Raw genomic sequence first — 55,985 nt, forward strand, 5'->3', positions numbered from 1 at the left:
TATGGAATACTAGTAAGAAGAAACCCAAAGTCAATTAGTCAAGGGTCTTAAAATCATATCTGAGATCCATAAGGAGGCATGAGAAGTATGAAAGTTTGAATTAATGGTATTTTGCCAATCTACCATAAAAGGTCCACCAAAGTCATATTGGGCCCTAAATCCTTTCATTCAGAGCTCCCTAATTCACTGGTTAATCAAAGCCAATTGAGTAAAATTTGAATTAAGCTCGTGATGCTGATCATATTGTAGTTAAAGCCTATGGTAATAAAATATCTTATGCTTTATTAGACCTATAGACAGGTTAATCAGGCAGCCATGATTTTACCCTATGTACTTGTAATTGTGAATTGCGAATTGCGCCTTGCTACTATTCAGATGGGAAATAGTTTTTAAAACAAATTCAGGGTTGTAAATTGCATTGGCAGGCCTCCAGTCCTTCACTGATTCGGTTTTTGTGGATGTTTATACTACCAACTAGCAATGAGGAAACAGCCTTCTGGAGGAGACTGCTTGTGAGTCATTGCATGTCAAGATCTTTGTGCACCATAAGTAGTTCTGGTTTGTGTAATATAAATAATGAAACCCTCACCATCTTAAAGAACTGTTACTTTGCAATCAGTAGACACATTGATGTAAAATAAATTTTATATACTCCAATGAGTATGGAAATATAATGTTTGAATCATCAGAGTTCATACTACTTCTATATCATTGACTTTGGGTTCATATGAACATAAATATATAATGGGGAAAAAAATTTAGTGCAGAACATCTGTAGGGTTAGGAATTTAGGATCTTCCATTGACCAAATGATTGGTTCTACCTCCTATCTAGCAAAGCAATGGGGGTAAGAGAAGCTTAAATATAATTAGCCTTTCAATGAATACTTCTTCCCCATAAATGCTTGAAACTTTGGCTCTTCTTCCTTCTGAGGTGGATCTTGACTGCTGTTTTTTGGGGCAACCTAACATTACAAAAGCCAATATGCAAGAGATCAGTTTTAGCACCAACTGCACAATAAGTAGGCCAATAGATGTATAAGAAAAATTGAGGGCAGCTTATATCACAAGAAAGCAAGACATACCTTTGATTTTTCATTTTCGGGTTGATTTATATTTGAACCAAACACGAGCTTTCCAGAAGGTTGACGTGAAGCAGGATTTGATGACTTGGAATCCTTGGTTCCATTCTGAGCTTCTGATTGGTGCTGCTTAAGAATAGGAGAAGAATCTGGCACAACTGATTCTGTTGAGGGTCTTCCGTCCAAACGTCTCCCAAAACCAGTGAATGGGCTAAACTTGGCTATCTTTTTGGCTGGCTCATCTTCAGCTGGAATGCCAAAATAAATTCAGAATAAGAGGTTAATTATTAAACCTTGTGAACAAGTGTCAAAATGAGGGGGAGACAAATGACGTAACAAACCTTCTGATTGTTTCCTGTTCAACAGTGCTGATTTTGCTGGTTTTTCAGGTTCTTTATAATCAAGAGGAGGGGCGAAGTCAACCTCACAGTCCGTTTCAATGATACTGACTGCAGAGGAGGGTTTTGTTTCAACTATATTAATGTAATACTTCTTATTGTTATAAGCAACCATGATAGTATCACCAGTTGTTAAACAAGAGTAGCTCCTTAATGAAGTTTCCAAGCTGCAAATGAATATATGGAAAAGATAAATAAAGAGCATAATTATATGTACAAAAAGATCAAGGCTGATTTAAGGCAAATATGTAAATGGCAAAGTCATTGACTAACATAGCTTTGGGGTTGGAGACATCTAAGAAATCCTTGGTGTGTGGCTGCAGCTTAACATATGTTCCCTTTGCTAGGCTGGCATTCTTCAGTTGCACTACGTCTCCCTCTTGTAGGAGCATGTTTTCCATCATCTAACAATATAAAAAAAAACACTAAATATGTAGAAAAACTTCTGAAGAACCACAGAAGATTCAAAAGATAAAACAGACAAAAAGCATACCCAGTATGGTAAATATATTAGTCCCTCATCAGCTATGAATTCTAGGACTCCACAATGAGTAACCCGTCCAGCAGCAGGATTGTTAAGTTCAAATAGCATAGGGTATTCTATTTGTAAATATGCTGGAGTGCCAAAAAAAATGCCCACGTCATAGTTGGTGTTTTCATAAATAAAAGGAGATTTGCTTAAAAGCAAACCTACTTGCATCAGCATAAGGGAACAGAATGAAGGAGGTGTTAAATTGTTGACTTACCAAGGCGATCAAGAGCTGAGGGAGGCATAATAACTGGAAGCGAAAAGAAAACTCATAAGTAATTTTTAAGCCTCAAGAACTATCGAGAATTAAGAGAAATAAGTATAGAGATTAAGGATAGTATCGCAGAATTAGTCAAGCAGTAAACGTACTTTTATCACCCTTTTCCAGATGTGGCTGCAAAGATTCAGAGAAATAATTAATTTGGAATCCGAAACCAAGAAAAAATCAAGAGCCTAACCAATGAGTAGGTACAAGGCCAAATAATGTCCATAATATGAAACAATTTCATAAATTATAGACATTGACAAGGTCAATTATGCAATTTGGTAAGCTTACAAATCAAATAACCCATTTAAAGAGACTCTTCTCATCACAATTAGTAGAGTGCGACAGAACTGATTCCACCAATTTCATTTAAAAATGGAATTTCTTATAATAAAGCAAATTAAATTCAGCAGAGGTAATTCTCAAACCTTATCAATGAAAGAGACAGGGTAACAACGATAACTGTGCTCAAAGGTTGAAAAACGGCGGTTTTCGTAAGCCTTCAACAATCAAAACAAACAATAAGATCTCTGATCAAAACCGTATCAAGAAGCAACAGATAAATTTGAAAACTAAAAACATATAAGCTCAACAAATAAGACCAAATGTTGCTGTCACAGAAATAAAGCATCCCAAAGCTGAAATCTTACTTGTTCCACAAGACATGCAAACCAAGTTCAAAATCAATAAAGTACAAACCACCTTCCTAATCCAATATGGTTCCCACTTTTTTTTTTTTTTTTCCTTCTTTTTTTAGGATAACAATTTAGCAAACACAAACCACAAAGAATACAAAGTTAGTAACATACCATGATCAGTGGTCTGAGAGGTTCTCACGCCACTATAAGATTGCTTATAGTCTGTCAAAAATCCAAACAAACAAATAAGCAAACAATTGTCAAACACAAAACCAATTCACAACAATGGTCAATCTAAACAAAAACTAATCATAAGGCATAAAAAGTTGAGTTCATGATGAAGATCCCATCAAACATATAGCATTCCATTACCAACCCAATACTCAAAAAACATAAAAGAAGCATAATTTATTTGAATACCCCCAAAAAACATTGAAAATAAAGGTAAAAGAAAAGAAAAAACCCAGATAAGTGATTAATGTAAAAGAAGAAGTAGAGCTGTAGAGGCTTATAGATCAGAATTTAAAAAAATAAAAAATAAATTGGAACCTTGGTATTAGAAGGTTGCAGAATTGTAAACGTAGAAGAAGGGCAGTGAAGTGAAAAGTTTTTGATAGTGATGATTACCGTGGCTTTTTATAGGTTAAGAGAGAGTGTCAACATGTATGTATACAGTACACCTCGGTAAAGTCGGTAGTAGATACCTCTCAACAATAGTATACAAGGCACTCGTGGAAAGCCCACAGTGGTTTCATTGTTTTCAAAACATTAACTAAGGTTGGACCTAAGAGGTGTTTTGACTTTTGGGGTGGGCTTGAGCCTGTTGCTTTGTTTGGGACTTTTTTTTTTTATTTTTTTATTTATTTACAATTTTTTATTTTAGATTTAAACTTTTTTTAGGTACGAATAATATATAATATCTATAAATAGATTTTGATTATTTTTTTGATTTCTTTTAATAATTTTTTTTTTGGTATCTATCAATATTTTTTGCTTATATTTAGCAATTAGATTTAAATTCTATATATAAAATCCTCTATATTTACACTTTTTTTTTTTTCAACCAATATAATATTCTATTAGAATTTTACTATATCATATTTTTTAAAATTGCCAAAATAGATAATTTCATTATAAACACAATCTTAATACATACTTATTAATAACTATTATAATTATAAAATTTGATATTTAATAAAAAGAGAATATTATATATATATATATATATAAATATATATATATATATATTTTTTTTTGATGAATAGAGAATATTATATTTTGTAGTACTTTCGTACTTACTAGTAATTGGGTTCTTTTGGAGCATATCCACATAGAATTCCATACCAACGAAAACAACTACCTAACATAGAACTTAACTTTTTTCATGTGACATTTGAGTTTATATATATTTTATATTAGATTGTTTACTTTTATTGGTGTGGAGAGTGCCTGAAGATTTCCCTTTAGGAATAATTGTACTTTTAAACCCAATAATAAACCAATAAAGCCAAACTCTCCTGACAAGCACGGCTGGAAATTATTTTTTACTTTACGATTGATTAACTAGTTAAAAAAATAAAAAATAAAATTCCCATAAATGTTTTATCTTTATAAATATTAAATAGTAACTTGAACCTTGGTCCACGTGTTTCTAACCTAATGGCATCTCATCTTTCGGGTGTGTTTGAATATCGCTTATTTTGTTAAAAACTGAAAATATTATAGTAAAATAATTTTTGAATGTGTGAATAGTGCCGTGAGACTCATTTTTAATAAAATTTTTGGTGAAAAAAATATTTGTGGGTCCCGTATACAGTGCATGGGACCCACTGGAAAAGCACCACAGTCACAAAACATACTTAAAAAGAAAAATGCAAACGCAGACGCGTGATAATCGGTATCCAAACGGATACCCAATCTTCAATGTCGTGGGTTCTCGACTCCCACTCTCCTCCCAAATACAATTTTGAACCTTGAACCTCACCTTCATATATAAGATTAAAAAAAAAAAATTTATTTATGAGAAACAAACACACAAGGGAGAGAGAAATGAATTCTAATACAAAAACACACCATAAACTAGACTCCCACTCTCCTCCCAAATTCAATTTTGAACCTTGAAACTCACCTTCATATAATAATATATATATATATATATATATATATTTAGAAGCAAACACACACAAGGGAGAGAAAGGAATTCCAACACAAAAGCACACTACAAACTCCACTCAAAAGTCATGAAAAACCTTTTGAGTTTGGAGCTTGCTTTGAAAGTGTTTGTGTATGTATATGTATCATATAATTCTAAAATATATTTTTAGGCTAACTTGCAAATTACACCCTTAAAGTTTGGCGTGTTTAGATTTTACACTTTTAAGTTTTAGAATTTGGATTTTGCTCCCTAAAATGCTAGTTTGCTTACATTAGTAGCCCATCCATCCATATTTTCTATTAAGTGTCATATAAACTTGTCACACATGTTTAGTTCATCTAAAATTGATGTCATGTCATTTTTATTATGTCGTATACTTTTTAATTATTTTATGTGACACTTTACAGAAAATATGGATGGGGGGGTTGCTGATGTAAACATAATAGAATTTCAGGGAATAAAATCTAAATTCTGAAATTTTAAGGTGTAAAATCCAAATACTTCCAAACTTTAGGAGTGTAGTTTGTAATTTAGTTATATTTTTATAGACTTTAAATTGTATCATCTAAATTTGGAAATAAATTCATAATATTTTTAAATATTATTTAAACTTTTTTTTTGAAGGGTTATTTAAACTTTATTGATAATCAAATAATAATAATAATATGTTTCAATTATTTTAATCAGACAAATAGTATGTTTCATGGTAAAAACAATAATACAATTTCTAATAATATAAGGTTGGTAATCCAATTTCTAAATGTTCATAAATAAAAATCAATATATCTAACTCAGTTAATGAGAATAAGTTAAGTTAGATATATTGATTTTTATTTATGAACATTTAGAAATTAGATAAAAATCAATATATCTAACTTGTGAAAATAAATCCTAGATATATAATTTAATTTAGTAATAAATTCAAATATAGACTTATGTTCAAAATAAAATTAACCTAAAATCAGTGTCACTATTTGAACTAATTGCTCTTTATAATGAAGCCAAGATATTAATTGCTTTTCGGTGTAAGCGTGATTTGAATTTTGAATCCCTTTATTTAATAACAAAAAAATTTATTTTATTTTATTTTATTTAGAGAGTTTCAACATATGGTGTTCGTTTTTTATAATAGTTGATAGTTTTTTATCATTAGACCAAGATACCAATTGATTTTTGATGTAGGCGAGGATTGAACCTTAAATTTTTTATTTAACTATTAGAGACTTTACCAATTGAACTAACTGAAATTGAAACATGCAATTTTAACTTTATATGGGTGCCTTCAATATAAGGTCGGTTGGAGTGGACCAACCTAAACCCAAGTTGGCCTAGGATTCTAGTGCTATGTATTATTAGGCGCTGAAATTAGTAGTATAGGCTGAAGTCAACGTTGGTGTTTGATTTTGGGGTTGAGCCAGGTTTGGTTTAGCTTGGGCCCATACGTGATCAACAAGACAACAATCAAGAAATTCAGAGTTTATTTTTTTAAAAAGGAGTTAGGTTTAATAGTGGCCAATGCTAGGCCCATATAAGCCCAATACTAAACCTACTGTAACACTGTAACAACAGCAATAAAATCATTGTTGTTGTCCCTATTGCAAAGCAAGGGAGCAGAAACCTTGTCTCTTCCACGGAGAGGAGAGAATTTCAGAGAGACAGAGAGAGTTAAAGTTGAGCTCTTCTGGTGACATCCAAGGAGCTAAAAAATGGCCAAGCGTGAGATTTCCAGCACTCTGAGGAACTTGAAGGTAAAACAAAAAGTTACAAACTTTGCTCTTATTTCCTGAAGAGACATTCCATACTAGCTTCTATATGCAAAATTTAGATAAGCTCACTTGAGATTTGAACTGGGTTTTACTTAAATTTATCTGGGCATTCTCTAATTTTTTTTTTTTGGTTATAAATTTCAAGCCTTGTAAACATAGGATCTTATATTGGGGGTGTTCTTTTCTTTATTTCGATAGTTCATGCAAAGGGCAGCTCAGAGAGAAGAAAATACCAAGAAAGAAGAAGAGGTCAAACTTGTTGGGAATTTCAGTTCCCCTAGTATCGTGAATAGAAAGTGGTATTCTTCTTTCTTTTTTGTTCTTTGCTATAATTTATAAAGAACTCTCTATTGTTTTGTGCTTCTTGATTTTTCTCTTCTTCTTTTTTTGGTGTGATGTGTATATGTGGATATATTCCAGTTCGTATGTGCGTAAAACTTTGCTTGCTTTAACATTAAAGTACAAATTGTATTTTTCCTTTCTGAAATCTTGAATCATTATAGGATTTTCTGGTTGTGTATTATGAACTGGATCTGGTTGATAATTGCAATTTAGCTGGTTTTTTTGGTTCTCCATCACCCACGTGTAAGCCGTTACTTTGGAGTGGTGTTTTCGCATAATTTGCTATCTTAAGGAGCCTTATGCTTGCTTAAAAACAGATGCTTTTAGCGTGCTTGTATTCGATACTGTAATTGACATTTTTAAGGCCTATAACTAGGGGTCTTTATCTTACCAATAAAGACATTTTATATGGCAAGCTAAGCCCCTTGATGTTGTAGACTAGGGACCCTTATGCCATAAATAGGTTGTAACCAGTGTGCAGAGCTCCTGATTCTACAGGGTTTGGGAGAGGTGATTGGTAGGCAATCTTACCATACATATTGTCAATCATCTGAAATAGCATGATGGGTCATATATCCTTGTTTCATTCTCATTATGATCTATAGGCTGCATAGGTGGTACGAGTTTGCTAGTTGAAAACTGTATCTCACACCATTTTTCTTGAAGGTTGTGTGAGGCATTTAAGTTCGATTATAGTTGGAAAACAAGTTGAAGAAAATGAGATATAAATTATTGGTGCAGACTCTGGAAACTTTCTTTCCTACTTAGGGATTATTTTGTATTTTCCATGTTGGGACACCATTTACTTCAGAGTTTTATTCTTTCAGATATTCTCATTTAGATATCAGTTGACATTTTGAACTTTGAATTTGGATTTTATTATGAGTGAGGATTTTTGGGATGGAATTGTGCCCTCATGTAATCCTTGAAGCCTTTTAAGAGTCTTTAATAATGGTTTGAGACATTACATTTTTAGTGATAATTTTCTGATGAAAAATTCCCTTAGCTTGGTGTCATTCCAAGCCCCCTCAAGCAATGAAGCTTAGGATTTACGTTCTGCGACATCTTTGATACTGCAAGCTGCATTAATGTCACTTCTTCAAGTCTTGTCACCTGCCTAGGATTGAAACATGTCCCCACCCTAGTCCCTATTAGGTGTCATGGGTAGTCACCTCATCCATAGCCATCAAGGAGAGGCCCCATTCAAATTATTCCTTGAAAGGATGAAACATGGTGTGATGTGCTTTGGGACACATCATTCTAAGTAGGCTTTGGCCCTATGACCTAGACATAATAATCAATCGATCAAATTCTTGTTTCTTTTGTGGGTTTTCAGTTAGCTCAATTGGTAAAGTCTTATCTTCAAATAAGAGATTTGGGGTTTGAATCTTGCTTACACCAAAAGCCAATTGGTGTCTTGGCCTGATGATAAGAGCAATCATCATGGAGCAGGTGTCATGGTTTGAAATTCTATTGTATCTATTAAAAACATTTCTTGTTTCTTCACCTTTAAAGGGAAAGGGAATGGCTTACACATCATAAATCCAAAGAAATTTGGGAGATTGGAAAACAGGGAATCTGAAATATTTTCCTTAGTAGCCAAGATTCTTACCCTTCTTCTTGCTTCTTTCCTTTTGTGGTAGACTTGGGTTGGAAGGGGTTAAGTGTAAAGGAGCAAGAATATGATTGACCATAAATTGTGACATCTAGTTTGTAGAGCCAAGATCTGCCTAGAATGATGTGTCCACGTCCATTGGAATGACATCTTACCATAATTCTTCCTTGTAGGACATGAATTTAATGGGGATGAGACACCTCTCTCCTTGATGGCTATGGATGAGATGTCAACCCATGACACCTTGTAAGGACTAGGGTGGGGAACAAGTTTGAATCTTAGGCGGGTGACAAGGCTTGAAGAAATGAAATTAATGCAGCTTCCACTGTCAATAATGATCCCCTCTTGGTGATGAAGCATTGATTTTTCAATTTTCTATTCTGCTTCATATTTCCCCCAATACGTTCTGCATCATTTATAGACCATTTTTACTTCTGAATCAACTTTTGCATTCTTCTTAATCAACTTCTGTATTCAGACTTCAAATCATGTTGGTAGTCTCAATAAGAGATGTTGTATGTTACAAGTGTTTCTGTGGAGCTAGATTATGTGGACATCTGCGTACTAGCATAATTAAATCTTGGCATTGAAAGCTGCTAGCAAAAACTCTCATTGTGTAAGCGATATAGATCATGGGATAGTATTCTTTACCTAGAGGGATCGATGAGAATATTAGTTTTCTGTTAAATATTCTTAGCAGTTCTATCTTATGTCAGGACAGCAGCACCTGCTTTCACCTTTTGTTGTAACATTATGAGCATCCATAATGTTTAAAATTTTAATGAGATGTCACTTCTTTTCTCAACTAGTAAATGAGAAAGTTGATAGATGGGGTTCACTCTTCATGGGTTCTTAATGGGAAAATTCATATAAAAGCATGTTCAGAATTTTCAATTCCCAGTATTAATTGTTAAAAATAAATAAATCTCCACTATTTAGTCGCTGATAAAAAATTATCCGGTATACATCTTTAGACTACTATTTTTTGAGATGCATACACCCCACCATCTGGGGATGGTAACACAAATTTCTTATTAGCATTTGAAACAGTTGTAGCCTTTTGAAGTGCAGTTTCTATATACCATATCGGTGACCCTCTTTGTGGATGGTAGAGTGACCATTAAGAATAAAATTGCTTGATGTTGGGTTAATAAAAGACTTTTGAATGATATAGGTTAAAGTCACTTTGTTAATAATATTCTTGAAGTCAATTTGGACATGTATCACAGCTCTGCAGACTTTGTATGCCCTGTGATATCCAATTTAGCTTTTAATGTTATAAAAAAGGAGCAACTAGATTAATATTTTAGTATTTTTATAAGGATTGGATATACAACTATGAAATCCACTGTAGCACATTGGCAATACCTATCAAAATAAATTTTAAAAAAGGATTGGATATACAACCTGTATATTTCTTAGATTACTCCCTTGTACTTTTGTTCATTCTTTACAAAAAGTCTTTATCACCCATAAAAAAAATTGAAAGAAAAGGAAACAAAAAAGGGCTTGGAAAGTAGTTCCATCGTGTCTAGTGTGGAACATTTGGAAGGAAAGAAGCATAACATTTTAGGGACAAGAGCTTTCTGTTGAGAGAATAAAGTTTGCTTTTGTCAATTTATTTTCTTGGATGTTACTAGAGGAATGTAGACCTTCAAATGTATGTGACCTTTTGGATTCCTTTTTTTCACAGAGTGGTTGAGTATTAAGCTGTATGCTTCAAAGGCTCTCCTTCAGTCATTGTATAGTGATTTTTTTATTAATATAAATGTTCTTATTTATTTCAAAAAAAAAAAAAGGGTTGGCATGCAAGACATTGTACAGTAGACCTTTGTAAAGTAAGAACATCCTGTGTTTAAAGGCTTCATATTCTGCAAACATCAGTTTGATCTCCTCTAATATTCAAAAAGAATTGTAAACTTATATATAAGCAATGGAATGCTAATTTTCTATGAAAAATAAAACAGCTGCAACTACCCACAGGACCTTCTCATTGACTTCTATTTCCCAACATGCTTTGTTTGGATGGTTGTCTGTATACTTGCAGTTTGGTGATAATGGAAGGTGATCCCCATCCTGGAGCAATTAATGGCCGCATGTCATTTCAAAGCTTTAATCCTTCTATTGATGTGAGTATAAAGGTCATGTTACCTGAAATTTCCAATGACTATTCCCCTCCTGTGATTCTATTTTGGCTTCTGTTCTCCTCATGCAAAGCCTTGTCATGATAGAAACTGAATGAAGCAGCATCTAACCCTGTGTCTGCCACTTCTTCTGGAAGTCAAAGTGGAGGAATATCTTTGAGGTGGGTTCACTTCTCAAATTATCTTATGTTTTTGTTATTCCTACAAATATATCGTGAAAAATATATTGCCTTGATGTTGAACAACTCAATGTGAAACTTTGAGATTATTGTCATAAAAAAAATTTAAGTTGCTCTAAACTAAGTTGAGCAAAGTGTTGCAACATTCTGTCAATGCATGCTGCATTTCTGCTACTATTGAGGTTGTCTAACCAATCCAATAATCTGAATATTGCAGTCATTTATTTTTTCTATCCAATAATCTGAATATTGAAATTTTTTATATTATGTTAGGGCTGTAATTAATAGAAACTGTAGAGCCAATAAAAATTGAAAAGAAGAATCCTTATTTGGCATGGAAGGCATAAAGCATTGTTGAGTGAAGTTGGGATTGTTTGGTCATTTCATAAAACATGTGAATAAATCAATGAATCAAAGTACCAACCATCCCTTAGCTCTGAAAATTTTAATTAATATTAATTAACTGTTCTTGTTTGCATTGGAGTTAAAAATTGTGCCAATTACTGTACCCAGTTTGCATAATGAATCAAAGTAGCAAACATCCCTTAATTCTGAAAATTTTAATTAATGTTGAATAATCTTGTTTGCATTGGAGTTGAAATTGTGCTGACTACTGTCCCAGTTTGTGTGATTTTATATACCTTTCTGAATGTATATGATAGTTTCTCCCCTATGTGAAAGGTTGGATAATAATATATTTCAGGAACATATTTAGTCTAAGTACTTTTCCAGTTTTGGTAAGATTGCGTATGTAGTTTTTGGGTCTGAATTTATTTGTGGATATACGTCTCATGTTACCCATTTTAGTTGGTTTACAAAAGGTAGTTTCTTACAAAGATAATAACATTTCTCATTTTGAAGAGGAGAGATGTTGATGTAGGACAAAGAGGAACAAAGCCAAATCAGATCTTGCAGATCTGGACAGTTGAGATTTTTGAATAATTTGGGTTAGGGTTTGGTGGAAAAAGACTGGAAAATAGTAAGGAACTTAGTGTTCCTAATGGCAAAAAAGAATTGTAGGATTTGGGATGAAATAAAGGGGGGAAAATCAAGATTTGGGTTGCCATTTCAAACAGTAATCCATGCAGACAAATAGATAATGAAGGATCTGAAGATAAAATTTATTACTATGTGCTTTGGCTTCCATACATGATACCTAAAGAAAACTGCATTTACAAGTGATTCTCATATGCACTGATGACACTACTGATATTTTTCCTTCTATTTGGATCATACAGAGAAAATGGATCATCAACGGATAGAGCAGGGAGCTCAGACACTGATAAATTAAGTTCCGAGGCCGAGGACCTTAAAAGAAAACAGTCTGAAGTAGTATCTGAAACACAGTACCCAAAAAAAACACCAAAAAATGTTCAAGGTAATGAACAATCATCACCGAGTAGTAGTAGTAAAGGCTCCTTCAAGAAACCAAAGGCAAAGGGTGAAAAGCTGGACTGGAGTGTTCTTAGACCATCAAAGTCTCATAAAAAACGAGGGTGAGCATATTTAACATTCACATTTACAATGGTGTGAACTTCTTTCTGACTTGCTTCGATCTCGCAAAATTTGAATCTATAGTCTCTTCTCTTGTTAATGATATTTTTCCTAGCCAGTCATTAATTTTAGAAAGCTTTTTAGGCTCCTTTCAAGCCTTTTGGAATCTGGTGTGTAATTTTTTAGGGCGTTATAGAATATTTCCACCAATGGCTACTGTCAACTTTTCAAATCTAGATGAACTGTACTATTTTGTTCCATTACATCTCTAGTGCTCAACACCAACGTATTTTTTCACTTGAACAACATATTTGATGGTCAACTTAATCCATCTGGTTTTGCATTATCCATAATTTTATAGTATAGAACTTTGTTTTAGAATGTCTTAATCTTCTGCATAGCTCATTAAGATGGTTTGGAGGCAGTTTTCCTGCTTTGGATTTTGAAACCCAAATGAAGGTAGCTGGATATATATAGCTCCCTGGTATGTTGAGAGACAAGCAAGTAAAAAACTTAAGGTGGTTCTTAAATAGGCTGCTGTTTGGTGGCAATGATTGAGGTCAGTGTAAAGCTTCTACGCCTTTTTTTTTTTTTTTTTTTTTTAATCTAAAATAAACTCTGATGTGTTCAAGGTCTACAGACTTTGCCACTTCCGCCACTTCTCTCCTCATACACCACTGAATGACATCAATGATGTTTTTATTCTAATGGCTACCCTTTGCATTATATATAGCGTTTAGAGCATTTGGCATCAACCTCAGTACCATTTTAGTCAAATTTGGTCTAAAAAAAACTATATTTACTAGCTCATTTGTAGATAGTAGATACTCCTACATCAAATTCAATATTGTATTTTTAAAATTTATTTTATTCATTATTTATTACTATTTTTTCTCTCTCTACTCTGTGATTTTTTTCTTCATCTCTCTTCCTCTCAACCTAGATCAACCCTACCATTGATTTTTCTTCTTCCTCTGTCTCCCTTCCTCAACACAGATCGACTCTACCCACTAACTCTCTCTCTCTCTCTCTCTCTCTCAACCCAAATTAACTCCTTCACAAACAACCAAAATCAACAGCAACCGTTAAAGATGGTGGTTGTAGAGGCCAAATGGCCAAAGGATGACAAATATCTCGCTGATTCAAGGTGGTGGTTGAGGCAGCCAAATGACGAGATTGAGAGGTGGGTTTTGGTTGTCAATGGCAATAAGAGAGAGTGGTGTTGAGAGAGGGGTCAAAGAGAACAAATTAAAAAAAATAAACATTTTATTTTAACATTGGCGATGAACAATGCTCATTGAGGTATTGTTCATTTCTAAAATTTTGTGTTACTTTGTTGAGTCTGATGCGAGGTGTTTTTTGGTGGATTAAGTAAACCTAAGGCTAAATATTGCATTTGACGAGCCAGATGTGAATGCGTAGGTATTTCTATTGCACGTGACATATCTTGCATTGAGAAATAATCTAATGTAAGAAAATGAGATTTACATACCAGTATATTAAATTTAGAGATACAAATTTATTCTATATTGCATAGTCATTGGTTTTAATAAAAGAATGTTAATAATATGAAAGTGATGGTTTTTATTTTTTATTTTTTTATGAAATATATGAAAATGATATTACTCAAATTATAACTTCTCAAGATAATAATTGCAAAAAAGATTATAAAAAATTGTATTCTAAGCTGAAACCTAAGAATGGTTCCTGATGCAATTTCAATGAAGGCATGATTTCGATGAGGGCATGAAGCTTGCTTATCTAATAATTGTCATATTTTGATAGTTATCAGCCAGGGGAAAGAGAAAGACTATCTTTAGAATATAATATATCCCACTCCTGTATGGATACCAAGGTATCAACAAAATGAGAAACGAATATAATATTAATAACTCTTATTAATATGTTGTAACTTTATTATCACGCCCCAAACCCAAGAGCTAGGCACGTGACAACAGCTAATAAAGTTCGCACTCTATAAGTGTGAAAAACCTTCTTAATAACTAAAAATTTATCCTCAAAAGAAAATTTCATCAATAAATCCAAAAATGTCTTCAATAATGCAATTCTCAAAATATCTCCAAAATAATAATCTTCCAACATCACAAAGAAAAATAAACTAAATCTTTTGAGACTATTGTCTTAACAAAAGACAATATTAAACATAAAAGTCCAAATCTTATTTCAATGATTCCTAAACTTCACTCATATGCATCTCTCAGTGGAAGCCCAAACACATGCTACTCTTCCCGATCAAAATTTGAAAGGGGAAAGAGGGAGTGAGTTGACAACTCAATAAGTACCCCAAATCCTAATAAGTTCTACTAAGCAAATAGATCTGTAAAATAATAAGTTGTACATAGATCGAATATTTTAATCTTATAAATATATCATAGGTGGATTAGAAAATAATTAGTTTTCCATATATCAAAACTATAATTTACAATAGGTTCCAAAAACACATAAGCAATTTCAAGGACTTGAATCAGTTCAAATATTCAAACATAATTCATATTCTTAACAATCCTTATGACTATGATCACGCTATATCCCCTAAGCATTAGATTCAAATGAAACTACTTTCATGCTAATGTATATTCCACATTAGCTGAGTCCAGAAATATGATAAGCTTGTGATGCCCCAAATAGAACTAGTTTTAGTACTAATGAATAACCCTCATTAGTTGGGTATTAGAGTAGCAATGAAATACCCCCATTGGTTGGTTATTAGAGTCAAACATAGTCAGATTGTTCAAAATCATATATATCAAATCACAGTTCAAACAATAATATATCTCATTCAAATACATAAATATATATAAAATTATATATTCGGTAATCAAATATATTAGTGATAATTATTTATTCTTTACTTTAAATCAATGTAGCTAAAACAATTAAATAAAATTGTAACAATTATAAAGAAATTTTAGTAGTTAAAATATAATAGTATAAGCAAAATAAAACAAATTAGGATAAAGTTACTTACTTCAGCTAGCTCACCACAAAAGAACTTCTCTCTAACACTTCCTCTAAAATCCTTAAATATCACTTAAATAATTTTCAGGCATCATTTACTCAATAATCAAATAATTAAGAAAAACTTATAATGGTACTTAGTCAAAAGAGAAACTACTAAAAATATCCAATAATATTCCACTAATATCTCATACCCAAAAATTCTCATATTCTTAGTAGTTGTTTGGCATGATTAATTTTGCCAACTTATTTTATTATTCAGTTTATTTTTACTACTATTCATAGATTTCATTACACTTTTTGGTATTATTCCTAAGTCTCACTATATTATTTCAACTAATTTTTAATTTTAGCTAATTTTTACTTTCAAATTTTTTTTTTCAATTTTAACGAAATAAATGAATTCTAAACCAACCTTCAAACCCTTAACGTATCTTCTTTATTTTTCTGCCTCCTTTAATGCCTTAGAGATAAGGCTAAAACTCTTAGGACTATGTGTGTATTTGGTTCCAACGTCTGAGTTTTGCTTTTTTTATTATTTTTTTTTTCTACACGCGTTTCAGGGGACAAGTGCAATAGAGGAGTACTGTTCAGTACTGTTTGGCCGTGTTTTTTTTTGACATTTCTGTCAATCAGTACGTCCGTGCACTGTTTATGGACCCACAAATTTCATTTTTTATCAATTTTTTCATTAAAAATAGGTCCCACAGCACTATTCACACATTTAAAAATTATTTTGTTACAGTATTTTTAGTTTTCAATTTCAACAAAATAAGTTCTATCCAAACACACCCTATATCTTAGCAGGAGAAAAACAAAAACACCTGGACACTATTCCTTTAACACTTTTTTCTTTTTTTAATGTCTGCCACCTGCCACCATTACTTGCCACCATTATACTCCGAGTATAAGTTAAGCACATGGCCTTACGGAAAAGCAACCATTATTATTATTGTGATAGCATGTCAGAACTCAAAGCCTAGGCGCAATAAGCTTTTTGTTTTCATCAAGTCCCATACTTCAGGCACTGTTCCTTAAAGAAAATATGTGCAGAAACCTAAACCCTTAAGAGAAAATTTTGCGGCTTCTATCTACGCTTAACGCACAAAGTATAGAAAAAGATTATTGTCAAAAAAAAAAAAAAATATATATATATATATATATATATAGAAAGATTAAATTATTGAGCATAGAAAAATCTGCACGTACTTTTTTATTTATTTATAAGAGTTGCACGTACTTAACGTTGACTTTTCCGAAAATATAAATCTAATCCTTTCTTTATTTGTATCATTAAAACTATTTGAATATTTAAATAAAAAATACCCACATAAAAAATATTTTAATTCAAAATAAAGTTTAGATTCGACAAGAATAAGATTTTTGATTCTTACCTCAAGTGTGCTGTCAATATTAATTTTTTAGTATTAGATTCAAATTTGAACAAATAACAACTAATCACTTATAATTTATTGTAAAAATATTGAAAAATGTTATATATGTAGTACATTCTAAAAATAATTAATTGTAGCCTTAAAATTGATGTATGTCACGCTTGCTGGAAAGAAATAAATAAAAGTTGTCTTACATACCTTAAATCCAGGAGAAAATCTATGTGATTACTTTTTCACTACAATAAATTTTAATATAATTTTTTTTATAGAAAATATAAAAAATGGTTAAAAAATCAATAATATTTTTCTTTTTCCATAAACAATTGAAAAAAAAAGCTCTGGCACTCTCTAAATGTTGGGGCAATGGCCATTAAACTTCTTGTCGTTAGTAGTCTTAACGCTACAACATCCACCTATGCATCAGTTCTACAGGCTTAGATTTCAGATTTTAAAGCTTACTGGTTTTGGGTGTGAGCTGTGTGAGATTTTATATACAACTTGAAGAATAAAAAAAAAAAAAACATCGATCTGACTGCAATTTGTACATCACCTAAGCTTTGGTTCTTCTTCTATTTTTCCTTTTGCACTCGTTGCATATACAATAATAATACTGTAGGAATTAAAATCCATGTGTGACCATTTTGATTGCCGTGAAATTGTGTCTCAATTGGATAATTTTTAAACTGGAAGGCTTTGGTCTTTGTTATATCTGTTAATTGCTATGGCTTATTAGTTTAGGCATCAAGGTAGTTGTTATTGTTGCAGGGAGCGGTGGCACCACGAACGTCGCTGTTAGTACCATGGACTACAAGATCCATGGCGGTTCCATTGAGGGAGATCCTCTCTCTCTAGAAAAAATTGAAACCCAGTTTCTCTCTCTCAAACTAGTGAAATTGATTTTTGTTTTGTTTGTATGAACGTAACACTCATGTAACAGTACGTATTAATTTGGCAAATGTGTAAAGTTTATGGAGTGAATTGGCTAAAATAAAAGTTTAGGATGTAATAGCCACTATTTTAACGTTCAAAGGGTGTCATGACATATTTCCTTAAAAAGTTTCTAAAAATACTTCTTAAACCGATGTCAACTTTTCTCTAACAATATTTACAGTTTTGATTTATAGAAGAAAAGATTATCGAAAAAAGGAAGAGGAAAGAAAGGAAATATTTATTGCAATGCGATAAACATAGTCGTTACATACGCTGAATGCAAACTAAGCATCAGTAGTTCAGTAATAGTTACAATGCAAAAAGCAAAACACCTTAACCTTGGATGAGCATTACCATTTAGAACTCCTATGCTGGTTTCCAACAAGAAATAGCATAGTTAATACGCCCCTTCCATCCTTGTAACATCCATTGGCCATCCTTGTATATGACAAAATCCTTATGATACTCTGACTTCACTGCCTTCTTCGCTACCAGCACTACTTCTTCATCTATTGGGAGTTGCCTGAACCCAGCCCTCAAAGTTCTAACCTCCCATCTATCAAAAGTCTCTGGTCTTTCAACCCTTTCCAAACCTTCACACGCTATGACGTTCATAGCACCCCTCCCAATTCCCTCTTCCTCAAACTGCAACCTTTGGTGATCTTCGCGAGGCATAGTGGCATCAAACATATCAAACAATGCAGAGTAGTGGAAGAGTGCCTCCCGAAATCGTGTGAGGAAGAAGGGTGCATTATATGCTCCATTAACAACCCCATGCACGAATAAATCTGGATTGATTCTTTTGATAAGGTTTAGGACAATGTCCCTTGGACAGTTTATTGCCACTGTTTCATCAGGAATGTTCTTTAACCGATACATACAGTTAACAACAGTTAGTTCATCCCTGTCAATTTTGAGATCCTCCAATCTAATTGTCTCCCACTTCTGTGCTATGGCATTGTACTCAAATGGGACATTAATTCTCTTGCAGTAATTTTCCAATCGACGCCCTGTCTCCTCAATCCTTTCTGCAGGCCGAAAGCCTGGTTGGGGAAGCTCAATTCCTGTTATACGAAGCTTGAGAGGTCCACCAGGTATTATAGAGAGACGTTGGATGAGGCAGGGCCATTGGAGACCATAGAGAATGCCAAAATCAATAATATGAAGTGTTGTTGCCTTCTGTGCTTCTGCTAGTTTTCTAATTGTTTGATTAGCAAAGAAATTTGACATCCTTTTGAAAGGGCATACTGTTATGCATAGTTGGTAAGCTTTTATGTAATCAGCAACTGATGTCCCATTACTTTCAAGGGCTGTGTAAACTGGGATCCTGGTGCCAGCCAAGCGTGCTTCAAGGGCATTAGCAAAGTAATGGGCTAATCTTTGGTGCCTATCTCCAAGGGGAGAAGAGTGTTGCCTAATCTGATTGAGTAGTTCATTTGCAGTTTTTTGATCACTACTTGCCACAGCCTGTGCACATTGAGTTAGCAGACCCCAAAAATCTACTATCACCCCCTTTTTACCTTCATTCTTGGAAAGCATTGTTTTACCATGAGATCCTTTTGAATGATTGTTGTGTTGCAACTTTTTTCTTCCTCCATTTCCTCCAGATTTATGAAGAGCACTTGATGCAGACTCGCTGTCTCCACCAGGACAACACAATATCTTATCAAACTTCTCTAGCAGCTCAGAATCAACTTCTCCAGCATCAACCAATGAATGTTTGTTGCTCCTCCCTTCTTCAAGGTTGTCAGTATCCTCACGCTGATGATTTTTATTTCCTCTTGATCCACTTGGTGAGGTGTAGCTCTTCTCTTGCTTGCCCACCATACCCTGGGTGTACTTTGGAGGCACTGGTGGGATGCTTTCCAAATCAAAGACTTCATATTTGCCATGTCGAATGGACTTAACTGCTATGCCCATCCCTCCCTTGTCTTGTGCAAATGAATGCATCTCACTAAATGAATTAGGTAGCAAAAGGTTTTCACTTTGAGAGTCAATAAGAGAAGTTTGTATACAAAAGGAATTGGATTCCCCTTGATCATGACTCCAACTAGACTTGATTAAATTGTCAGCAACAGAATAGCTATTACTGATATGAGTTCTGCTGTTCCCAGCAACAAGTGCATCTGGGCACTCGTTGTTTTGATCAGTTAATGGATGATCCTCCTGACCAAGGACTTCATAGAATGATTTTTCAGCAGCCTCGAGGGCTAGACTGTCCTGGAATATGCGGGGCCTAGCCTCCAAGTCTTCTTCCATAAGCATCTCATTTATGTACTTGAGAAGAACACTTGGATCGCTCGTGTATGAGGGCTCTCCCCCCAGGCTTGTGCCCATAGATGGACTTGAATCAATAGGATGCTGTGTATTGTTTGGAAGGAAAGGATCCGGGACAAATTCATGATTATCTTCAGGAAGATTATCCATAAAGAGATCTATAAGTGATAGGAACCAGATCTCACAATATTTGACTTTCAAGAAATCTGTAAGTGAAAATATGTAGTACTGAAACCTGTGGCTATGAAGCTTGTAGGATTACTTGTTTTTGGCTACAAAGATGAAGAAAAGATAGAAGATTTACGTAGCATTTGATAGAAGCAGAAATGCATGACCTATTGAGATGAAATTTTCATGGAGTTTGAAAGATAAGGAAAACAGAAAAGAATATCTTAAAGCTAATGGGAGAAATAAACATATGTATAGAAGAGAGCCTAGGAGACACCAACGTAGCTGAACAGAGAGTATGTGGAAGGCTCATGAGCTCCTATTAAATGAAGTTAAACAGTCATCTTCATGGTACTGATCATTCTGGGAAGTGGGAATACTGGTCCTTTTCATAGCCAAGATTATATGATATATTATTGAACAGTGTCCATCACCGTGATTGGTCGAGTAGATAAAATAAGGGTTGAGCTTGTATCCGGTGGAACTAGCCATTGAATACGTTGAGATGCTGCTAGGTGTTCAGTTTTGATTACATGTTTGTATCTTAGCGAAACTGAACACTAGACACAAACCTCTCCCATAAAATAATGCCTCCTCTATTTGGTGTTGTAAACAATTGATTTCTCTCTCCAATAAAATCTATGTAGATTCTTTGTTTATATATATATTTTCAGGAATTCTTTTTTTATATTATTATACAGTATTGTTTATTTTTTCACATTCTTTTTTATTTAAGTCCATGATTCCGGGAGTGGGACTTAAATATGACTGCATCCGCTTGGCAATCATGTGGGACTTGCTAGTTTTTTATACTTATTCACCTTAAAACATTTTTTTTTTTTTTGAAACATTCACCTTAAAACATTAAACTAATTATAATTATGGATGAAAATCCCTTTATAATATGTATATAAAATTTTTTTAAGGAAAAAAAATCTTAGATAGGATTGCTTTGGTACGATGCATTAGGTCCTCAATTAAATTAAAACATATAGATATTAGCCATACAACCCCAACACTATTAATTTTCCCAAGAAGAAGTATATTCAATCCAGTCATGCGTTTGAATTTAATTAGAGAAATTTTTTTCTTTAGAACCTAACCAATTGTTTATGGTCACTACAAACCCCCCACAATGCCAAACCTAAATTATTTCTACTTATATCCTTTTTATTTTATACATGACCCAAGATCATGTATTTTTAATGGAAAACTGAAAGAGTGAGTTTGGAGGCTAAAGAATGAACCTATTTAGGTTTATTCATGAACCTTAACCGAGGCTTCATAAAGTGAGCTTGGAACAATTGTGGAAGCTAAAGGCTCATGAGTAGAACCATGTACTAGCCACAAACTCAAAAATAAACACTAATTAAAGCTAAAATATTTGCCATAAGCTAAAATAAATAGGCTAGCTGATTCTAAGGCATTCTGACCACATCCCACAAATTCAATAAGGTTCCTAAGGGGTTTTTTCAACCCGGCAAAGCCAAGAACGTGAGATTGATCAAAGATTTTCCCAAAATAATCATTAAAGCAGTTAATCCTATTATCCAATCAAGAACAACACTCAAGGTTGCCATTTTTCCTAAAATCCAACAATCAAAAGCCTTAGTTCTTAGGAAGAGAAGGATAAAAAGAGCTTTCTTAATCCATTATAAATCCCAAAGAATGAAGTAAAAATAAACCAACTTTCAACAACCATTCAACATCCATATTCACTACTCTAACTTCGGTTAAATCCAGCAGTTCAAAGAAATGGTGTTTTGTGTGAGTGGTAGCACAAATAGTTTCATTCCTTTCTCCGTTATCAACTCCCTCAATCTCACCATTTTGTTATGTATAATTGAAGATAATTATTTGTAGGTTAAAATGCAAAACTCATGCACCTTCTATGTTTCACTAGAATTCATTTCAATCGTCTAATTTTGTTTTTATATATTTTCAATTTTTTAAGTTTCAATTTTTTTCAATTAAAGCTTCTTCGTCAACTTCAATTAATTTTTTTTTTAATTATGGAAAATATTTTTCAATCATTAATTTGATTTTTTAATTGAAAAATTTTGAAGAAAAAAAATTAAAATTTTTTTCTTCAAATTTTTTTTTAATTAAAAATTTGATAGAAAAACCTTAATTGAATAAATTTAAAATTTAGAAGACTGAAATGAATTCTGATAAAGCATAGAGCTTAAGTTTTGAATTTCAGCCTTATTTGTATCATTGTTCAATGCTTAATAGAAATTCATTTTGTCTTTGAATTTCAGGCTTATTTGTATCATTGTTCAATACTTAATAGAAATTCATTTTGTCTTTATTGTGAGCTCAAGTCCTTGCATGATCTTTCTTGCTACGCATCACTAGCCTCTATGTGATACTCGAGTAAATAGTGGGCTTAACTTTCTATTATTTTGAACCCAGGTCAATGGGCCTTATTTATTAGCTCACTTCTAAAAAATGACCCAAACACCAACATATAAGTTACATTGATTTTTAGAGCTGTCAAGGATTGGATTGGGCCATTGAGGATTTCTTAAACTGGGTAGGTTATTTGGGTAAAAAAACCCCAAACCTTACCCAACCCCCTCCCCTAATTTTAATGGTAGAGAGTGGTGGTTAAAAGAGCCAAGAATGGCAACCATATATTTTTTCTAATGGTCTAGCTCTTCTACAACGGCTCTCTTATAAACATTCTTTTTTCGCTCATGGCTTCCATTGTACGTGGTCGTGGAACCACATATATATATTTTTTCCATCCCAATTTTCCCTTATTTCTTTCTCTTTGTATGAAGAAGGTTGTTCTATGTTGGATCGCTTTTTTGGTTGGGTCAATCAAATGCTTAGGATAGGTTTATATTCTAAAAATAGTTTTTAAAACACAAAAAAATGTTTTTTTTTTTTTTTTTTTTTTTTTTTTTTTTTTTTTTTTTTTTTTTAAAGAATAAGAATGAAATAAAATCTATTGTTTTAGTCAAAGTCAAGGGTTTTGGGAGGGATGTAAATACTTTTTAGGTTCTACTGTCTTTTAAAATTTTCACTTTTATCGATTATCTTCTTTGGGTCTCACTTATCTCAAATAGTTTTTTAAATGGATAATCTCCTTTTATTTTAATAAGAAATTGAAATGTCTAGTTGAAAAATTACTTGAGGCAAGCTAAATCCATGTTTTTATTTATTTATTATTTATATATATTTAAAAACACAAGTAAAAGGAAATGAGATTCTAACACAAAAGCACACCATAAACTCTATAGTAACTTTTTAAGAAAGGGTGTGACAACTTATACTATACACAATACACTCTTAAATAAGGATAAAGTTTAACTACAAAACTAGTTGTAGTTTTAGGCTACAACTTTACTCAATAAAATAAACATAACTATATATTTTGAAAATCTAACCGTTGAATTGCATGTTTTTTACGCGCTTAATACATATGTTAAATTCTGTGTCAATCAGATATTATTTACTATATGATCTATAAGCTTATATGTATGCATAATTTTAAACTAAAAAACTTGCAATTTAAACAATTTATTGATGACATAACTGTTGATCTTTAATTTTCTAGAAATTTTGCAAGCATGGAAGATATAAGAAGATGATGTAATCCAAGGGTAGATTTTTCAAAATTCACCTCCAATAAAAAAATACTTAGTAAGGTTGTAACTTAGGCTCGATCATATTATCGTCGTCCATTACCACGATAGGATGAGGAATATATCCAGATTCGTCTTGGCAGCAATGGTCGCCGAACAAGGACGAATAAATCCACCTTCACTCATTAATGAACCGTTACAAAGCATTGATCAACTCCCAGACCGTTGGAAAGGCAACCCACCATTAACACCCCGCAGAGGCGTTACCAGGAGAGAATAAAGTCTCCATCAATGCTCCACCAACGGCTAGAAGAAATCACCCGCGTGTGCGTATATATAAATACATAGCAATGAAATCCAAAGGGCGGATACAAAGTACTTTTGAAACTCTAGCATATTATTTTCTTAACTTCTCTTTTGTCAATTTTTCTGACTTTGGCATCGGAGGCTTTTTGGCAGGCATCACACCGGTGATCTACATCTTTTCTTTTCTTCACTCGTTCTTGGAGATCGGGTTGGTTCAGAACGACATCAATCTGGATGATCATCTTTAGCTAACGATCTAGGCATCATCAGTTTGGCGCTGTCTGTGGGGAACGATTGCTACTGAAAACATGATCTGTCCCAGTTAACTCGCAAATCCAGATGAAATCCAGTACTAACCCAGATCCTGCCGCATTGACCTTACAAATTCAGTCGCTCGCAGCCATTGTGGAAGAACTCACCAGGCAAAACCAAGAGATGAGGCAACGGTTGCTACCAGAAGACAACCGTGTAGACATCAACAAGGGTGACGACGAAGACAGTAACAAAAGATGAAACAACACTCCAGAAGAGGCGAGCTCAGATCTCCTAAGAGAGATGAGAAAGGAGATGGACGAATTGAGAAATGCCATCAAAAGAAAGATGGACCAAAGCTTGGAAAGGATAGTCAGGAAGACGGATTCACCTTTTACCATGGTCGTCCAGGTGTGCCCAGTACCCTCCAAGTTCTATCTACCACAGTTGGAGCCCTTCGACTGGCTGAAAGACCCCCTGGATCACCTGAATACCTTCAAGACAACCCTAGGTCTTCAACAGCCCCCCGACGAGATTTTGTGCCGCTCCTTTCCCACTACCCTCAAAGGGGCGGCTAGGGAGTGGTTCAACAAGTTGCTAACATTATCCATTGATAACTTTGAGCAGTTGAGAAATTCCTTTTTCCGTCATTTTGTAGGAGGGCAACGTCCAAAGAGGACTGCCGACCATCTGCTCACCATCAAACAAGGGGAGAAGGAACCATTGAGGTCTTATGTAACGCATTTCACCCGAGGAATGCTGGAAGTAGACGAGGCGGATGACAAGCTACATCTCACGACCTTTAAGGCAGGGTTAAAGTCCAGAGATTTCGTGGCTTCCCTGGCAAAGAATCCGCCCAAGACAATGGCCGAGGCATTGTTGAAAGCACAGAAGTATATGAGTGCTGAAGAAGCTCTGGCAGCCATTGATGGAGCAGAAAAAAGCAAGAAAAAGAAGAAGGAAAAGGAGGACGATCGAAGAGGACAAAAAAGAGATCGGGCTGATCGACGGAATGACGAAGGAAATAGACAGAGGGAGGACAAGAACCCTCGTCCAATGAAATTCACACCGTTGGTGATGCCTGTTGACCAGATTCTAACAGAAATAAGGGATGAACCATCTCTTGAGTGGCCAAGGCCACTTCATTCATCGCCTAGTTTGTGCGACAAGAGGAAATACTGTCGTTTTCACAAAGACCATGGGCATTACACAGAGGATTGTAGGGATCTGAAGGAGCAGATTAAAGAACTTATACGGAATGGAAAACTACAACAATATGTAAAAAGGGGAGATTCTAGCAGGTACAGCCAGAAAGGCTAGCATGGGGGTTCAAGGAAAGATGAAGACCGCCCACCACTTCGTCCACAGAGTGCATTAAGGGAGATAAAGACCATCGCCAGGGGACCAACCATAGGGGGATCATTCAAATCCCTCAGGAAGTCACATCAAAGGCAGGTAAACAGTGTTCACAGTTTACCTCCCCTGAAGCAAAGACGAACCAACCGAGACATGTATTTCTCAGAAGAAGATGCGAGGGGTATAAAACAACCTCGTGATGACCCACTCGTTATCATGATCATGATCGAGGGGTTCAACACGAGGAGAGTTCTGGTTGACAGTGGGAGCTCAACTGACATAATCTATCTTCCCGCCTTCTAGCAACTAAAGCTAGACCCAAAAAGGTTTCGTCCTTTCGAGTCTCCCCTCGTTAGTTTCAATAGAGACAAGGTATACCCTAGGGGAATGGTGACGTTGATAGTGACCGCTGACTCGTACCCCTCCAGGTAACTAACCAACACAACTTCTTGGTAGTGGACTCACCTTTGTCCTACAACGTGATCATAGGACGACCAATGCTCAATCGTTGGAAGGCTGCTACTTCCACGTACTGCTTGAAGGTAAAGTTTCCGACGGAACTGGGGGTCGAAGAGATTAAAGTAGACCAGGTGTTGGCAAGAGAGTGTTACCAGGTCGTCTTGGCGTTAAGAGAGAACCATACATGGACAATCGAGAAAAAAACACCAGAGATCGTTGAGAAGCTAGAAACGATAGAGTTGGTTGAAGGAAGTCCAACAAAGACGACCCAAATAGGGACGAATCTGAGTCCCAAGACGAAGGAAGGGATCGTCAACTTCCTGAAAGATAACCTCGATGTATTTGCTTGGAGCCACGAGGATATGCCAAGAATCCCAGCAAGCCTCATCCAGCATCGCTTAAACGTTGACCCAGAAAAGAAGCCCATCCAGTAGAAAAGAAGAGTCTTTGCCCCCGAACGAAACAAAGCAGTAATGGACAAAGTAAATAAGTTACTCGCAACAAAATTTATTTGGGAAGTCCATTATCCCGAGTGGTTGGCTAACGTGATCATGGTCAAGAAAGCAAACGGGAAGTGGAAAATGTGTGTCGACTTCACAGATCTTAATTAAGCCTGCCTAAAAGACAGTTTTCCATTACCCAAAATTGATCAGCTGGTAGATTCCACTGCAGGACATAAACTCCTCACGTTTATGGATGCATTTTCCGGATATAACCAGATACAAATTGCTGAAGAAGACCAAGAAAAGACTGCCTTTATCACCAGCTAGGGGCTCTACTGTTACCGGATCATGCCTTTTGGACTCAAGAACGCAGGGGCCACCTATCAAAGGTTGGTGAACCAGATGTTCGAGAAACAGATTGGGAGAAATGTGGAGGTATATGTGGACGACATGCTCGTCAAGAGCAAAGAGGAAGAGGATCATTTGGACGAACTCAAGGAGACGTTCAACACACTCAGGCACTACAGCATGAAGCTGAACCCGTCCAAATGTGCTTTCAGGGTTTCCTTAGGGAAATTCCTCGGGTTTATGGTATCGCAGAGAGGGATCGAAGCAAACCCAGAAAAGGTCAAGGCCATCCTCGAAATGTCTTCACCCAAGACGGTTAAAGAAGTGCAATCCCTTACAGGAAGAATAGCAGCCCTCAACAGGTTCGTCTTGAAGGCCACAGACAAATGCCTTCCATTCTTCAAGACTTTGAAGAAAGCGTTTGCCCGGACGGAGGAATGCGAAATAGCGTTCCAAGAGTTGAAGCACTATATGAGCAACCCTCCACTCTTAAGTCCGTTAAAAGAAGGCGAAAACTTATTCTTATACTTAGCTATATTTGTCACGGTCGTCAGCGCAGCATTGATCAGAGAAGAAAATAGGTTGCAACTCCTTGTATACTATGTCAGCCAGGCTTTCCAGGGTGCCGAGGCGCGGTATCCTCGCATAGAGAAGATCACCTTCACCCTGATAGTGGCCTCGAGAAAACTTCGTCCATACTTTCAAGCCAATTCTATCATAGTAATGATGGACAAACCCATTAAAAAGGCAATGAACAAACCCGAAGCAGCAGGACGAATGGTGCAATGGGTTGTCGAGCTCAGCCAGTTTGATATAGAATACCGACCACGAACAGCCATAAAGGCTCAGGCGTTGGCCGATTTCATAGCAGAGTTCACCACCCCCGAGAACACCGGCGACCAAGAAGATCTCTGGACGATAAACACTGACGGGTTGTCCACTTAGAAAGGAGGCGGAGCCACATTGTTATTACTTCCCTTGAAAAAGACGTTCTCAAGTATGGGGTCCAGCTCAAATTCCCTATAACTAATAACAAAGCAGAGTACGAGGCCTTGCTGATAGGACTGCGAATAGCTCGGGCACTTGGAGCTAAAAATATTGTGCTCAAGAGCGACTCGCAGCTCGTCATAGGGCAAGTTAAAGGAGAGTTCGAAGCAAAAGAGACGAGGATGCAGTAGTACCTCAAACTGACGAACCAGCTGGTAAGTACCTTTAATCACGCAAAGTTCGTTCAAATCCCACAAGATCAGAATGCTGAAGCTGACGAGGTAGCACGAAGCGCCTCAACAGAAAATCAGGGGAAAGTGTATGATTGGAGGCTGGAAGAACAAAACGCCCCTAGCATCAAGGAACTTCAAACTCTCTAAGTACACACCAGCCCAGGATGGACGAGCCCAATTCTGTCGTTCCTTCAAGAAGGACGATTACCATCAAATCCTGAAGAAGCCAAGAAGATCTAGAAACGCGCCGCTAGATTTACAATACTCAATGACGAGCTCTACAAAAGGGCTACTCCCAACCATATTTGAGATGTATAGAAGAGGAAGAAGCCAGATACATCTTGGAAGAGGTACACAGGGGAATCTGCAGAGACCACATGGGGGCAAAGTCCCTTATCAAGAAAATCATGAGAACAGGCTACTTCTGTCCGACGATGCAGCAAGACGCAGTCGATTTCGTGAAGAAGTGTGACAGTTACGAAAGGTACGAAAATGTTCAACGAGTCCCTGGGGAAAAGATGACGACAATTTCCTCGCCTTGGCCATTTGCACAATGGAGGATCGACATCATGGGTCCCTTACCATAGGGAAAGAGACAAATGAAGTTCATGCTTGTCGCGATTGACTACTTCACAAAGTGGGTCGAAGCGTAAGCCCTTGCAACAATCACGGAAGCAAAGGTACAAAATTTTGTGTGGAAAAATATTGTTTGCAGGTTCGAGATACCCAGAATGATCATATCAGATAACGGTCGCCAATTCAACAACCAGAAATTCAGATCATTTTGCTCGGGCTTGGGCATCAAAAACAAGTATTCATCACCAGGACATCCTTAAGCCAATGGACAGACGGAAGTAACCAACCGGACCTTGCTTAGGATTATCAAGTCCCAGTTAGTGGGGGCAAAGGGAGCATGGCCTGAGGAATTACCAAGTGTCCTGTGGGCATACAGGACGACGGCACGAACACCAACAAGAGAAACATCATTCAATCTGACGTATGGCACAGAAGCAGTCATCCAGGTTAAAGTAGGGCTCACTAGCCTTAAAAGAGAATTATTTGACGAGTAAATCAATGACGATCAACTGAAGCAGAACCTGGACTGTCTGGACGAGGTTAGAGACCAAGCATCCCAAAGAATGGCCAAGTACCAGCAGAAGATGGCCGAGTACTACAATCAGAGAGTGAAGTTGAAAAGATTCAACATCGGAGATCTCGTCCTTCGGAAGGTCACTCCTGCAACAAAAGATCCAACACAAGACAAACTTGGCCCAACCTGGGAAAGGCCCCATAGAGTCGTCCACTATTCATGCCAAGGAAGTTACCATCTAGAAGACTCAGAGGGAAAGAGACTACCTCGTCCATGGAATGTCAAACATTTAAAGAGGTATTACGAAAAGGAACCATAGCTTGATTGTATAACCCAATTTAATTTTGTGCTTCCCTTCTTATGTAAGTGATTATTCAGAATTCATTAGGTATTATTCAGCATTTCATAAGTGTTATTCAGCATTTCACAAACGTTACCCAACAAACCATGCACTACAATTCTTCCCTCCCCGAAAGATCGAAACAGTCGTCCTGAATGAAAAAGATGATAAGATTCCTTAAATGGATGTACATCGTCCCAAACAAGAAAGACGATAAGATTCCTTAAATGGATGTGCATCGTCCTAATCAAGAAAGACGATAAGATTCCTTAAACGGATGTACATCGTCCTAAATAAAAAAGACGATAAGATTCCTTAAATGGATGTGCGTCGTCCTAAACAAAAAGTCGATAAGATTCCTTAAATGGATATACATCGTCCTAAACAAGAAAGACGATAAGATCCCTTAAATGGATGTACATCGTTCTGAATAAAAAAGACGATAAGATTCCTTGAATGGATATACATCGTCCTAAACAAAGAGATGATAAGATTCCTTATATAGACATACATTGTCCTGAAAGGTATGATGATATGTACACCGTCCTAATTAAAGCGGCAATATGATTCCCCAAAAGTTCTAGAGACAAAATCCTCTAAGTCCACAAAAGGACGAGGATAAGTGAAGTATGCCAAAAAAATTTTCCTAAGTCCCTGAAAGGGAGAGAAGAGCATCCAAAAATAGATCCTAACACAACACAAGCAAAAGAGAACAACCAACCTAGAAGATAAAGGTAAATTAATAGACATATTATATAAAACCAAACTGTTCAAAAAAAAAAGGGGCCTAAAAAAAACAAGTGGGGCATCCAAATACCAGTTGTCCAGTGACCTTAAGACATACATAAAATTAAAAAAAAAAAAAAAAAAAAAAAACTTTGATAAGAAGCAGCAGAATCAGGCTTGGGGGGCAACATCATCGTCCTTGTTCACCTGGGAAGGTTCCGCACCAGTAGATGCTGCTGTCTGAGCTGCCTCGTCCTTCTCAATCTCTTTGTTAATGACTTCAAAATCCAAGTCTTCGAGGTCCGTGCCAGGGCCGTGCTTGATCAGATATCTTCGGAGTAGTTTAAAGCCTTTGAAGTACCACTAGAACAAGATAGTGTTGTATTCCTCTGTGGTCTGGAAAGTAGTGACGGCCTTGGTCACGACAACCTTCATCTTTTGGGCAGCTGCTGCAAGGAGTTCGTCCTTTTGCTTCACTGATTGCTTCTCAGATTCCAGCTACTCCATCAAAACTTGAATTTGTCCCTTGGAAGTTGAGAGCGTCCGTGGTTGCGATCAGATCCTTCCATAAGCCTGAAGCCTCAGCCTCAAGCGCTTCCACCTTCGAGTTGGCCACAAAAGCCATCTCCTCATTTACCAAGTACTGGGTGGTGATATGCATGGTCCCCTTCAACACCTTACAACGGAAAGTCCCATCAAAGTCAATAAAAGCAGTTAAACAATTAAGGACGAAGAAAAAGAAGACGAAGATGTGGAGGATTACTTGCACGAGCTTGTGGACGTGACGGCTCACCATCTCGTGGGAGGGTATACTCGTGATCTCTTTCATCTCCCCAGGAGTGAGGAGCTCATTAGCACGGTCCATAACCGTCTCGGCATCAGACCAAACACTGGAACCAATTTTCTCTTTTCCCTTATTCACCACTTTCTGCTTTTTTGAGGGACGAGCCACCTCCTCAACAGAAATACCAGGAGAAGCAGCCTGACCCTCATCCAGGTCCAAGGCAGGTGTGGACAAACCTCTCTCCACCACCTCTTTCTCCTTTTCCTTATCCGTGATCCTCAGCCTTCTCTGACCAATATGGGAAAGAGGCTCATTCTTCTTCTCCTTGATCTTCTTATACATCTCCTTGTTAAACTTGGTTGTCATCTCTACGCCAAAGAAAACAAGAAGTTAAAGACGAAGAAAAAGGAGATAAGATGAATCCATTTGCAAAGACAACTTACGCTTTTTCTCTTCTTGGTCAAGGGTGCTGACAACGTAGAGAGAAAGCTTCGGCCCTAAGCAGTGACGAGCTAAAATGCGTGGATTGATCAATTCATCAAAATCGTCAATCGTCCTTGCGTACTTGATTGCCGCCTGAACCCACTCTTCGAACTTGCTCTCAAGCTCAGGACGTTCTTTTACTGCAAAATACAAACGCAAGGAATTTTTTTTTTTTTTAAAGAAAAAAGAAAAAGAAAAAGAGGGAGATGGGCATCTCATGAGGAGCAAATGCACCAATCAAAGGGGTCTCCCACCGGCGCAGCAGCCTAGGAATGTTCCCCCAAAAATCATCAGACAGTGTCTCCCAATTGTAACCCAATACAAAGAAGTATCTAGACTTCTAGTAATGAAAGGACGACGGAAGATCAACGATTAGACGCGACTTCCTATTCCAAGGTACAAACTCATAATACCCAAATTCCTTGGACTCTTTCAAATGGTATAGATGGACTAACTCATTGATTGTGATTATATCTCCGTCGGCGATGGTCGTCCAAATCACCATACAACTAAACTATTCTCCACGAGTTGGGCATAAATTGCCCTGGTGCAAGGTTTAGATGGCAAAGAAGCTCCATGATGAACAGATGGATGGGAAATCTGAGGCCGCACGAAAACGCAGCCTCATAAAAGCAAACTTCCCCGTGAGCGAAGGCGCAAGCTTTTTCACCCTTTCTGGGAAGACGAGCCCTGGTCCCCTCGAGAAATTGGAACCTATCTTTGAACTTGCTAAAGACCTCTATTTTCAAGGAACATTTCTCCTTGAGGGCATGGAAAGGACGGGCAGTGGCCGGAGCAGGAGAATGGGAAGACGAAGGCGCGTGAGAAGGCACGAAGGTTGCTGTATCTACCCCAGCCCCTTCCTCGCCTACATTAGAAGACGAACCTTTCTCTAAGTCACCTGATACCTCCTCAGACCCCATATTTCCCCCCCTTAGGATCCCTTGAACAGACTGAAACAAAACCTGAGATTTGTACAGTAAAAGGTATAAATCACCCAACGCTAAACCTAAGCCACTGCCACTAAAAACAAATTCCTCAACTTGTGGGTATGAATCACTAGGCGAAAGCGTACCCAATGGGTTGCTAGAAGATTCCACTAAGGCCCCTAAGCGGGCAAAAAGAAATGCTACGGAAGGAGAGGTACGTTTAACTTCAGAGTTATCCACCATTAAAGAGAAACAACACCACTTGAAAAGAAGAAAAGGAAGCATAGAAAGAAAAAAGAACTCAAATGACACAGATACAAGCAAAATTCAGAAAGGAAAGAAAGCATAAATGAGGGGCGTACCTGAAAATTAGGGAGGAAACTGAGAAGAAATACGCAACTAAGGGAGTTAGAGAAACCGATTGCAAAGAGAAGATGAAGAAGTGAAAAAGGGGAAAGCCAAAAATCAAAAGGTTTTGCCTTGAAAAGTACGGGAAACCTGAAAAGGTTCTCACCGGAAATGAGACCCCCCGGCCAATCAAAATCAACCACGTGGCCGCGAAGTGTGTCAAAGCCGCCATTAAGCAATTAATGCGGAGCAGAACCCCAAACGCCATAATCGCAAAAAAAAAAAAAACAAATATATATATATATATTTATTTATTTATTTATATATATGTATATAAATAATAATAAATAAATAAACCAATAAACCCTTTCGTATTCCTATGACCGTCCAAGTGGTGGACGACCTCGGAATAGGGGGGCAGCTGATAGGCTCGATCATATTATCGTCGTCCATTACCACGATCAAGGACGAGGAATATATCCAGATTTGTCTTGGCAGCAATGGTCATCGAACAAGGACGAATTAATCCACCTTCACTCATCAATGAATCGTTACAAAGCATTGATCAATTCCCAGACCGTTGGAAGGGCAACCCACCATTAACACCCCGCAGAGGCGTTACCAGGAGAGAATAAAGTCTCCATCAAGGCTCCACCAACGGCTAGAAGAAATCACCCGCGTATGCGTACACATAAATACATAGCAATGAAATCCAAAGGGCGGATACAAAGTAATTCTGAAACTCTAGCATATTATTTTCTTAACTTCTCTTTTGTCAATTTTTCTGACTTTGGCATCGGAGGCTTTTTGGCAGGCACCACACCGGTGATCTACATCTTTTCTTTTCTTCATTCGTTCTTGGAGATCGGGTTGGTTTAGAACAACATCAATCTGGATGATCATCTTTGGCTGACGATCTAGGCATCATCAGATATCAAATAACAAAGTACATACTAAGATAATTTGGTTACAGTACAATTAAAAATATAGATTTAAAATTGTAAACATGTGTGAGAAACATTCATAAGTGTGAAAATAGTGAAGCCAAAGTATCAAAATAACATAAATTATGATCGCTTAGACCTATATTTTAACAATTTATGTCCAAAATAAATGGCTTTTCAAAATAAATTATGATATGATATGATATTCATAAAAGAGACCGTGTATAAATAAGTAAACTATCAAAATTTAATGTATATCTCAAATTGAAATAGAGTGCCAATCACAATTGGCAATAGATTATAAAATTGATTTTCAAGATTGTAAATTTCTTATATGTTTTTATTCTTTGTCAAATGAATTATCCAATAAGTCATTTGTAATTTTGTTTTATATTTTAATATGTTGATATTGTGTAGAAATAAAACTTGTGTATTTATTTTACTTATCTTTGTGTTATTTTATTTTAGATAGCAATGTTAGGATTTGTATAATTTTAAAATTATTGAATAAGTACTAATAAGTGTAGTTCATTCTTGATATTTATGGTGAATTCAAAGTAATGCACTTTATAACAAGTAATTTGTTGCATGACTTTTCAAATGGTAAATACATGTTGTTTTCTTTATAATAATAAAAAAAAAAAAATTCATGTGAAAAATATGAGTTAACCCAACATAACTTGACCCAACTCGCATCCTAACTGACTTGAACCCATTTTTAACCTGTAACCCAATTAACCCGACCCGACCAGCCGGTTTTGCCATGTCTTGTAACCAAAACTCATTGACCCGTCCCTGCTTCCAACCCGTTTAAGACTACATGTTCTGACCCGACCTGCCGCTTGCCATGTCCAACGTGACGGCCACCCTTCTTATGAAGCGTCCAGCGCTTCTCACTTCCAAGTAGTAAACAACAAAAGAACTTGTCCATGAGCCTAAAATGGTCGAGCCCGGAGCTTACCAGCACTCTGAGGTATAACAAAATTCAAAACTTGCTCTTATTTTCCGTATAAGCTTCTATTTGCGAAATTTAGATAAACCCACTTGAGATTTGAACTGGGTTTTGCATTAATTCATCTGGGTATTCCTTCAATTTTTATGTTTGCTATCATATTCAAGCTCTGTAAAACTATAAACTTGATTGATTTTTTTTTCCCCATGTAAATGGAAGTTCTGAGAGAGGAAAGTGATACTTTTCCTTCATTTTTATTCCTTGCTATAATTTTATAAAGGGCTCCCTGTCGTTTTGCTTCTTGAATATTTGTTTGATGTGTAGTCATGCATGTGAAAATGGTTTTTTGCATTGTTTTCCTATCTGGTTTCTGAAATCTTGAAAGATTATAGGATTTGTTGATTGTGTAATATGGTTGATAACTGCAATTTAGCAGGTTTTGTTGTCCCATATATAAGCTGTCACTTTGAAGTGGCTTTTTTGCTTTTTTTTTTTGGAGGAAGACCCTTATGCTTTCGTCAAAACAGATGGCCTTAGCCTACTTGTATTAGATGCTGTAATTGAGATTCTTTTAAGGCCTAAAACCAAAGGCCTTATGATGCCATTAAAGACTTCTTAGATGTCAAGCTAAGCTCTTGAAGTTGTAGACTGGGAACCCTTATGCCGTATACTAAACACGTTATGTATTGGTGCAAAGGCCATAAGCTTTGTAAATTGAAGATTCACAATGTCAGATGCAATGATTTCTGTGCGCTGTTTTAGAGGCTTACCTTGATTCTATACATGTTATGTAGTCAAACATCTGAAATAGCATGTTGGATCATATAGTAAAGAGTGATCATGATGAGCCCAAAATGTGATTATGTAACAGCAGAAATAACCACCAGAAGATTCTTCAATTTTTTCAATATGCTTGTTTTTTTCTCATTGTAATCTATAGGCTGCATAGGTGGTGCAAGTTTGCTAATTGACAACCCTCTGTTACACCACTTTTTTTGAAGGTTGTATGAGATTTAAGTTTCATAATGTAAGAAGCTCTAGCTGAAAGGGGGGTGGGGGGTGGAGAAAGAGATGCAGATTGTAGACCATGTTGACTTCTGAATTAACTTTTCTCTTCAGGCTTCAAACCATACCGGAAATATCAATAAGAACTCTTGCACATTACAAGTGTTTTTGTGGGGCTACATTATGAGGATATGCAGGTTACAAGTATAACTAATCTTGCTATCTGAAGGTTTCTAGGACAAACTCCCATGGTGTAAGGATATCAATCATGGGATGTTATTCTCTACCTAGTTGGATCGATGAGAATGTTAATTTTCTATGAAATCTTCTTAGCAGTTCTAGCTTATGTCAGGCAGCAGCACCTGCTTTCACCTTTTGTTCTTACATTTTGAGCATCCATAAATGTATAATGAGATGAAACTTCATTTTTCAACTAGGAAAAAGATGAAGTTGATAGATCTCATGGGTTCAAAAATGGGAAAATTCATACATGAACATGTACACACTATTCAATCCCCGCTATTTATTTTCTGAAAAAATTCTCTTGTATATATTTATCTAGGAAGCATGGACACAAAAAAAAGCTTGTCCATGTTTGAACATGGACGCCTCAGACACAGCTGCCTGTATGTCCAGTGAAAATAATAATATTAATTTTTTAAATTTTGGACACGGTCAAGACAAGATGGCCAAAAAAAAAAAAAAAAAAAAAATTGATCTGCACCTGAGACCTATACTGGTTTGGTGATCCCTGACGAACTTGGATGCTTCAGCGGAATCTTTTCATCCATAGGCTTGGCTGAAACACCACCACTGAGGGCCTCTGCAATCTCTTCTCCTACTTTGTTCAGCTCTAGGAGGCCATGGTGATCCTCGACAAGCACTTCAACGGTGGCATTACTGTAAGCTGCAGCATCTCACTGCTAGCTTCCCCTTAGATCCATACTCTTCCTTTAACTTCATTATTCAACTATTTTTTTCTGAGTCCTAACCAAGGTCCCTTGGTACCCATTATGCAATTACCCAAGTTAACCCAACTAACCCATTAGTCACATTTGTTTTTTTTTTTTACTGTCAAGTTGTGAATAATTTTTTAAGGGTAAGCATTTTCTTTTTAACTGAAAATTTATTAAAAAATTAAAAAAAAAAAAAAAAACTTTACACAGAGGCCATTTAAATAGTAAACATGAAAATGTAAAAAATTTGTTAGTTTAATAATTTAATAGCTTAATAGTTTAATTATAATTTTTTAAATTATTATCACTATGTAATTGTAGCATTAGTGGCCTAATAGTTGCATTTATTATTATTATTTTTAGTTGAATTTTTTGTAGGTTATTTGTACTCTTGGTTTATACTTTAAACATCATTAATGGTTATCGATGCACTTTTTGTTATCTATTATTCTTTAAATTAATTTTAGATATGTTTTTTAAAAATGTTGATGGTTATTACTCATTTCTAGAAACTGAAATAAACGTAAAATATGCGTTAAAAATATACCTAAAAGTATATATTTATTAATTAATTGATGTGTCCCCGCTGTATTGTGTCCTAATTTTTAAAGAATTTCTTTGTCCTGTGTTATGTCGGTGGTCATAGTTCTTAGATATTGGTAGACCATAACCATTCTTTGTGCATCCCACCGTTTTGGGGATGGTGATTGGTGACACAGATTTCTTAGCAGCGTTTAAAATAGTTGTAGCCTTTTCATTTAGATTTTATATATACCTGATCAGTTGAGCTCTTTGTGGATGGTGTAGCAATGACTGAGAATGAAATTTCTTGGTGTTTTGAAGGCTTTTGAATGATATAGGTTAGATTCACTTTCATACAATAATTTTGAAATTACATTTTGGACATATATCACACAACTGCAGACTATTGAGTTTTAATGTTATTAAAAAGGAGCAATTTGTTTACTATTTCAGAAAAGAAAAAGGGTTTGTGACATGCAAAATTTTCTACAGTATCCATTAGTAAAGTAAGAGCAGCCTATATATATATTTGATGTCCTGTAATATTCAACACATAATGGGAAACGTAGATAAAAGCAATGGATTCTGTGGATACTGAATAATAGAACAGCTGCAACAACCTACTGAAGCTGCTTATTTACTTCTATTTTGCAACATGCTTTTGTTCATATTTTGCTTTGTTCCATTTGAATGGCTATCTGTTTAGTTGCAGTGTGTTCATGATGGAGGGTGATCCCCATCCTGGTGCAATTAAAGGTTACATGCCATTGCAAAGTTTTAATCCTTCAATTGATGCCAGTAGAAAGGTCAAGATACCTGAAATATGCTATGACTATTGACCTCCTGTCCTTCTCTTTTGGCTTCTGTTCTCCCCACTCAAAGGTCAAGTGACCTCAAATATCCAATGACGGAGGGTGATCCCCATCCTGGAGCAATTATAGGTTGCATGCCATTTCAAAGTTTTAATCCTTCTATTGATGCGAGTAGAAAGGTCAAGATACCTGAAATATCCTATGACTATTCAGTATTCACCACCTGTCCTTCTCTTTTGGCTTCTGTTCTCCTCACACAAAGGTCAAGTAACCTCAAATATCCAATGACTATTCACCTCCTGTGCTTCTCCTTTAGCTTTTGTTCTCCTCATGCAATGCCATGTGGTGGTAGAACCTGAGTGAAGCAGCAGCAAAGCCAGTGTCTGCCACTTCTTCTGGTAGTCAAAGTGGAATATCTTTGAGGTGGGTTGACTTCTCAAATTATTTAATGATATTGACTTTTGTTATTTGTACAAATATGTCACTAAAGTTTAGAAACTTTGCATAAAAGATGATATTTTTCTCCAATTGGGTTGAGCAAATTGTTTCAAAACTCTGTTATTGCATGCTGTGTTTCTGCTGCTATCAATGTTGCCAATTCAATCCAATAATTTGAATATTGAAACTGTAGTGCCACTAAAAATGAAAAACAAGAATCCTTAGATGGGATGGAAGGCATAATGCTTTGTTGAGTGAAGTTCAGATTGTTTGGTCATTTCATAAAATAAGTGAGTGAATCAATGGATCAAATTAGCAGACATCCCTTAGTTCTGAAAAAATTGAATTAATATTGATTACTTGCTCTTGTTTTCATTGGAGTGAAAATTGTGCCAATTTACTGTACCCAGTTTGCATCATTTTATATAATTTTCTCCCCCTCAGAAGGGTTGGATGGTTATAGTTTTGGAATGTATTTAGTCTGCATACTTTTTCTGAGTTCAGCAAAATTTCATATGAAGTTCATTTCACAGGTCTGAAGATATTTGAGGGTGTACATCTCGTATTACCCATTTTAATTAGTTTACAGAAAGGAGTTTCTTACAAAGTTTATTCTAGTTTTGAAGCTTTCAAGGGAGATCTTGGTGCTGACTATCTTCCATACAGACTTATTATATAGATATATTTGTCAATAGTACATAAAATTTGTATAAATCCATGCAGCCAAATAGATATTGAGAGATCTGAAATAAGATTTAGACTATGTGCTTGCATACATGCCTAGTGAAAAATGCATTCCAAAATTTTCTTATTTGCAATGTTGACACATCTGATATTTTTTCTGTCTATTTGAATTTTACAGAGAAAATGGATCATTAATGGATGAAGCTGGGTGCTCGAACACTGATAAATTGAGTTTTGATGCTAATGGGGCCTTAAAAGAAAAAAAAGTATGAAGTGGTATCTGAAACTGTGAAACATAATACCCAAATATATCACCAAAAAATGTTCTAAGGTAATCAACAATCATAATCAAGTAAATGAGTAATGGTAAAGGATCTTTCAAGAATCCAAGAGGTGAAAAGCTGGAATGGAGTGTTCTTAGACCGCCAAGTCAAAAAAATAGATGATGAATATATTAGTTATTCAAGTTCACAATTGTTTGAGTTTCTTTTTTATTTGCTTCCCAAAATTTGAATCTATATGTCTTTTATTAATGATATTTTTCTTAACTAGTCATTAGTTCTAGAAGGTGGAATTTAGCTCTTGCTCCTTTCAAGCCTTTCAGAATTTAGTGCGTAAGGCTTTAGGGCAATATAATATCTCCACCAATGACTGCAGTTGAATATTCAGATATAGATAAACTATTAAACTTTACTAGTTTTTTCCGTTACAAATGTAGTATTGAATAGCACATTAACCACTTCCAACATATTTGATGGGCATTCTATCTGGTTTTGCGTTATTCATAATTTTCTATTATAGAACTTTTCTTTTCTGAGAGTAACATATCATATAATATGAATCATATTCATACCCTTGTCCATGGCTTTTTAAGATGGCTCTGAGTCGGTTTTCCTTTCTAAAAATACTTTGTATTGTACTCAAATAGCCTGCTGTTTTGTTGCTATGAATGAGGTCATTTTAAAGCTTCTGCACCTTTTTTATTTTTCTTTTACCTTAAAGAAACCTTGAGGTAAATGCTCATAGTTTACAGAAGATTTGCCACTCCTCTCCTCTTGCATCAATGAATGACACCAATACTGTTTTCAGTCTACCCTTTGCATAGTATCTTGCGGCTTTAATTTTGTTCATGTTGTTTACAACGACTGAGGGAAAGAGATTCAAACTCAAGTTTTCTTCCATGGAAGAATCAGACAGTGCTACTTAATAATAAGACTATTTGCATTGGAAGAATCAGACAGTGCTACATAATAATAAGACTTTGCATTATTTATTGTGTTTTGGTATTATTAGTCCATGGCACAGCTTGCATTGAGAAATAATTTACTTGAAGCATTTTGTGTCGTATAAAAGAATGAAAGAATGAAAAGTCTAGATGACAATAGTACAATACTATAGATTAACATGGGTTGCTCATCTATCATCGCCCCCACCCCTACCTAATAGGTGAAAAGGACTTTAGGATTCCTGATGCCATTTTGATGTAGCTTGCTGCTCAGATTATCACACCCGTTGTTTCCAGTCTTAAACAATGGAACATGTGCTACCCGGAAAAGAAAAAAAAGGACAAATTGTTGAGTATGCCTTGGAGGCTTGAATCCATGAAGGAAGGGGGTTACCTTATGGCTATGAACAATATTACAATTGAACTCATGAACTCAACAAAAAGGAAATATTGATTGCAATACAATAATTCGTTGTTATATTGTCGGGGATAGCAACAAACCAAGCATCAGTACTAGTAAAAGCTATTAGTGACGGTGCCAAAAGACAACCAAAAACAAACATAGGATTTGCAATACTGTACAAAACTTCTAAGCAGTTTTTTTTTTTTTTTTTTTTTTGATGGGAACTCCTATGCTGGTTTCCAACAAGAAAAAGCATAGATAATACGCCCCTTCCATCCTTGTAGCAACCACTGACCATCCACGTCCACAACAAAATCCTTATGATATTCTGACTTCACTGTTTTCTTCACTTTCTGCACGAGTTCCTGGTCTAATGGGACCTGCCTGAACCCAGCCCTCAAGTTCCGGCCCTGCCACTGCTTGTAGGTCTCTGGCCTTTCAATCCTTTCCAAACCTTCACACGCTACGACATTCATGGCTTCCCTTCCAACTATCTCTTTCTCATACCGCAACCTCCCAGGATCTTCAAGAGGCAAGTTGGCATCAAACATGTCAAACAAAGAAGAGAAGTGGTAGAGTGCCTCCCTGAATCGCGTGACAAAGAAGGGTGCATTGTATGTTCCATTAACGACCCCATGCATGAATAAATCTGGATTGATTTTCTTGATCAGCTTTAGGACAGTGTCCCTCGGATTATTCATTGCCACTGTTTCATCAGGAATGTTCTTTAACCGGAATAAACAGTTAACAACTGTTAGTTCATCCCTATCAATTTTGAGATCCTCCAATTTAATAGTTTCCCATTTCTGTGCTATCACATTGTACTCAAATGGGACATTGAATCTCTTGCAGTAATTTTCCAAGCGACGCCCTGTCTCCTCGACCCTTTCTGTAGGCCGAAAGCCTGATTGGGGAAGCTCAATTCCCGTTATCCGAAGCTTAGGAGCTCCGCCATGCCTTTCAGAGAGACGTTGGATGAGGCAAGGCCATTGAAAACCATAGAGAATGCCAAAATCAATAATATGAAGCCTTGGTGCTTTCTGTGCTAGTTTCATAGTTGTTCTATTAGCAAAGAAATTTGACATCCTTTTGAAAGGGCATGCGGATATGTATACCTTATAAGCTTTCAAGATATCAGCAGTAGATGTCCCATTACTCACAACGGGATGCATTGACACCCTGGTGCCAGCCAAGCGTGCTTCAAGGGCATCAGCAAAGTAATGGGCTAATCTCTGGTTTCCATCTCCGAACTGAGAAGAGTGCTGCCTTATTTGCTTGAGTAATTCATTTGCGGTTCTTTGGTCACTGCTTGACACAGCTTGTGCACATTGAGTTAGCAGACTCCAAAAGTCTACTATTTCTCCACCTTTGTTACCTTGCTTTTTCGAACGTGTTGTTTTTCCATTAGATCCTCCTGAATCCCCGTTCTGCTGCAACTTTTTGCTTGCTCCGTTTCCTGAAGAGTCACGAAGAGCACATGATTTCGAATCGTTGATTCCACCGGGACAAAGCAATACTTCATCATACATCTCTAGTGACTCAGAATCTCCTGCATAATTCACTGATTGTTTGTTGCTCCTTCCTTCTTCTAGATCGTCAGAATCCTCACGCTGATGATTTTTCCTTCTACTTGACCCATTTGGTGAGGTGTGCCTCCTATTCATGTCTGCGTTTTCCGCAGCATCTGTGGTTTGCTTGGGAGACACTGATGGGCTGCTCTCCAAATCAATGATTTCATGATTTCCATGTGGATGGGACTCAACTGGCTGTCTTTCACTGAATGAATCCAGTAGCAGAGAGGCGTATCCTGAAGAGTCAATAGCAGAAGATTGCACAGAAAAGGATTTGAATTCACCCTGATCATAAATCCAATTGGATTCAACCAGATTGTCAACACTAGTAATAGTATAGCTGTTACTGCTATCAACACTGCTGCTCCCTTCGAAATAACCATCTGGGCTCCCAATGTTTTGATCAAAACAAGGATATAATTGATCAGTGGAGGAAGGATATTTCTGACCAAGGACTTCATAGAATGACTTTTCAGCAGACTGGAGGGCCAGACAATCCTGCAACATGCAGGGTTTAGCCTCCAAGTTTTCTTCCATAAGCATCTCGTTTATGTACCTGAGAGTGGCATTGGAAATTTCAGTATCTGCTGGATCTCCCTCCAGGCTGGTGCCAGTTGAAGATGGACTTGAATCATCACCAGGATCCTGAAGTGGATTAGTTGGAAGGAAAGGCTCTTGGAAAAATTCATGGTTGACTTTAAATCCGTTTGCAAGATCTTGTTTTGAGCGTAGTGTAACTGAGCCATGGTTGAATGAATTCACATTCATGAATTCAGGACCTTGGAGTTCTTCAAGAAGGGTATCCATAAAAGAATTTGACTTTAAAGAAATCTAAGTGAAATATCACAGTATAAAGAAGCTTGAAAGATAAGAGAAAAGATTGAAGATTCACCTATTCAAGTCTGTCGCAGTAGCAGAATTGCAAGATATATTAAGATGAACTTTCAGGGAAAAATAAAAAAAACAGAAGAATATCTTGGAAGTTAACGATATAAGTTAAAAAAACAAAAACTAGAGGAGTCCTAGGAGATATCAGATATCAGTGTAGTGAAGCAAAGAGTATCTGATAAGAAGTGGAAGATCATGAGGCACTATATAGAGCTATGATCTTGATGGTAGTGGTACTGAACCTTCTGGGAAGCACACATAAAGTGAGACAAAGCAAGCCGCCAGCCCTTTTTATCATAAATCTTCTACTAGTGTGTTGGAGCAAAGCGGAACAATGTTAATGTATTCTAAACGTATCAGATGAAGATGGTGTGTTTTGATTCTTATCAACAAGTCATTTGACCAAAGTCCATTGTGAACGCAGGATTTATTAGATTTTTTTATTTGGATGAGTGATGTATGAGTATGGCCCATTCACGGGCCACTGATTAAAGTCGGCAAATTATAAAAAAAAAAACAGGGGATTATAATGAAGTAAATCAATAAAGCTAAAAACCTTGATTATCGGTTTAGTTACAACTAATTTCTTTATCTAATCAATTCTATCTAGAATCTTTGAAGGAAAAAAAAAAAATATATATATATATATATATTTTCTTCTGATTATGACTCACTTTTATGTAATAGGGTTATATATATCATTTTAAATTATGATATGTCTATTAAATAAAATATTGTTTAGGTCAAATCTAATAATAAGTTTTGTTAGTTAATTGTTAACATCAGCTTTTAATTTTATTTAAAACTATATTTATATATATCTAAAAGCTAGTATTTATTGTTGTTATGCTCCTATTAAGTCATCTCATCTTCTATGTCATTTTTATATTATTATTATTTTTTCATATTTATTTTTTACTTTTAATTTTTTTGACATTATTAAATATATAAATTTTTTGAGTTTACAAATTCATATTAAATGGTTTTAACTTTATACATTTATTTACTTTAATTTTAATGTTATAACTAAGTATTATTTATACATATTCCTTTTAGACGGTTTTAACTTTACATATAATTTTGTCCTTTTATCTCTTCTTATTCTCATCCTCTTACTATAAATTTGTCACTCTTTCCCATTTTATGCATGTAGGGACAAGGGCCCAAGATCGTATATTGGGCCTTGGCTTTATCCGAGAATACAAAAGAGAAGCAAATAATTATGAGATATTCCTAGACCAGGTCCCATTAGCATAGAGCAAATGAAGGGTCGTCTGAGGGGTACATCCTCCTCAGACTTAATGAATAGGGTTCAAAATATATAATCCAACAATTAAAGTGACCTTCCAGGAAGCTTTAATGACATAGATGTACTTCGCAGACACATGAGAAATAAGAAAACCTAAAAATATCTAAGAGAAGGCTGTCACTACCACATTAAATACACTGCAGCTACTTTTTTGGCCGCATTTATGTGGAGAATACCTCTGAATAGTGTTACCTTGATTACTGCAACTCACAGAGAGCTAGAGAGAGTGTCTAATGGGACAAGTACTCAAGTAGAGTTTCAGATGATCAACAAGTGGAGGGTAAAGATTATTCAAAGGAGGATATATAAGGTGAAGGACTCTTTCATAAAGGAGGATAAAATAAAAGAGAGAGAGAAAAAGAAGATAGCAGTCTGGACCATTCTGATATTTTAGAGTGATCATCATATATAGATTTAACCTCTTCGGACTGAAAGTTTATTGATACCAGCATCCTTGGTTTGTGTTTGATCACCATACAATTCAATACTAGTCATTGTCCAATTCATTAGGACCTAGTTCTTTGACTTATTTTCTACAAATTCATTGTATTGGGCTCATTGGATCAAGACTCTACACATTTTGGGCTTGGGCCTCAAATTGTGACCCTACAATGCATATTTTATTTTCCCACACAAAAAGGTTCTCTCTCTCTCTCTTGCGTGCACATTTTTTTTTTCATTTATTGTTGGATTTTTTTATGAAGTTTATACACCTATTGTCTTATTATTGACTAACTCATATGTGTTCCTTGATGCAAATATTTTTTTTTATCATTTTATTTGCAACACTAAATACTTTTAATGTTGTTGACCAGATTTGGGAGAAAATTATGTTATAATATGTTTATATTTTGTGTTCTTGTCAGGTTTTAGTTGATTTGGAAAACAGCGGGATAGTTTGGACAATATGATGAAGAACAATTAGTGCAATTGAAGAAGATGGTCTTTGTGTAGTTTCCTTTCATTGGTTGTAAATATATTGTTTAACAAATTAGCACCAAATTGTTATATCTTTATTATATGATGTTTTTAGATGCATGAGTAATTGTTTTTAATCATTTACAAATATTTTGTATTGCTCATTTTCCTTATCTCTTTAGTGTATTTTTTTTTTTTTGAGATTTTTAAGAAAACAAATTCAATTTCGAGTTTAAAATTATTTATTTATCTATTCATTTTTCGCATATTGGATTAGATGTTAGATTAGATTATAACAATATTAACATAATATTTGGTTTGATCACATCACATTTGAAATGTTTTACATATTCGAGAGAATGAGTTTGACTTTGATGTGAGTTTTACTTTTTCCTTTCTTTTTTATTTGAATTGTAGTTTTGTTGAATTTTATAAAATTTTTTTGATACATTTCTCAGTGTTTTTTATTGTACAATAGAAAAAATTGGGTTTGCAAAAGTTTGTTTAGAAACTAAAAAACAATTTCCAAATTTTAGTTATTTTTTAATGATTGTAAAGTGGTGAGCTGTGCTAGTAGTGTTGGGTTGCTTCCTGCTGCACTAGGCCCAAGTTTTCTGGATAAAGGAGTTGGGACCGGTTCAGCTGCAACTCAATTTGGTCCGGCTTGTACACAAACTATGTCTGATTTGCTAAGAACATGCTTGCGGCAGGCAGAGCTGTTTCAGACAAGTTATGGAAGACAGACATAATAATAAAAAAAAAATAAAATATCTAGCTACTTAGTAGGAAATGACCAAATCATCCCCAAACACAATCACAGTAATAATAATTACTTTTACAGAAAGAAAAGAACAGAACAAAAGGGAGCAAATAGTAATATGTATGGGTTAATCAGAAGATGAAGAAATTAACTTAAATTTGGTCCGCAGGAGCAAAACTAGAGAGGAAAGAACGTTCCTTCTCAACGCAATTAATCTCTTAGGAAAAGTCCTACCGTGGAGATTAACTGCACTAAGAGAAACGAACCTGAATGGTTGATGCACAGAGGCCCCTTTTGGTTTTAACAGAGAGCAGGATTTTGTGAGGGAGAGAGAGAATCAATCTACCAATGCATGCCTGCCGTTCTAATTCTCACTTTATTTTATTTCTGGTTGTTTTCTTTCTTTTCCTCCCACTCATCTCTTTTCTATTTTCTAGGATCTCTTTTCGAATCCCTATTTCTTAGTTATGGTTCCCATTGTTACTTTGTTTTTTGTTCACGACAAGGTTCTCTTTTTATAGTGCCTGCCGTGATCGGATTTTACTGTTTTATTCCTTAACCTCCTTTCTCTGGTTTGAGTGTACTGGCCGACTACCACTGGTCCATCTATGTGCCACCCCCTCATCACCAGACAAAGAATTGTATTTTGTTTGTTTGTTTGCTGTGGCATCCTTTCCTGCTACGGTTTGGGTTTTTTCTCTTTCCCTATCTCTCATGGCATGCACCTAGTGGTTCCAACTCAGTTTACTTCTTTTGGGTAGTAAGTCATCCCACTAGGATACTTCCCTGAAAGAACCTGAGTCGAAACCTCAAAAATAGATTTTTTCTCACTCCCCACCATCAAACCATGCCCTCTGAATCTCTGACCCACAACTTCACCATGCCCTGTATTGACTAGGTATAGGCTGGTGGTGCCTGAGCCTTGCGCGTGCCTTCCTTCCATATGTGTCCAAAATCTGCCTGTTGCTTATTCATCTGCCATAGTCTAGAGGCTTGCCTGCATAGCCTACCGTTCGTTTTTTTTGACCTTTTATGTGGGCTGCTTTTCGATTTCCCGCTCCTCTTAGGAGCTGGGCCTTATTTGATAATGGATCTTATATTTCTTTGGCCCATTTCTTGATTGCCTCATTTCTTGCCATATTATTCTGTTATTCCTGCTGTAATGACTCAATCCTGCTAGACCTCTTTAGGCTGGCCATTTACTCTTTCCCTCAGTGGCTTGGTATGGCCATTGACTTTCCTACTTATGGGCTCCTGTGTCCCTTTTGTTTTTCTCTTGGGCATCCTTGGCCCACTTGCTTTCTTTGGGCTTTCTTGGCCTTTTTACTAATTCTGCATTCCTATGGATTTTTACTAACTTCATTGGGCTTCCTTGGTCCAATTACCTTATTCTCATCCTTGGGGTTCATGGGCCTGCTATTAACTCCTTACTTTCTTTGTTTGCATTACATTGGGCATGCGGTGACCCTTTCTCACTTTTCTACATCATATACTGCCCATGAGTATGCTATTTCTCTCTTTCTGGGTTTCTTTAAGTCTATTTGCCTCTTCAAGACCCATTTGTTTATTTCATGAGCCTGTGATCCATTATTCCTGCCACTTGGGCCTAATCGTTTTGCCATCTGCTTGCCAATTCTTTGCTGCCATTGTCGTTGGGCTTTCTTCTTTCTACTTGGATTCTCATAAATAACCCTCAATAATGATAACAAAATGTTATAAAGAATTTTCATTAAAAAATTAATATTTTTTCAATCTTTTGAATTTCTAAAAAAAAAAATGTATAGTTTTTATTTTGGTATAACAAAAATTATATATTACATTTTTTTATCCTCACTATAACAAATGAAAATATGATTATGAAATACATTACTATTTAAAAAATAGTCTAAACTGCAAAATAAAATTAATGAGACTACTCTAAAAATATTATTACGCACAATGCACGAGATTTGCAACTAGTTTCTCTAATTTTTAGTTCCCATCATTGTGAAAGAAACTAATAAAGTTTACGCATGATAATACAAACTGTTTCACATTTAAGTGTAACTCATATCATATGGAACAATAACTCTCCCAAAAACATTAAAAGTACAGTTGAAGATCCTTTAATCTTTTTTTTGGCTGAATAGATCCTTTAATCTTTTAATGTTGTACACTTTATTATTTCACATTCTTTTAAGATTTAGTGTTCCAATGTTGGGACTTATCTGAGCTCCGCATCTGGTGGTAATAACAGCTAATTTGTGTTCCTCGGCTATTTAAAAAAGTCTCATCATTCTTCACCTAGTATCATTTGACTAATCTCCAGTGACATCAACTTTGACTACAAACTTTAAATACCTTAGCCTTTGATTTCTTGGAGCGCCCTCTCAATCTACCTAGCTTATCGCCCAAGCCTTATGTCTCTCACCCACTCTGTCTATTTTGTTTTGGGTTTTGACTAACCAGATCATGAAATTAATTGGTTGAGATAAACAAGGATTATCCACATCCTGATTATATTTAAATCAAAGGAAAATTTCAACAAGAACAAGAAAGAAAAGAAAACTTTGTGCATAACCACTTTAGACCAAAGTTATGCACACATAATTGAAGTCCAAATTCATGTACAACTCAAACTTTGAATTAATCCCAAATTATTTTAAGGTCTCAATTGAAGAAGTCTCTCTTTATTTCTTGGTATAGACCCCTGCACCTTGGAGCTAAAAAACAAAATAATTATGATGTATTCATTTGCTAACAGCATATAAATCAAAGATAAAAAAGCTTAAAAAATGTTGTCTTTTGTGTGTGGCTGGTGGGTGGCTGCTGGACCAGTCTACCGCACTTACAAACAACTCTGGCAGTCAAATTAATGTTGGATTTTTATGTCTGCAATAATTCAGATACATCCCTTCTAGCATGGATCTTTAACCTGGAAACATTTTTTTATTCTTATTTTCTATAATGTTTTCCTTGGACTAACTTGACTTTTAAGACCCTCTAGAATTTTATATAAGCAGCTTGCCCTACCTGTAAAAATCATTATGTCAATTACTTTTATGTAGGCCCTTATCGTCACTATCTCAAATGCAAACTTTAATTTCGTGTCATAATTCATTAAAATATTCTGACAGTAGTACAGTTTGGTTTCATGGTCTTTGTGCACGTGGAAACTCGGTTTTTTTTTTGGAGAAACGATTCCTGCTCTCCAAGTAAGTTGAAAGGGCAATACCCTTTTTAATAATTTATTAAAATGGTAAAGTTATTATTCGAATTACATCATTTTTATATTAGTAGTTAAAACTTAAAAGACAAAAATTGTAAAAAAAAAATTCGCCAATTAGATTTGACGTTGAGAACTGCAATAGCTACTCATTTCTATGAGTCAAACTTTTGGTAGTTGACTTCTCTAAGGGCAATGTATAACCATGCCAGCCATTACACTAGAAAAAAAAGAGAGGACTTGAATCCAGTTAAACAGTGTGTGCACTTGAGGCCACAAGGTTTTCCCTGAAACAAGCAATAGATTCGAAATAAGATTAAGCTTAGCTTGTTTATCAAAATTAAGGAATTTAAAAATGATATTCCCTTAATATTTTTTAAAATAAAAATGTGAATAACTTGAATAATATAATTATTGAATTGTATGTGCACCGATACATTGTTAGTCATTATAACTTGAAAATTTTTTAGCCTACTCCAATTTGCGTTCACGTATATATCATCACATTTGTATAATTGTATCATGAGCTTTGTTTTTTTTTTTTTTATGATGTTTTATGGTCACTTTTTATCTTTACCACAATTGAGCTTGGCTTGTTTCATCTAAACAATTATTGAGGAGAGAAGCCTTTCATCTAAACAATTTGTATAAGCGTTTTTCTGCTTATCAAAAAAAAAAAAAAATACTCTTTGTCTACACCCTTTCAAATATAGAAAGAGTTGTCAGAAAACTACTGAGAATATACTGTCATAAACTTCATTCTCACTTTTGTGTGGTGCAATATTATCTTCGAACATGTTGAATCATGATGCCAAGAGAAGTAGCAACAATTATGCATTCTCTTATAATTGCAAGGCATTGAGTATTTTAGTGATATTGGCTACCCTGAATGCTTTTCAGTTTTCACATTGTAATGTTATCTTATATATGGTGAGCCACAATGCCAAAAAGACTACTTATAGTCATATCTACTTCTCACTTAGCTATATTACATACGACAGAATTGAATGCATGAATTTCGACATTGACTGCAACTCTGCAATACACTGAATTTTTTTTGTTACATCTGCTAAGTAAGCAAAAAAGGCACCAGCAATGATTATGCCAATATGAATGTGATACAAATATGAAACAGGAAAAAGAAGAGGCCCATAGGACCTCATAAATTACCATTTCTAACTGGTCATAACTCATAAGCAGCATCAATTTTTACTCCTGAGTAGGTTTCCAACAGGAGAGAGCATGGATAATTCTCCCCTTCCATCCCTGAAGCATCCACTGACCATCCTTGTCAATCACAAAATTTTTATTGTAATCTAACTTTACCCTTCTCTTCACTTCATTCAAGAGCTCTATATTTAGTGGAAGCTGCCTGAAACCGGCCCTCAGATTCCGAGCTTGCCACCGCTTGTATGTCTCTGGCCTTTCAGCCCTCTCTAAGCCCTCACATGCTATGACACTCATAGCATCCCTTGCAAGTACCGCTTTCTCAAAAGACATCCTATGTTGGTCCTCGCGAGGTACAGTGGCGTCAAACATATCAAACAATGCAGAAAAGTGGAAGAGTGCCTCCTTGAATCTTGAAAGAAAGTAGGGAGTATTATATGACCCATTAACAACACCATGAATGAAAATCTCTGGATTGATTCTCTTGATTAATTTCAATACAATATCTCTAGGACTGTTCAATGCCACCATTTCATCAGGTATGTTCTTTAACCGGAACATACAGTTTACAACAATTAATTCATCCCTGTCAATTTTCAGATCCTCCAATCGAATAGTTTCCCATTTCTTTGCAATGACATTGTACTCAAATGGGACATTAAATCTCTTGCAGTAATTTTCTAAGCGACGGCCTGTCTCTTCAACCCTTTCTGCGGGCCTAAAGCCTGGTTGAGGAAATTCAATTCCTGTTATATGAAGCTTAGGAGGTCCACCAGGTCTAACAGAGAGGCGTTGGATAAGGCAGGGCCATTGGAAACCATAGAGAATGCCAAAATCAATAATGTGAAGCCTTTTTGCTTTCTCTGCTACTTTCAGTATTGTTCTGTTAGCATAGAAATTTGACATTGCCTTAAATGGGGATGCTGAAATATATACCTGGTAACCTTTCAAGATTTCAGCAGCTGAATACTCATTACTTGCAATGAGCATATAAAATGGACGCTGGTTAGCCAAGCGTGCCTCGAGGGCATTAGCAAAGTAATAAGCCATCCTTTCGGTTCCATCACCGTAGGGAGAAGAGTGCTGCCGAATCTGCTTAAGTAGCTCAGTTGTAGTCATTTGGTCATTGCTTGCTACAGATTGAGCACATTGAGTTAGCAGAGTAGATAAATCTACTATCTCCCCCTTGTTAACTTGTTTCCTCGAACGTGTTGTTTTACCAGTAGATCCTTTTGATCGCCCATTTTTCTTTGTCTTCCCACTTCCTTCATTTTGTGATGCTGCTGCTTCATGAGGAGTAAATGATACAAAATCAACAGTAGGCTGACAAAGCAATACCTTATCAAACAACTCTGTTGGCTCAGGCTCTTCAACATAAACTGCTGGATGCTTGTTTCTCCTCCCTTCTTCTGTATAATCATTATCTCTGTCTTGATGATTTTTTTGTCCCCTTGACCCATTGAGTGTGCTCCCATTCTTTGGTACCTTAGGTACTTCCTCCCCAATTGTCTCCTTTGGCTCTGGAGGCACTGGTTGGTTGCTCTCCCAATCAAAAAACGGATTGCTACCACTTGGAAGCCCTTGCTTGATCTGCTTAACCGACTTTATGTCACTAAACAAATGTGGTACTAGAAGGGAGTTTTCACTGGTGTCAAATGGAGAAGGTATATTATCAGTGGATTTTAAGTTACTTTGATCATGGTTAAAATTGAACTCAAACGAGTGTTTGACAGCAGTATAGCTACCAGTGCTTACAATACTGCTACTTTGTTCAAAACTATCATCTGGGCTCTCAGCATTTTGATTGAAACAAGGATGGGGTTGCATGGGTGAGGAGGGATAGTTTTGACCAAGGGCATCATAGAAGGATTTTTCAGCAGCCTGAAGGGCTAAACAATCTTGCAACATGCAAGGCTTACCCTCCAGGTCTTCTTCTAGAAGTATCTCACTTATGTAGTTGAGAACAATAGAATTGGAAAAGCTACTGTTCTCAGATGAATCTCCATCCAAGCTTGAGCCTGAATTAGATGAACTTGATACACTTGGAGGGTGTAGATTGGTTGGAAGATTGAAAGGTGGATTAGCAAATTCATGATTGTCTTTAAACCCTTCTACAAGATCCTGATTAGACATTACTGAAGCTGATGCGTGGTGAAGCTTAATTTCATTTATTGAACGAAAAAGACCTTGAAGAAGTGCATCCATATATAAGGACCAACTATCAACAGGAACCAATGAAGAAATCTAGCAGTAATTGAAACCTATGGCTAGGAAGCCAAGTGATAGTATTAGGCTCAGTTTGGGCTGCAGAAGTTATTTTTTTCTTTTTTCTCATTCAAGAAACAAAAAATAAAAAGAACATAGAGTCAAATGAACAATTGAGAAAAACCCAGAAACAGGAATTCAAGATTTCGAAGAGATAAAGGTACAATAGCATTAAAGTAGACATCACCATAAGAACAAAAGAACAAATCAAATAATAAATGATGAAGCTAAAAAGAGATGGACTTGGTGGTTACCTTAAAGAAATGGACATATAATATAAACTTGGTATATAGTATAAATGCTTTCCTGTTTCAGAAAAGATGTAGTAGGGTCAAAGGGTCATCTTCATATTACTGAACCTTCTGGGAATTAGTCTCTCATAGTTTTATTACATGTGGTATAAACTCAGCCGCCAGCTTGTTCTAATCTTCAGCTAATGCCAATCACTCTCAAACACCCGTGTCTAAAATTAACTCTGTTGCGGCCGAAAAACGAAGCTAGACATGTGGGGTAATTTAGAAGTGGCGAAAGGAAAAGCTACTTCATCCACATGTCGTTGACCATATCTCACATTGCATGCGTGTCCATCATGTTTCTATCATTGGGCACCAATAAAGACTATGAAGTTGACGAAAAATCTCAACCCAAAAAAAAAAAAAAAAAAACAAACAAACAAATAAAAGGGTAGAAGAAGAAAGAGTGAAATACTCCATCACAGAAGGAAGTATGATTATAAAACATTATTAGTGATTAGTTACAACTCAAAAGTAATTTTTTTTGCATTAACGAACTTAAGTTACAACCATGTCTTCGCAAAATTTATTGTACCAGTAATATAAATTTATTATATTACATTATAGATATACAAAATGTGTATAATGTTGTATATATTTGTATCTATTTGGGTACAGTTTATTTAGCTAAAACTGAAAACTTTTTACTGAAAATACTGTAGATAAAGCTAAAAGCTAGTTGAAATAGTACAATGAAATTCATGGATAATACCAAAAAGTACAATGAGACCTAGTAGCAAAAAAAAAAAAAAGAAAAAAAAAAAAAGAAGAAAGTTAAATAGTAAAAAAAAACTGATTTTTTCAATTGATACCAAACGCATCCTTAGTGTATTTACAATGTCTATTAATTGTATAAAAAGAGCCATTAGAGCATTCTCATCAACTCTTTCATAAAAAATGTCATTTTAACATACCAAAAACTTACTTTATCATTTTAGCACATCATTTTACAATTCACCATTTATCACATCTTCTATTCTTCAATTCTATATATTAAAATAATATATTCCAATATTAAAATAACATTTAAAAAACCAACAATATATAAAAATACAAAATAAAAAAACCAACCACCCCCACCACAACCCACAGCCCACCCCCGTTGCCAGCAACCATCAATGCCCCACCCATATCCCACCCACCACCGTCTCACACTATAAATAACACAGCAAAACACCAAAACCACCACCACAGAAAAACAAAAACAACAACAAAAAACACAACCTAGCTGAATCCCATTGCCGCCGCTAACCCACTCACCGCCAACCCACCCATCGCCGACCCACCCACCCATCAACACCCCACATCCCACCCCACCACCGTCTCACACTAGAACCACCATAGCAGAACACCAAAACCACCACCACAGAAAAACAAAAACAACAACAAAAAACACAACCCAACTGCATCCCACACACCCACCCGCTACCGCCGTTAACCCACCCACCCATCAACACCCCACATCCCACCCCACCACCGTCTCACACTAGAACCATCATAGTAGAACACCAAAACCACCACCACAGAAAAAAAAAAAAACAACAACAACAAAAAACACAAAGATCGGCATTAGAGATTAGCATCAGGTGGCGCGGTGAGGCTGAACGGAAGAGAGAAAAGCCACCCACTGCCGAACCCACCCATCAAATCACTGCAAAAAAATATTATAAAAAAAAAAAAAAAAAAAAAAAACCCACAGCAACAGAGATTGGCATCAGGTGGTGCGCTGAGGCTAAACAGAAGAGAGAAAAAAGCAACAACAATGAGAAGAAAAAAGAGTGAAAGAAGAGATGGGTTGATAGGAATGTCTAAGGAAGAATGAGAGTAGAGAGAGAAAAAAAAAGGAATAAAGTGATGAGAGAGGAGAGAGAAAGATGAATAAAAAAATAATAAACAGAAATGGCATTTTCATCTGTACGCTCTCAAAAATGAAAGCGTACTGTAGCATGTCTCATAATTTTAGCACATTTAGCACACCTCATGATGCTCTGTTTTTGGTGTTTGGTGTGCCAAATGCCAAATATTTGGCATTTGGCACATTTGATGAGAATGCTCTTATGCCAAGGAAGAGTAACTTTTGGTTTATTCAAGTTTTGGAATTATGCTACTTTCTGAAGTGGCTTTGGTTTGGTGAGTTGACATTTGTTTCCTTTTATCCCAACTATGTCCAATTTGTTTGAGCCTCTTTTTTTTTTTTTTTTGTTATTATTTTTAATGCGGATTTGGGTTTAAGAGTTGTTATGTTGATACAATAACTTGTCACAATGTTTTAACAATTGTTGAGGTGTTAGATCTTTATTTGTCTAAATAAAATAAATTAAAATAGCAGAGTATGAGACTGGAACCAACCACAATTGAAATAAAAATATTATGAAAATAATAAAATATCAGACTAAAATCCACTACAACTAATAATAAAGGTATTAGATTATGAAAACGCCATAAAATTTTGTTGTCATCACAAATATTTTTACATCTACTAAGGTGTAAGCTCCTTATAGGTTAAAATAAATATCATATTGGAACCAACCATAGATAAAAAATAAAGGTATTGTGAAAATAGAAGTGCTACATCTACAACATTTCTTGCAACACTTTCATAACAAATCACAGGTGATAAATTGTTATTGGTTCTAA

General features: G+C 35.7%; 5 protein-coding genes across 7 annotated transcripts; 1 reads left to right on the forward strand and 4 right to left on the reverse strand.

Moving 5' to 3' along the window:
- Positions 1-627: 627 nt before the first annotated feature.
- LOC126729520 (uncharacterized) lies at positions 628-3,633 on the reverse strand. 2 transcript variants are annotated; one of them, XM_050434910.1, is made up of 10 exons: positions 3,539-3,633; positions 3,083-3,133; positions 2,702-2,773; positions 2,378-2,402; positions 2,226-2,258; positions 1,973-2,094; positions 1,753-1,883; positions 1,423-1,646; positions 1,085-1,329; positions 628-964 (listed from the first exon to the last, which is right to left on the reverse strand). In XM_050434910.1, exons 2-10 carry the CDS (start codon positions 3,083-3,085, stop codon positions 869-871), a joined length of 951 nt encoding a protein of 316 aa, XP_050290867.1. In that variant the 5' UTR covers positions 3,086-3,133; positions 3,539-3,633; the 3' UTR covers positions 628-868. The 2 variants fall into 2 exon arrangements, with proteins under 2 accessions (XP_050290867.1, XP_050290866.1); XM_050434909.1 differs by having other exon boundaries at positions 3,461-3,601.
- Positions 3,634-6,644: 3,011 nt separating this feature from the next.
- LOC126729578 (uncharacterized) lies at positions 6,645-40,125 on the forward strand. 2 transcript variants are annotated; one of them, XM_050434914.1, is made up of 5 exons: positions 6,645-6,814; positions 7,031-7,131; positions 10,837-10,918; positions 11,021-11,094; positions 39,523-40,125. In XM_050434914.1, the coding sequence occupies exons 1-5, from the start codon at positions 6,773-6,775 to the stop codon at positions 39,614-39,616; spliced, it is 393 nt and encodes a 130-aa protein (XP_050290871.1). In that variant the 5' UTR covers positions 6,645-6,772; the 3' UTR covers positions 39,617-40,125. The 2 variants fall into 2 exon arrangements, with proteins under 2 accessions (XP_050290871.1, XP_050290870.1); XM_050434913.1 differs by lacking the exon at positions 39,523-40,125 and adding an exon at positions 12,351-12,952 and having other exon boundaries at positions 6,647-6,814.
- LOC126729621 (scarecrow-like protein 30) lies at positions 18,183-20,501 on the reverse strand. The gene has a single exon (XM_050434916.1). The coding sequence runs from the start codon at positions 20,334-20,336 to the stop codon at positions 18,276-18,278; it is 2,061 nt and encodes a 686-aa protein (XP_050290873.1). The 5' UTR covers positions 20,337-20,501; the 3' UTR covers positions 18,183-18,275.
- An 877-nt stretch (positions 40,126-41,002) lies between the features above and the next one.
- LOC126729562 (scarecrow-like protein 30) lies at positions 41,003-43,793 on the reverse strand. Its single transcript, XM_050434912.1, has one exon. The coding sequence runs from the start codon at positions 43,348-43,350 to the stop codon at positions 41,200-41,202; it is 2,151 nt and encodes a 716-aa protein (XP_050290869.1). The 5' UTR covers positions 43,351-43,793; the 3' UTR covers positions 41,003-41,199.
- Positions 43,794-50,626: 6,833 nt separating this feature from the next.
- LOC126729546 (scarecrow-like protein 14) lies at positions 50,627-53,547 on the reverse strand. The gene is made up of 2 exons (XM_050434911.1): positions 53,310-53,547; positions 50,627-53,120 (listed from the first exon to the last, which is right to left on the reverse strand). Exon 2 carries the CDS (start codon positions 52,993-52,995, stop codon positions 50,833-50,835), a length of 2,163 nt encoding a protein of 720 aa, XP_050290868.1. The 5' UTR covers positions 52,996-53,120; positions 53,310-53,547; the 3' UTR covers positions 50,627-50,832.
- Positions 53,548-55,985: the final 2,438 nt, after the last annotated feature.

Source organism: Quercus robur, chromosome 1 (assembly GCF_932294415.1).
Source record: "Quercus robur chromosome 1, dhQueRobu3.1, whole genome shotgun sequence".
Lineage (NCBI taxonomy): Eukaryota > Viridiplantae > Streptophyta > Magnoliopsida > Fagales > Fagaceae > Quercus > Quercus robur.

What these genes read in the sequence shown, in the direction of transcription:
- LOC126729520 (XM_050434910.1), bottom strand. An exon ending in TCTGGAAAAGGGTGATAAAA is followed by an intron (nt 2,259 to 2,377) that starts GTACGTTTACTG and finishes TTTCGCTTCCAG; the next exon opens with TTATTATGCCTCCCTCAGCT. An exon ending in GTCTCCAACCCCAAAGCTAT is followed by an intron (nt 1,647 to 1,752) that starts GTTAGTCAATGA and finishes ATTCATTTGCAG; the next exon opens with CTTGGAAACTTCATTAAGGA.
- LOC126729578 (XM_050434913.1), top strand. Translation starts at nt 6,773, where the DNA reads ATGGCCAAGCGTGAGATTTCCAGCACTCTGAGGAACTTGAAG. An exon ending in GCTTTAATCCTTCTATTGAT is followed by an intron (nt 10,919 to 11,020) that starts GTGAGTATAAAG and finishes TTGTCATGATAG; the next exon opens with AAACTGAATGAAGCAGCATC. An exon ending in AGTGGAGGAATATCTTTGAG is followed by an intron (nt 11,095 to 12,350) that starts GTGGGTTCACTT and finishes TGGATCATACAG; the next exon opens with AGAAAATGGATCATCAACGG.
- LOC126729621 (XM_050434916.1), bottom strand. Translation starts at nt 20,336, where the DNA reads ATGGATAATCTTCCTGAAGATAATCATGAATTTGTCCCGGATCCTTTC.
- LOC126729562 (XM_050434912.1), bottom strand. Translation starts at nt 43,350, where the DNA reads ATGGATACCCTTCTTGAAGAACTCCAAGGTCCTGAATTCATGAATGTG.
- LOC126729546 (XM_050434911.1), bottom strand. Translation starts at nt 52,995, where the DNA reads ATGGATGCACTTCTTCAAGGTCTTTTTCGTTCAATAAATGAAATTAAG.